At 39.6% G+C, this 67320-nt stretch overlaps 1 protein-coding gene across 2 annotated transcripts; it reads right to left on the reverse strand.

The window, feature by feature from the left end:
* Nucleotides 1-13346: 13346 nt before the first annotated feature.
* On the reverse strand, nucleotides 13347-55772 carry LOC114665855 (clathrin heavy chain linker domain-containing protein 1-like). Of its 2 annotated transcripts, none has more exons than XM_051919686.1 (12): nucleotides 55719-55772; nucleotides 53977-54173; nucleotides 52256-52443; nucleotides 44027-44166; nucleotides 42836-43037; nucleotides 42542-42657; nucleotides 38409-38496; nucleotides 36638-36744; nucleotides 31035-31209; nucleotides 23693-23895; nucleotides 14706-14885; nucleotides 13347-13555 (listed from the first exon to the last, which is right to left on the reverse strand). In XM_051919686.1, exons 2-12 carry the CDS (start codon nucleotides 54169-54171, stop codon nucleotides 13359-13361), a joined length of 1791 nt encoding a protein of 596 aa, XP_051775646.1. In that variant the 5' UTR covers nucleotides 54172-54173; nucleotides 55719-55772; the 3' UTR covers nucleotides 13347-13358. The 2 variants fall into 2 exon arrangements, with proteins under 2 accessions (XP_051775646.1, XP_051775645.1); XM_051919685.1 differs by having other exon boundaries at nucleotides 38409-38499.
* Nucleotides 55773-67320: the final 11548 nt, after the last annotated feature.

Here is a 67320-nt window from a genome sequence, read left to right on the forward strand (position 1 = left end):
ACCAAACAGGCAATTTTAGACCAAATGAATTCTGGTGCAACACAATGGTTTCACTCCTGCCCCCAATACCATTTGTTAAGGTGAAGCTTGCCAGCTAGGTAGTTTGCCTTATAATAAAGGACACAGAAACGCATTAAGGTTTGGGGTTTCTGGCCCCGTATACTGTACAGATTTTCAAATAAACAATACACACGGTCAGTGCTATGACTTGAGATCATTACAAGAACAACATTGCATGGTGTAGCAGTGCTACTTAAGAACTGCATCTCGGGCTGCTGGGGTCAAAGGTAGCCACAGGCAGTTAAAAGGAGGGCAAAGAGAAAAAAAGTTTGTTTTGTTTTGTTGCGGTTATTTGTCGTCTCTGCCTGCTGTTATTGGAACTCTAATCATTTTGTCTTGGACTGTATTCGTTTGTTGGGGTCTGGATTGTCTGTCTACCTGTACACTGAGAACTGTGTTGGATTATTTGGTTTTCCGGAAGATTGGAGCGCTCCTGAATCAACCATCTGATTTCATCCACATCATCAGTAACTACCGGTAGGACTGTATTTTTCCTTCTCCATTTCAACATACAGATCGCTGGACTTAACTTGGTCACTTTTCGTCTTCATCCTGTTTGGCATATATGGACTTTGCTGTGTGGTGTTTGTGTTTATTGTGTTTATATGTAATATCGCCGAAGGGGTCAGGGGTGGTATTACTGTTTCATTAATTATTTCAGGTCATTAAATTGGTAATTGTTTGCCTTTCCCAGCGTGCTTTATTGTCTCTGTTGTGAGTGTGTGTGGGTCGATCCAAGGCTGGGGACATTCCTGGGATCTCTTCAATTAAAATAAATAAATCACCGTCATCTTTGACGGTGTGAATCTTAGCGGCCCCTGACCGCTACAATGGGATGGAGGGAACTTATATGAGGAGGGACCGGAAACTGATGACTGGAATGCTGGGAGGAAACCGAGGTGTTGTATGGGAGTTGTGACGTCATCAAGATGGGACCATCAGGGATGGAATGCGGAAGTGGCAGCGCGTGGTTTAGTGAGTCCGGGGACATTTATGGCGGTGTTGTTTCTGTTTTTCTGTGGGAACAAAAGAAAGAAAGGTTGGTACTCCGCCTTGATCCCCTGGCATGATATGTTACGCTGCTCGTCGGGTCTTTTCACGGCTCCCCATGCACGAGTGCGTGACAGCCTCCATGAGGAGGTTAATTGAGAGAGTCCTGCGAAGAATCACTTACCAGACTGGTTTTAGGCACTTCACTTCGACCCTGTCATAAATTACAAAGACTGAGTCCTAAAGACTGGGATGGGGGTTCTTAATCATCAAACCATTGCTGTTCTGATCAATACTGTAACACTAATATTACATTGCTTTGTCTGTTATAAAGACATACAAAATATTTATCAACTTATATACAAACTTTCACACCACAACACTCATGTATTTAATTCTGCAGTTATTGTTAATTTTTGGTTTTCCTCACTTTTGACCCTGTGCTTATGTTTAAAGTGATATTTTTAGTTTATGACTGAATTTGTTTGCTTTGAGTTTTCTCTTTTGGGCTTTGCACCTGTGGTTCCTTGCTTTGAGTCTTCTTTGCCCTTTCTGGAATCTTGAAAAACATTCTTATAAAATGGTAGAAGAAAATAAAGTTTTCTAGTAGCCTTGAAGTTTTTCAGTTTCCTTTCCCCCATAGGTTTAGGTTAGGTTTAGGTTTAGGGTTAGGTTTATTTGTCATATATAGGTTAGCACATGGTCAACATACAATGAAATGTGTATGACGAGAAAAACAAGTCACTCAGCCTAGATACAATAAAGCTAAAAAAATAATTAAAAAAAAAATTACAAGTTAAAAATAGACAAGCCATATAAAATAAAATGTGTATGTTTTTTTTGCTGTTTAAAAGCCTTAGCCCCTTTTGTGGTCCTGTGCAGGTCAGAAGCCTTCCATTTGAGTTTAGGGCTACTGTGCCTTTGGCGATTAGCCCTGAATTGGGAGAAGTGCCGGTCTGGCTTGTGTCTCCCTATGCAGCTTGTTGACAGTTTTGTGTGGTGTGGTCCTAACAAATCCTCAACATGATAGAGCATGGCCTGCAGTGGACTGGGAGCCCATCCTGGGCAGAGACACTGGCAGGTTAGACTCATTGGGGCTTATTGTGGTTCTGTAATGGAAAAAACGGGCTCAGAAAAGGAACAGATAAATGAGTCTTATTCCCTCTCATTTAATCAATTAAGATTTTCTTCAGAAGCCATTTCTGCCTTTCATTTCCTCTTCAACTAATTGAGTTCATATACCGAAGCTAATTTCTTTTTTAATTCTGTACTTCAACTTTTAGCTTTACTGAGCCTTTAATTAAAAGCGCCCTATTCATTAAAAAGTGGTAATTTTCTGATTCATTGTTTGCTAATGAAAAAAATCCTAAGCATGTCCAGAATGGTGATGCAGCCTTGAGGAGCTCATCTGAGAACAGAAAAACTGAAAAAAAGTTATATGAAGACTTCTGAAGAGAAAAGGTAAGCTTAACTGTAAGCAGCTGCTGCTATGTTTTATAAGATAAAATGAACATACATCATGCCAATGTTTTGCGAATCTTAAACAAATTCTACCAAACTCTCAATCTGAAGGCTGACAGCTTTTACTAAATCATCTGAGTAAGCTCTTAGGACAATTTCACTACTGGCTTAGCACATGAGTGGTCCCATTTCATTTGTCAGCATCACTAAGTTCTTTATTAGTTCATTTCACATCACCCACAACCCACCATGCTGTCCACATGTTAGTTTTCCATTGGCAATCCCTGTTTGGATTGAACACAGGAGTCAGAGATGGGAAAAAAGCATTGCAATTAAGCAAGACCCTGTCCTGAAACACAGTATCATGGGTGGGTTTCCTCCAGTAAAATTTCCTGCTGGAGACATATGGATGCTGTATATTTTACCATTTTTCATATTCAAATAGCCCAAAGTCCTCTGTCAGCCGTCACTGCACTCAAACATCTAGTTAAACTCCCTTCAATTAATAACATATATTTGTATAGCACATTTTCATACATAAAAGTAGCTCAAAGTGCAGAATTGCTGTTCTTCCTCATGTATTTAATCCTTCATCTGTCATTTGATGTTATTTTGGTTATTTTATTACTGAATCAGGCCTATAAGCCATGGAGCCACCCAACCAACCAATATATTCATTCATCTTCAAACCCATACCATTCAATTGAGCATCTGAGGCCTACTCTGTTAGCATTCAATGAAAAACAGAAACTAATGGACATGGCTCTGTATTCTTAATGCGTTAATATAGCAACAAGTGACAGGGTGAATTGGAGGAAGAGAAAGCCATCACGTGAGCTTCAGTGTGCTTTGATGTGTGTGTTTGTCACTCCTTGTGAGGCTCTTGGCACAGGACATATGCTGGACTGAGCCTCTGCCCTCTCTAACGCCTTTACGGCCACCTACAGTTGCTTCTCCTCAGTCATCTTCTTGGATCCTTTTCTACCTTACTTACCATATACGCTGTCACATTATTGTCTGAGTATACTAAGAAATAGTAAGACAGTTAGAAGACTTTCAAAACTCGACTTCATGTTGTTTTAGATGAATTAAGTGGATAGGACTAGCAAGCGTTGGTGGGATGAATGGCCTGTTCGTCGTCCAGATTGTTCTACAGTACATCCATCTCCTTCCATGTTACAGTTGTGGGGAGCCACAGTGTCTTTTTACAGCACTGACTAAAGGGCAGAAAGCAACTCTTTATGGGTTGTGGCACCCGGACAGGGCTCATGCCCGGCCGGGACGCCCAGGAAGACAGAAGGAGGGTTCATTCCTCCTCCAGACTGCGAGGGGGCGTCCGCCTTGGTTGTGTTGGGGGCCACGGGTACAGGGCTTAGAAGCTCAACCCTGTAGGGGCCCGTGGCCATTTGACCTGATGGACCCTGGACCCCAGCACTTCTGCCACACCAGGAAGTGCTGGGGGGAAGAAGAGAGGGAACACCCGGAGTGCATCTGCCACACTGGGGCGTGTTGGGTGGAAGATTTCCGGTGCACACCTGGAGCACATCTGGGTATGAATAAAAGGGGCTGCCTCCCTTCATTCGAGGCTGGAGTCGGGTGAAAGAGGACGAAGTCTTGGAAGGAGAGACAGGAGGCGGCCTGAAGAGTGAGGAATCGTGGTTTGGCCTGGACTTTGGGGGAGTCTTGGGGTTTGTTTGTGTGGCACGGAACTTTGTTGTATATAGTGTAAATAAATGTGTGGTGGTGCAATGAACCATGTCTGCCTGTCTGTGTCCGGGGCTCGTTCACAGGGTTTATAGACAGAATGGGTGCCAGTCCACCACAGGGCACACACACACACACACATTCACTCCAGCACTGCCTATCAACATAAGACACATCTTAGGGATTGGGAGGATTCACATATGAATCACGTATACTGAGACCTTGATGTACAGTACTGTGCAAAAGTTTTAGGCAGGTGTGAAAAAATGCTGTAAACAAAGAATGCTTTCAGAAATATAAATAATGATTGTTTATTGTTATCAATATACAAAATGCAAAGTGAGCGAACAAAAGAAAAATCTAAATCAAATCAATATTTGGTGTTACTACCTTTTGCCTTCAAACCAGCATCAATTCTTATAGGTCCACTTGCACAAAGTCAGGGATTTTGTAGGATTCTAGTCAGGTGTCTGATCAACCAATTCTACCAAACAGGTGCTAATGATCATCAATGTGACACGTAGGTTGAAACACAGTCATTAACTGAAACAGAAACAGCTGTGTAGGAGGCTTAAAACTGGGTGAGGAACAGCCAGACTCTGCTACCAAGGTGAGGTTGTGGAAGACCGTTTCATGTCATGGCAAGACTGAGCACAGCAACAAGACACAATGTAGTTATACTGCATCAGCAAGGTCTCTCCCAGACAAAGATTTCAAAGCAGACTGGGGTTTCAAGATGTGCTGTTCAAGCTCTTTTGAAGAAGCACAAAGAAACGGGCAACGTTGAGGATCGTAGATGCAGTGATCGGCCAAGGAAACTTAGTGCAGCAGATGAAAGACACATCAAGCTTATTACCCTTCCAAATTGGAAGATGTCCAGCAGTGCCATCAGCTCAGAACTGGCAGAAACCAGTGGGACCCAGGCACACCCATCTACTGTCCGGAGAAGTCTGGCCAGAAGTGGTCTTCATGGAAGAGCTGCAGCCAAAAAGCCATACCTCCGACATGGAAACAAGGCCAAGCGACTCAAGTATGCACAAAAACATAGGAACTGGGGTGAAGAAAAATGGCAGCAGGTGCTCTGGACTGATGAGTCAAAAATATTTGGCTGTAGCAGAAAGAAAGTTTGTTCGTCGAAGGGCTGGAGAGCGGTACAATAATGAGTGTCTGCAGGCAACAGTGAAGCATGGTGGAGGTTCCTTGAACGTTTGGGGTTGCATTTCTGCGAATGGAGTTGGAGATTTGGTCAGGATTAATGGTGTTGTCAATGCTGAGAAATACAGGCAGATACTTATCCATCATGCAATACCATCAGGGAGGCGTATGATTGGCCCCAAATTTATTCTGCAGCAGGGCAACGACCCCAAACATACAGCCAAAGTCATTAAGAACTATCTTCAGCATAAAGAAGAACAAGAAGTCCTGGAAGTGATGGTATGGCCCCCACAGAGCCCTGATCTCAACATCATCGAGTGTGTCTGGGATTACATGAAGAGACAGAAGGATGGGAGGAAGCCTACATCCACAGAAGATCTGTGGTTAGTTCTCCAAGATGTTTGGAACAACCTACCAGCCAAGTTCCTTCAAAAACTGTGTGCAAGTATAGCTAGAAGAACTGATGCTGTTTTGAAGGCAAACGGTGGTCACACCAAATATTGATTTGATTTAGATTTCTCTTTTGTTCATTCACTGCATTTTGTTGATTGATGAAAATAAATGATTAACACTTCCATTTTTGAAAGCATTCTTTGTTTACAGCATTTTTTCACACCTGCCTAAAACTTTTGCACAGTACTGTATATAAACATGAGTGTTGTAACAGTGATGAGGCAAAGACTTTGTAAAGGTTTGGGCCAGTCACCCGTATATATTGTTCCACGGCTGCAAAATAGGTCTAAATATGAACAGAGGTGTTCACTGATCTGAGTCCAAAACAGAACTGATTGTATGGAGGCAAGATGGCGGCTTTAAAGGCCAGTATAGGAAGTGATGTCGTCATAGGGGCCGGAACCAGAAGTGATGTCACGGGACTGGAAGTGACGTCATCATTGGCCCCCAGAAACCGGAAGTGATGTAGTTGGATCTGTAAGTGGCTCAATCATTGGGTCCAGAACCGGAAGTGATGTTGTCAGGACCGGAAGTGACGTCTTCAGGGGTGCTGGAACCTGGCGGGATTTTGCGAGAATGGTCTGCAGACAGTCTGCACACCCCAACGCCCCCTGGTCTGTCGTGGAATTACAATCACTCAGGCCCTTTAGCTGTCTTCTACTTTCACGTGTGTGACAGGGTGTTTTTTCAGTAAATCTTTACACGTGCCGGCATTTCTTAGACTGCTGCGGGCCATTTGGACTTAATGTCAATTTGCCTTTATTTTAGTCTAATGATAAAAGAGAGAACTTGCTCTGATTCTTATTCCTGTTGCTAAGGTAACAACTGCAATTTTGTGTCCCTATTTAACCCTTGGCAATCCTGGAATGAGCAAAGCCACTAAATTCATGTGTTTTAACTTGTCAAATGGCACCAGGCAATCGTGTTTTTATTTACCAAACTTGCTTATTCCCGTACTTAGGTATGGGGTGCCTGAGGCATCTCTGCAGCACCAGACACAGAGCAGAAGCCAGTCGAGATATGAGTGACCGATCCAAAACAGAGCTGCCTCACTCACAAACCCACTGCCAAGGCCATTTAAAGCCAACAGGCATGTCTTTGGGATGTGGAAAGAAAGTGGGATACCTGAAGAACTTAAAAGTGCAGACGCCACACGGACACTCTGGGCCAGGGTTTGAACTCCAGAAGCTGTAAGGTGGCAGACTTTCAAATTTAAACTTGGATTGTCATTTAACTGAGATGGTGTTGATGGTCTTCTTCGTAACTGATAGTGTATGTATGGATTTGCAGAGAGCAGCAAGTCGCCACTCAGTATTAACTAACACCTATGGGACCCTTCAAACTAGTGTGGACCACCCAGGCGGGCACCGCCGCCTGAACCCAACACAGACAAGCGTAGAACAGAAGTTCAAGGCACACACATTTTATTTTTTTCTTTTTACCTCTCTCTTTCTTTTCTTTCTCCTCCACTCCTCTGGTCAAGTTTCATCTTCCTCCTCCCGACTCTGGCTCCTCAAGTAGCGGCTGCTGGCTCCTTTTATACTGCACTGCCCAAAAGGACTCAGCAGATCCTGCTGCAGCACCCTCTGGCAGCACCTGCAGATCCCAACAGGGCTGCACCAAACTCCAACTCCCATGAAGCCCTGCGGGAGTCCGAGTCACCACCGCAACCCAGGGGTGCTGCCATCTAGCGTCCCAGGGGAGGTAATGTTTTGGCCACATTTGCTCCCCTGGTCCTTTCAGCGTGGAAGCATCCCAGCCGGACAAGGGCCCCTGCCGCACGCTACACTAGCTATTCCACAAAAGGTGCCAATTACTACAGAAGACACACGTCGGTAGAGAAGGTGACTGCAGCATCTGTATAAAGCTCAACACCCTACCTACTCAGCTGAGTAAGTTGAGAACCCCACTGTGGTCAGTCCTTAATCACAGGCACCTCTCACTGAACTCAATGTTGTTTCTCACTTTCCAAGCTCAGAATGAGCACACAGTTCAAACTTTGAATTTCTGTGACATTTAAACCCAAATTCTGTTCAAGTAGTTTAGTTTACCTAAGTGGATTCTACCCTTGAAGAGTTTATTAGTGTAATAACCCAGTAGTCCAAGGGTGACATGTAACACAGCCCACAGAGGCTCCTCATATGCAAAGTTGCACTTGAGCCTTTTCAATGGACACTTTCAAAGAAAACAGCAAAATGCTAATCAGCCTGTTAAAGAGGAAATCCACCCATTTATGCCACACATGCTGTATACTGCCTGGTTCAGTTTCACGCCTGTTGTAAATGCTAAATTTACAGATTGATTGCATAATAAGGAAAGGGAAAAGTCACACCAGCAATAAAGGGAGTTTACAGCTAACAGCGAGTCACTGATTAAGAGATCTTTAACAAAAAAGAAAGCCCGCAGCCACTGGCGTCGTCCATGGACTGAGAAAACTAGCCGTTCTTCAGAGCAATGATTATCCATGTCAGTGTCCACAGTCCACATTTACAGCTACCATACCCAGTGTTCATATTCAATAATCAGTGATCCATTGATTTTTTGAACTCACAGAGTCAAAAGTGGCGCAGAGGGTTGGCATCTACAGTAGCAACAACGCCTTAAAGCTACAACAGGCTGCAAGCAGAATGCCAGTCTGCTGCAGGGCACACTCTTGCTCATCCGCGTCGACTTAACTGCATGAATTTCAACTGTGAGAAGAACAAGTGAACAAATGGAGAACATTGAAACTCCACATGGATGGGCACCACCTACTTCCACTTCTATAGATTAATAAGCCATACTGTACAAAAGTTACGACACTTTGAATTGTGATTGCAAATAAAGAAACCCCAGGACATAGATTACAAAGGCTGTAAGAATTTGTTAATTCATCAAAAAGTAATTTTAATGAGAAAAATAGCCTATTGAGCCACTTTAATTCTCATTAAAGAAAAGAAAATGTTGCATTGGTCTGATAGTAATCAGATTTTCAGGAGCCAAGCCTTCAATTCTGACACTTCATGTGTTATTTTCTATTTGTATTTATTTTAAAATTAATTTCGGGTTTGTTTTCACCTTATTTATCAAAGTGGGAGATACAGTATCAAAATCATATCTTGCTTTTTTCTTTTATAGGAGAAAACCAAACCTGCGTGTTTAAATGGTGGAATCAAGTAGAGTACTTTCAGTACTGTGTGCCTTTTAAACTGAAAGCAGTACTAACTGCCACAAAATAATGACTTCTAATTAGTTTTAATAACTTCACGCATACATACCGGGGTACACCCCAATGAGAAAGCACTTCAGCTATTGTGTTTTTTAGGGTGGAGTGTCCATGTAGACTACTTTTAATTACATCTTTGTAAGCGATACAGCAAGTTCAACACGTTTAACTGCTTGTTAAATCTTCTTTCCATCAATCCATTGCAAGGTTGCAGGAAAGACTCGGCAGTACAGACCATATGTCTTCAAGATATGGAAGGATATATGAAAAAAACAGAAAAACCTGCGTGGACACAAGAAGAACAAGAAGTGACCTGGCCCATCACTGAACCTCGAAATATGAATTGTGAATCAATAGCACTTGCAGCTGTACTGTCCTAAAATAAATTGTTAGTGCTATATCATTTAGTTGAACAATTAAAGGATTCCGGCAAACCTGCATAAACATGATCACTGCACAGTTCAGGGACAAAAGTCACTTAAATACTTTACCAAAGCAAAAATGATAATTCGTTTGTTAATATCTGAGGCTTCAGGGTGCAGGAAGTTAAGCTGGAGCCATCGCAGGATGGGATTTCAGTCCAGCGCAAGGCACACTGAGCCACACACCCTCAGCAGGTCAGTTTAAAGTCACCAGGCAATTGAACATGCATAGCTGACATGCTGAAAACAGTTGGATTAAAAGGCGGAAGGATGTTTGTCTTTTAGAATGTGGAAGAAGAAAATGATAAAAGGCACGGCAGCAAGAGTCTAACGCACATTTACAGTGCAATGTTGACTTTCAGTCACTTGAACAAAGAATAAGTATTTACCTTACAGTATCAAATTGAATAAAATACACTGATTACAATCTAAAAATAAATCTGCCTAATTAAAAAACACAATTCTAAATGATTTATTATAAGAGAAGACATACATATTTCTGTGTAAATGTGAGGTGCTTGGGGAAAAAGAATCGTTCAATTTCTAGTAGCATTCTCCCTAAAACTTAACAGTTTTTGCTGCTGTGGCACCCTGCTGTTAACCCTTGTGGGGCTATCGGGTATGTGGGACCCATTGAAATTGTTTCCTAACCCCCAGACACCAACACACTGGTAGTATTGGATCTGCTAGACCTGGGAGCAATGCATTTATGGAAAGTGTAAAATAATAACATCATTTTGGAAACATTGTTTCCACATACCCTAAGCCTAATCCCATCATACCATAGCTATCATTTACATCACCATCAACCATGAATACCCCCCCCCCCCCCCATCAACTCCTCCATGCTTATCCAACCTCCAAGAATAGCTTGCATGTCTATAAGACAACAATAACACCACTTTAGAAGTACTGCTTCAAATGCCCCAAACCTAATCCATCATGCTAATTATACCAATTACCTACATCACCATCAACCATGAATACCCCCTATCAACTCCTCCATGCCCATCCAACCTCCAACTATAACTTTTCCATTCACATACTATCCCTTATCTCATCAGACCAATCATTCTAATTTCTTTTCAAAAAATTAAAAACAAATAGCTCTGCATATGTAGCTTCTTTCCAAAAACAATCCAGTTATGGCAAAGAAAATTTCTGCTCAGATGGCCTTAGACATCATTTTAGAAGAGAGCAGAAGGAGCGCTCACTTTGGAAGATGAACAATTTTCAGAATACGAGGATCATTGTTTCTGTAAATTTGGAGTCTGAGAGCGAGTTTGAAGAAGACTCTCAGACAAGCGGAGAAATATGGATGTCAAAAAACAAATTGAATGGTACTCTTGTCCATGGAAAGAGCCACCGTGCCGTGCTGCCAATGTGATAAAGACACAAACAGGGCCAGAAGACATCATGTCTTCTTTTGAACTTTTTATTTGACACACCATCCAGAAAATCATTCTGGAATGCACTAATTTGGAGGGCAGGCCTATTTTTGGCGAGAGGTAGAAGGAAATGGACCAAACCAATTCACATGCATACTTTGGGCTTCTTATAGTTGCTGTTGTTTTCAGATCCAAAGGGGAGTCCACTGAATCCCTGTGGAATGTAGAAACTGTCCGAGAATTTTTCCATGCAACAATGTCTCTGAAAGACTTTCACAAAATTTCTAGGATTATCCACTTTGATAACCAAGACACCCAACCAGCTCGACAACAGAGAGACAAGCTGGCTACAATCAGGTCAGTGTGGGACAAGTTGGTGGAATGCCTTTGGTGTTACTGTTGGTGAGCAGCTTATACCATTTCAGGGCCGCTGCCCATTTAGTCAGTACATGCCATCTAAAGCTGCCAAATGCGGAGTCAAGATCTGCACTGCCTGTCATGCTGCTTCATCTTATGCATGGATCATGCAGGTATACAATGTTGGAGGAGCCCCAAAGAAAAACCAAGAGATGCAGGTTGTCCTGATCATGACACAGGAATGTATCATGTAGTTCACATCCTCACATGTAACAATTTTTTACTTCGTAAAAGTTGGGTCAGGAATTCTTGAAGAGAAAGCTGACAATGGTAGGAACAATAAGAAAAAACAAGCCAGAGATGCCATCTCGTCTGATGAGCACAACGAACAGCTTTGTAAATTCAAGTAAGTTTCTGTTTACAGCCAAAACATCCCTGGTGTCTTACATCTCAAGAAAAGGAAAAAAAATGTGGTACTTGTGAGCACACTGCATAGTGACCAGAAAATGTGTGGCGGGGAACATCACAAACCACAAATCATTCTGGATTACAGTGCTACAAAAGGAGGAGAAGATAACCTGGATAAATTAGAAAGTGGTTACAGCTGCAAAAGGAGAACTCTACGCTGGCCACTTGTAATATTTTTTCTCTGCTTCTAATGTGTTTGGTATTTGGATGGTACTAAATCCAAATTGGAATAAAGGAAAGCTCCAGAGAAGAAGACTCTTTCTTCATGAGCTGAACAAGGAACTGATAAGATTTCAAATCCAAATGAGGCAACACATACCAAGGACCCCTACCCCTGTAAGCATTGTGAGAAGGATTCAGGAGGAGGATGCTGGTGCCACAGAACCAAAAGTAAGTGTGAATGAGCCTGAAACCCGGCCAGAACACCCCTGGAATGGAAGGATGGAGGAAGGCAGCTACTTGCCGACACGGCCTCCCCCAAAACGTAAAATGGCAGTTCCCGTAGGGCATCCTGGGACTTGGAGTTTGGTTTATCAGCCCTGTTGGGTGCTGCCAGGAGGAGCTGTCAAAGGACCTGGGGACTCATCCTTTCCATAGAGCCCAGAATTATGAGGTAGTCATGAGGACATCAAGCCCCGAAGTACTTTTGGGCTGAAGAAAAAAGGCAGTTCTTCATTAGACTTGAAAGTGACAGCCAGTCACGTGGTCAGAAGGACAGAAGCACTTCCGAGTCAAGGACTAATTAAAGGACTGATGGGAACCCAGCAAGCAAGCCGGAGTCGGGAGGAGTGTGACAGAGCTTGCTGGGAGGTGTGGAGGAGAGATTTGAGTGCATTATTATTGTGATTAAGTATTGATTTGTCTGTTTATTGGTGGTGGTGGTGCTTGAAGGGCACTATTTAGAAAGAAGATATTAAAACAACATCTTACTGCTTTTAACCTGTGTCCAGCGTATCTGTCTGTTGGGGTTAAAGGGGTGATAGCGACCCCTAGCGTCTTACCATATATATATATATATATATATTTGTGTGAGGAACAGAGACACTTAGAGATGTCAGTAGACTGTTAGACCTAACTAGTTCATTATTCTAAGTTGCTACCACTCACTGCAAGAGGAAACGCTGTGATGTTTGAGGACCCATGAAGAACAGAAAGACCCTTTTTTACACGCTTTGAGTGCCAAAAATATATCTGCATGGAACACACTTTGAAGGTCTATCTTACATGGGGTGTATAGATGCTATAAATTTGCGTTCAACCAGGCTAATTGCATCATTTCAATATAACCCTGTATGTCCTTTCAACTTGTTCAATTCAAAACAATAAACATCAATATCTCTGGAAACCTTGTCTCATTTATATTTGTTCAATATTAATGATATATTCCACTTATATCTTGATTGTTATTGATTTCTATGCAAAAATCAAATTTTATAACATAAACTGAACAGCACTTTCACTGAGAAATGTAATCTAAGAGCTTAATAGTATATTTACTGATTACATTGTGAGAAAAAGTCAACATCTGTTAAATAGATTGACATAAAACTTTATGTTTTCATTATTTTAAAAAAAACAGGAACACTGTGGTTGTACCAGACCCGTGAATATCAGCTGAGTAACAAAAATACAAATACCACACAAGGGTTAAAGTTGTGTGCATTGAGCACACCCCCTGGTGGCTGAAAAGAAAACTTATAGAAACACGTGTTCCATAAGTATGGCATCATCACTGCAGACTGAGAGGTCAACAACTCCACCCTGAGCTGAAAGAATGGAGATGATTTCATGAGCTAACTGCCCCCAGTTATGCTCTTGGCATTTGCGTGCAATCTCAATCCATCCTTCAGGAGTGCACAGCTCATCAGCAAGTATTGCCTGTTCAAGTGTATCTGCATGATAAGGAGACAAAAAACACAATACATGTCTGTTTTAATATACATAATTTACATTTTTAGACAATTCCGCAGCAACAAATCTTTCCATTCAGACAATAATTATCAGAATATAAAAAAAAAGATTTAAAATGTAACAAATACAATATTCATACATAAAACACACAGAGAAAATCTACAGAATATATGGTGTGGCCTGAATCTTTAGTGTGGATTTCTGGTTAGAAAAAGGAAGAACCCCTACATAAAAAGGTGATGGCACCATTGGGTGAACTGCAAAGGGAGATCCATAGCTCCTGGTCGGAGTAGAATTCTGCAAGGGGACAGAATCATCCTTCAGTATAGTGCAACACCCAGAAGACTAGCCAATGGAAGGCTAGGCCTAAGAAAAGAGCAGGGAGGAACAGGTGAAAATTTGAAGGGCACGTGTTATCTAGTTGTGGACATGCATCACTGGCATTGTTGAGGTTATCATCACTTAATTTAATGCCAAACAGTGTCATCTACAAATTAGTTGGCCACAAGCAGCCCATAAGCAGTCCCGTGCCTTGACTTTGCATGTGTACTGCGGACTGGAGACACAGATGGCACAAAGCCTGGTTCTTTTCATAGAAACCCCTAAAAGTGCTGCAAGGCCTTATTAGACTTAGATAAGAACATTAAGGCCACATTTTCCTAGTGTAAGAAAGGACAAGAAAGATAGAGTGGGAGAGAGAAGAGTGATATATTAAAAAATACATTTAGGGCAGTTGGCACCGGTTAAGATATGCCCTACAAGGCCATTAGGAAATTTTGCTTTTTTTTCTAGAGATGTTCAGGGTAAAAAATACAAATAGATAATCTGAAATGTTACAAAATATGCAATGTTTATCTAAAAGACACAGATGGCCTTTCATTGCTTCACTTTATCTGAGCTGTAATATGTCAGGCTGTATTATCGTGGGAAATGACACCTCATTTATTTAATCACTGCATGCATGGCTAACTGTGTTCTCTTGATAAAGATTTTGTGTGTTATTAGCAAGATCAATGTGTTCTTTGTTAGGTCATGCTGCCAGTAGGTAGATACTGTGTCGTGCATTTTCTCTTGACGCCTGCTGTTAAGTCTAAGTATTTTCTCAGCCTACCTCGTAATCACTACTCCTACCTTTTCCAAATGCGGAGAATTCCTTCAGCAGTTGAAGGCAACAGTTCCATTTGTTTTCTGACATGAGTGACAGAACCATACAACCCAAGGACATTGGTGCTTGTTTACCATCCAGCTTTTGTGTGAGACTATGAAGCACCTCAGCACTATGGCAGTGCTGAACCAGGTAAAGGAAGTCTTCTGCATTACAAAGGTAAAAAGATTTGTGGTTAGCAATCAAGTCAAGTCAAGTTGGGGAGCATGCACTGGTACAGTGCATTGCCGCACCCACTACATAACGAAACAACTTGGGATCCTGGTTTGCAACCCCCCAGGCAGACACGCGGTCCAGTCCCACCCTCAGGAAATGACCCTCTATCTGCCACAGCCAGGTGTTACATGGGCGACCCATTGGTCTGGTCCAGCCACTCAGGTCCTGAACAATGAGGATCTTACGAGCTGGATCACCCTCGGGAAAACGCGCCACATGGCCGTAGTGCCGTAACTGACGCTTCCTCACAATGCAGGTAATGTGCTTCATTCGGGACTCCATGAGCAACCAATCATTTGACACAAAGTCAAACCAACAGTACCCAAGGATTTTCCGGACAGACACAGTACCAAAGGAGTCCAGTCTTCATCTCAGGTCACTGGATAGCGTCCGTGTCTCACAACCATAAAGCAAGACAGGAAGCACCAGGACTCTAAAGACTTGGACCTTTGTCCTTTTGCATAGATATCGGGAGTGCCACACACCCCTTTCCAGTGACCTCATGACCACCATGCTCTCCCAATGCTACTGACTTCATAGGAAGAGTCACCAGAGACATGAATGTCACTGCCAAGGTAAGTAAACCTCTCAACAAGGTCAACACTCTCCGCAAACAGATACACTGCTGATGGCTGTGCCCAAGATGTCATTAAAGGCCTTGGTTTTTATCAGGACACTTGCAAGCCCAGACACTCAGACTCCTCGCTCATTCTCTCAAGCACCCCGATCAGAGCCTATATTGACTCTGCGAAGATCACAGCATCATCAGCAAAGTCAAGATCTGTGAACCTTTCTTCACCAACAGATGCCCCACAGCCGCTGGACCTCACAACCTTGCCCAACAATCAGTCCATACAAACACTGAACAGAGTAGGAGCAAGAACACACCCCGATGAACCCCACAATCAACTGGTAAAAACACAGAGGTTCTGCCTCCACTCTGCACAGCACTCACAGTACCAGTGTACAGGCCGGCCATGATATCCAGCAACCTCGAGGGGATCCCGCGAACCCTCAGGATGTCCCACAGGGCAGCTCGATCAACTGAGTCGAACGCTTTGCGAAAATCGACAAAGGCTGCAAAGAAACGCTGCCGATATTCACGTTTATGCTCCATGAGAACCCTCAGTGCCAGGATGCGGTCGATGGTAGACTTCTTAGGTGTAAAACCAGACTGTTCCGGTTGCTGGTAGGTGAGCAAGTGATCATGGATCCTACTGAGGATGGCCCTAGCAAGGACCTTACCCGGCACCGAGAGCAGTGTTATCCCCCTGTAGCTGCTGCAATCCAGGCGATCACCCTTCCCTTTCCAGATAGGGACGACAAGTCACGTTTTCCAGTCAGTTGGGATGATGCCAGTCTCCCAACTGGATGCAAAGATTGCTTGCAATGCCAGGAGGACAGCCTTACCACCAGCCTGGAGAAGTTGACCCCGGATACCACTGATCCCTGCAGCCTCCCCCCCCCCCCCCACCTCAGCTGGTTCACCACCTGTGCAATCTCAGTGAGATTGAGTGGTTCACAGCTAATTGGAGGATCAACCTCAAGAACCGAGGACCCAGAGATATCCAACATCCTAGCCGGAGGTTCAGCTTTGAACAACTGCTCAAAGTAGCCAGCCCAGCGGGTCACAACTGCAGTGTCATCCGTAAGGACCGTTCCATCAGCTGCCCTGACTGCGACTCTCCGAGGAACAGATTCAGATGTGTGTAATGCTTCGATTCCTCTGTAAGCAGGACGTGGGTCGCTAGAACACAGATGGTGTGTCATTTGCTCACAGATTCCTCTAACAAACGCCTCTTTATCTGCCCTCAGAGCCCTCGCAGCCGTCCGTCTCAGTTCTCGGGACAGACCAGAGTTGCCATTGAGCTGTGCGCTGCGACTCCTCTCAATGATATCCAGGGTGCCCTGCGAGATGAAACACCTCATTCTGGGAACACCGGTAACACCAACACACCAACATTCCAGCTGTTACTGGTGTTACCGGTGTGTTAGCAATGGTTGGTTATATTTGCGTTGATCTCTTTTCCACGCTGACTCAATGTTATAAGATGATATTCATCATGAGAGTTTTCAAAATGACTTTCATGGATTACTCAATCCTGTATATGGCTGAAGGCATATCAGCAGTTTATATTTTACAAATGATAAAGAGTATGTCTTAACCCTTTTAAATACAGCATGTTTCTTCCTGGAGACTGTTGATCTTCACCTAACATCCCTTTAGACGTGTTACACAGAAACTACAATGTCCAGTGACAGCCATATATTATCTAGTAACCAATTAGGCCATATTGTGTATCACAACACGTTATTACTTATGTTATATGCTCTAGAGAGGAAAGGAATGAAGGTCAGTAGGAACAAGACAGAATACATGTGTGTGAATGAGAGGGAAGTCAGTGGAATGGTGAGGATGCAGGGAGTAGTGTTGGCGAAGGTGAATGAGTTTAAATACTTGGGATCAACAGTACAGAGTAATGGGGATTGTGGAAGAGAGGTGAAGAAGAGAGTGCAGTCAGGATGGAATGGGTGGAGAAGAGTGTCAGGAGTAATTTGTGACAGACGGATATCAGCAAGAGTGAAAGGGAAGATCTACAGGACGGTAGTGAGACCAGCTATGTTATATGGGTTGGAGACGGTGGCACTGACCAGAAAGTAGGAGACAGAGCTGGAGATAGCAGAGTTAAAGATGTTAAGATTTTCTTTGGGTGTGACAAGGATGGACAGGATTAGAAACGAGTACATTAGAGGGTCGGCTCAAGTTGGATGGTTGGGAGACAAAGTCAGAGAGGCGAGATTGCGTTAGTTTGGACATGTGCAGAGGAGAGATGCTGAGTATATTGGAAGAAGGATGCTAAGAATGGAGCTGCCAGGCAAGAGGAAAAGAGGTAGGCCTAAGAGAAGATTTATGGTTGTGGTGAGCAAGGACATGCAAGTGATTGGGGTAACAGAGCAAGAAACAGAGGGCAGGAGGATATGGAAGAAGATGATATACTATGGTGACCCATAACAGCAGCAGCTGAGAGAAGAAGACAAGATGTTATTACTTTAACTGTCTCATTCATGTGACAAACCAAATCCGACCTCTTTCAGTTTTACTTTGGTCACCTTCTTCACTGATATGGAAGCAGTGAAGCTGAATTTACTTTTCACATATGGCCTCTGCATAGGTTTTTTCTCAATAAAGAGTAACATAATACAACACTCTTAAACCTGCTTAATCCAATTAAGGATCACAGGTGATAAAGTAAAATCTGTTATGTCAGGTTAGACCCCTGAGTTTAGATATATCTAATATCAGCACTTGATAAGGACTAGATGATTGTTGGTTCTGTCATAGAATTCAAAGGGAACACACCTACTTTGTAACCTGAATTTTGGTGAATTAATTTTGTGTGGCTGCAGGGACATTTTTTTTAGTAAGAAATGCTTTAAAAAAAGGTTCCTGGAACGACACAGAATTCATCTCAACTAAATCCTTTTTAGTGTCATATAGCAATAATGCATTGTTGCAAAGTGGGATTCATAGAGCACCCAGAGGGATCCCAATAGTCTGAGGGAAATGTGATCATGCTACCCTTAAATACAGGCAGCCCACATGCTGCTTCAGACCTGGTCCTTTTATGGTACAGAGGCTGGGAAACCATCGGCTGCTGGGGAAAATTCTAGCCTCAAGACTCTGTAGCCAAAACAAGCACCTAATCCTGAAAATGATTCCAGGGTTTGGACTGAAGCGATCCCAGTATGGAGTTTAAATATGGCACAAGAATACAAGACTAGACTTTGGAATAATGACTCACTGGAGGCGTAAAATATGTCAGAGTCACGTAAGAAAGAAAAAAGAAAGCCTTCAAGAAAGAAAGAAATAGAAATAGGGGAGGTGAGATAGAACAATATTTTTTGATACCTTACTATGGGTTAGAAACAAAGCCATCCCACCTGGTAGAGACAAATTCAAATTTTGTGCAGTCAGATCAGATCCAAAGAGGAAGAAGCTTTTTGTTTCTCTGCAGTTATTCTGAGACTTTGAACTCCTTGTGAGCCTTATTAGATTAAATGATGCAGCATTTTTTTGGCCTACTTAGCAATAGTCCAAGTGTTGAGAGTTGGTGCAAGGGTGCCCTCTTCTGGTATGACAATACACAATTAATTGCAAGTTTTTGTATCTCATTATTTGGAGCTGAAATTAAAATATTCATATCTATGTAAATATTTTGTCATCAACTGAAACAGTAATATATAAAACTGTGACAATTATTAATTTGAAGTAACAAACTAATATACAGTACCCTGCAAAGGCCTATGTTGCATCTAATGGTTTCTGTGGAATCAGCACATACAATACCGTATTTATTGTCAAGACATTGGGAGGCGGCATGATAAAATGACTAAGGTATTACATTATAAATCACATGCAACTCTTTGGAAGTACCTTAACCTGTCCATGCTCTCATTTTTAAAAATACATTGTCATGTACAAGGGTATTGTGACTTTTATGGGGACTGATCCACATTACTAACCGAGAATGGTAAACCGGATGGACGCAGGGACATCCGGCAATGGGCCGTGGACGCAAAAGACGTACTGCGCAGGCGCCCCACAAATCCCCCAACCGGATGGAATGCAACGTAAAATAAGAAATGAGGCATCGCGCACAGAAAAAAGGAGTCAGACCACAGAAAAAAGGAGTCAGACGCCGGCGCCGCACACAGCGCCGCACGAAACCCATTGCACACGAAACGGGACACACACAAAGAGGAGGATTCAACAAGCCCCTAGCACACAAAAAAAAAAGAAGCCGCGAGCAACATGCAAAGCTCAACTAACACAGTTACAGAAACAAACCCAAATGGACAGACACACTGAACGTAGACGCATGCAGCGCGCGTCTCACAGTGCTGCATCAAAACAGGCACGGCTTCAAAACGAAACACCTCCCGTCTCAGACATACAGAAACGGCAGCGAAGGGACAAAATAAATAACGTCTACACTGCACATCTGAAATGCCGAAAAACAAGCAGGCAAGGCTCCAAAAAGAGAAAGCTCAACTGACCGACATACAAAAACGGGCAAGGCTCAATACAAACAATGCACGCCGTAAACTACAACGGGCTTCTCACACAGCACAGGCAAATCGATTACAGCTCCAAAACAACACGTCCCAAATACTGAACATACAACGATGCGCCTCTCAAACGGCACAAGCAAAACATACACGTCACGGACATCAACGACAGACACCTGCTAAACGCTTGCGTTCAATAATGAGTCCACTATTCAGGAAAATTCATTGGGATTAATGAATGTCATTTGCAATCATTGTCATTCACTTAACTTCCCTGAAGAAACAACTGGCAATACAAGTAATGAATTTACACGTTGTTGTCAAAAGGGTCAAATTAGACTGCCTCCTTTACATTCATATCCTGAATATCTACAGAAGCTTCTAACTAACGATGTACCTGAAAGTAAAAACTTTATGAACTGCATTAGATCCTACAAATCGCTATCCACTATGAACATGAACAGTAGCACTGCACGTGACATCCGTCTTGCAAAACTGTTAATTATTGATGAATGTACAATGGCATCCAGTCACTTACTCAACACCATTCATAAACTTCTACAAACGTTGATGAATAATAATATTCCCTTTGGAGGAAAGGTACTTTTATTAGGAGGAGATTTTAGACAGTGCTTAGCTATTGTTCCACATTCCATACGCTCAGCTATTGTTCAGTGCACCTTAAAATACGCAGACAATTGGCATTGCTTTCAAAAGATACAGTTAGTACAAAACATGCGATGTCCAGATTCAGATCATAACAATTGGTTATTACAACTGGGAGATGGTACACTCACCAATACAGATAGACTTCACCCAGATATTATTACAATTCCTCAAGCCTTTATCTGCGACGACTTAGTTACAGAGAAGCAATCTGATTAGACCAAATGCCCCTTTTAACATAACGCACTATATTATGTCCAAAAAATATTAATGTGGAAAACATAAATACCCAAGTCATTCCATTACTTCCTGGAGAGACACAACTCTTTCTAAGCTCTGACAAAGTTGACTCTGATCACGACAATAACCATCTTCATTGACATTACAAGTTCTGACCTGGAATTACCTTTTACACTTAAACGGCGTGTACAAAGAAATTTTCCAATAAACCTTTACACTGTGCCACACACTTTATTGTTTGCTTTCTATTTGCATCATCTACACCTTCACACTATTCTATATCTCATTCATACATCACGCTCTTTGTCATTTCCCAACACCAGGGGTTGGCGAGCGAAGCGAGCAGGGGTCGGAGCCCCCTAGTACTGTACATATTCCACTTTTGCACCTCCAGAGTTGAATACAAAGACTTGCGTTTGCCTCTCACCACACTTCACCTCTCCCAGTCCTCCAACATAAAGAGATCTCAGAACATAAAAATGGTGTTCATTTTGGGTCCAACAACTATTAGAGGCATTTGAAATAGACTCCTGACAACAATTTCTAAAGCCACACACTTTTAACCTAACATCTAGCCTTTAACAAACAACTATTAAATTAAGAATTTCGTAACTCTACTTTTGCTTTTCTTCTCGATCTTTTCACATCATATAAACTAGAAAGCCATAAACAACTTTGACCATGGCCACTAACTCAGAAAATATTAATAACTGAAGATGATTTCATTACCAGTTAAAAGATAACAAAATGCAGAGTAAAAAGAATTAAGAACATGATTTGAGTCATGCTCTTCTGATCTTATACAAACATATTATTCAATTCTGCATGCAACTGAAAGTTCAGCATGACCTAAATAGTCATAAAAGTCATAAACTGAACAGTCTAATCAATACATACAGTAAATATACAGTGTAAACACAGTGTACCGTTTCTGAAAGAGTGTGTTTTCTAAAATGAACAAGATGAAAAGAACCTTAAAAATGAGAATAACTTAATAATGTAAATAATGTGAATATCATTACAATACAGCTCACAAGAATACATTATGAACAAAACAAAATAATAACATGATTTTCAGCCTTATCCATATGCATAATTTGTGACATAAAGTTCAGCTATGGATACACTAATATTATTATCCATGCAACAGTTTAGTGAACATTCTACATTAACTGAGTAAAATGGCTACATTGGCAATTTTGAACTAATCTTGGATTATGTACATTGTGACAGACGACCGGGGACCTTGCCCGACCGGGATGCCTAGAGAAGCAAAGGACCGGGAGAGGGGCAATTTCTTCCCCAGGACGCAAGAGGGCAGCCCCCCTGGATTGCATGGGGGCCACGGAGCTTGGGAGCCTAACCCTGTGGGGGTCCATGGCCACCAACAGGGGGTGCCTGGATAGTTCCAGAGTCATGGACTGCAGCACTTCCGCCCCACCAGGAAATGCTGCCGGAACAGGAACCAGGTACACCCAGAGTGCTTCCAAGTGCCCATGCAGCACTTCTGCCACAACAGGAAGCGCTGCAGGAAGAATGTCAGGGAGTAAAAGGGGCCACCTCACTCCATTTGGGGACCCAGAGTGGGGAGGTAGAGGACAGAATTGCAGGAAAGGAGTGGAGGTGGCAGAAGAATAAGAAGGAGAGAAGAAAAGGAAAGTAAAGTAAAAGTAAAAAAGGACTGAGCTGTATTGTGGCTGATTAGTGCATTGTGTGCTGTGTAGAAGGGACATTCTGAGTCAACGTTTGTCTGTCTTCCACAACATGTATTTTGAATTTAGACACTTCTTCATAGGGTCTATGATGCATTCATTATTTGTTTTTCATACAGTGCCATGTGCTTTCTCTCTTATGGCTTTTAATATATGGTTTGTGTTCTGTTCAAAATGAGGCAAGCAGCACATATCCGACACACAGTGTATCAAATAAAAGTTAGAAAGAGCCAATGAGTCTGTGCTACCAGTTCACACAACAAGCATGTTTTTCAAGAAAGGATGGATTTATATGAGGGGCATTCAAAAAGTTTCTACATTTTTTTTAAACACCATTAAGAATTTCAAAAACAAATGACATCGCTTTCTACATAGTCACCTTGTTTGCGATGCAATTTTTCCAGCGTCGTACCAACTTTTTAATGCCCAATTACTACTCCTCCCACCTTGACCATTTCCAACGAAAATATAAAAGTGCGGAAACTTTTTGTACGTCCCTCATCTACTGTCAATCTTTGGATCTGCAGAAAAGTAAGTACAGCAAATCTTTCGATTTGAGTAGCCTATTCATTTCTTCATTTGTTTTCTAAGTCTGAAAGTGAAAGCATTCAATATCTTGACAGAGTGACATTTTAAACATTAGGAAGAAAAATTTTAAAAAATAAATAAAAAAGTGTTACAAAGCCAGAATAAGACCAATATATAGTGTATGTCCTTCTAACAGTTGTACTGTAGTTCTGTAACTACGTAGTAATAGTATGTCATACGTAGTGTTCAGTGAAATTCTTACCGCTATATCTTTTGTTGCCAAACAAGGATGAAGGATAATTAACAAGGATGCATTAACATAGATAACTTCATGTTATTTAACAGAAGCAAGTCACCCTTCAAATTAGTTATTTTATCAAAGTACAAGTTGTTTGACCAAAAAAGACTCTTCAGTCCATCATGGTAAGTTGTTCACTACAAAAAGTGCTCTATAAACTTTAAAGGTATTTAAATTAAAGACCAGATACAGCTTTTTATGATGTGATTATCTCTATGCTTACCTTGACTGAATGCTTTACATTGGTGTATATATCGAACTGCTTCATAAACCCTTCCCCTCTTGCACATACACAGCACTGCCTTTTTGTTCACTTTGCAACATCTGTATGCTTCTTGCGCAAGTGTAAGGCAAGTGTGAGTCACTTCAGGATTATTTTCTCCATACTTGTAGATTTGATCTGTTAATGCCTCTGTAATTATCAACCTAAAGAAAGTATTAACACTCAATTATAATAAACTTGATTGAAAAAACAATATAATTTAATGACATTATTAATTCACAAGGTAGCATCGAGCATCAGACTGATTAAGTTATATAAAAGATGTCAGTTTTGACTAACGAGGATGTTAGTGACTGTCCTATCATACACATTTTCTTTGCAAAGAGTAGAGAACAAACAGAAGTATTTTTCTGGACACAAATCAGAGCAAATAGTTGTTCACATTAGCAAAATTTATTTCACAATAAGTCATTAAAGTGTTTACCATACTATTTTAGGGGTAAAACTAAATACCAAGTTGCAACAATTAAACAGTCAAGACCAAGATCTTTTGTAAGTCTGTTTGTTTAAATTGCTTGAGTGTTGGTCTCTTGAGAAGTCTTTCTGTTAACACACAAACTTCAAATACTGTAAGGTGCATGCTGCCATCTTAGCCACCATGATCTCCCCAGTCACATGACATGTGTGTCAAGTGCCTAGCAACCATGCAGCTTTATTGTGACCATAAAATATTACCATCCATAAGAAAATAAACACAAAATGTCAATGCAATGACTTCTATAATATACAGTGCATCTGGAAAGTATTCACAGCACATCACTGTTTCCACATTTTGTTATGTTACAGCCTTATTCCAAAATGGATTAAATTCATTTTTTTCCTCAGAATTCTACACACAACACCCCATAATGGCAACGTGAAAAAAGTTTACTTGAGGTTTTTGCAAATTTATGAAAAATAAAAAAACTGAGAAATCTCATGTACATAAGTATTCACAGCCTTTGCTCAATACTTTGTCAATGCGCCTTTGGCAGCAATTACAGCCTCAAGTCTTGTTGAATATGATGCCACAAGCTTGGCACACCTATCCTTGGCCAGTTTCGCCCATTCCTCTTTGCAGCACCTCTCAAGCTCCATCTGGTTGGATGGGAAGCGTCGGTGCACAGCCATTTTAAGATCTCTCCAGAGATGTTCAATCGGATTCAAGTCTGGGCTCTGGCTGGGCCACTCAAGGACATTCACAGAGTTGTCCTGAAGCCACTCCTTTGATATCTTGGCTGAGTGCTTAGGGTCGTTGTCCTGCTGAAAGATGAACCGTCGCCCCAGTCTGAGGTCAAGAGCGCTCTGGAGCAGGTTTTCATCCAGGATGTCTCTGTACATTGCTGTAGTCATCTTTCCCTTTATCCTGACTAGTCTCCCAGTCCCTGCTGCTGAAAAACATCCCCACAGCATGATGCTGCCACCACCATGCTTCACTGTAGGGATGGCATTGGCCTGGTGATGAGCGGTGCCTGGTTTCCTCCAAACGTGACGCCTGGCATTCACACCAAAGAGTTCAATCTTTGTCTCATCAGACCAGAGAATTTTCTTTCTCATGGTCTGAGAGTCCTTCAGGTGCCTTTTGGCAAACTCCAGGCGGGCTGCCATGTGCCTTTTACTAAGGAGTGGCTTCCATCTGGCCACTCTACTATACAGGCCTGATTGGTGGATTGCTGCAGAGATGGTTGTCTTTCTGGAAGGTTCTCCTCTCTCCACAGAGAACCTCTGGAGCTCTGACAGAGTGGCCATTGGGTTCTTGGTCACCTCCCTGACTAAGGCCCTTCTCCCCCGATTGCTCAGTTTAGATGGCTGGCCAGCTCTAGGAAGAGTTCTGGTGGTTTTGAACTTCTTCCACTTACGGATGATGGAGGCCACTGTGCTCATTGGGACCTTCAAAGCACCAGGAATTTTTCTGTAACCTTCCACAGATATGTGCCTCGAGACAATCCTGTCTCGGAGGTCTACAGACAATTCCTTTGACTTCATGCTTGGTTTGTGCTCTGACATGAACTGTCAACTGTGGGACCTTATATAGACAGGTGTGTGCCTTTCCAAATCATGTCCAATCAACTGAATTTACCACAGGTGGACTCCAATGAAGCTACAGAAACATCTCAAGGATGATCAGGGGAAACAGGATGCACCTGAGCTCAATTTTGAGCTTCATGGCAAAGGCTGTGAATACTTATGTACATGGGATTTCTCAGTTTTTTTATTTTTCATAAATTTGCAAAAACCTCAAGTAAACTTTTTTCACGTTGTCATTATGGGATGTTGTGTGTAGAATTGTGAGGAAAAAAATGAATTTAATCCATTTTGGAATAAGGCTGTAAAATAACAAAATGTGGAAAAAGTGATGCGCTGTGAATACTTTCCGGATGCACTGTATATATACAGTCATATGAAAACGTTTGGGAACCCCTCTCAGCCTGCATAATAATTTACTCTACTTTCAACAAAAAAGATAACAGTGGTATGTCTTTCATTTCCTAGGAACATCTGAGTACTGCGGTGTTTTCCGAACAAAGATTATTAGTGAAGCAGTATTTAGTTGTATGAAATTAAATCAAATGTGAAAAACTGGCTTTGCAAAAATGTGGGTCCCCTTGTAATTGTGCTGATTTGAATGCATGTCATTGGTCAATGCTGATTACTTGCAACACCAAATTCATTGGATTAGCTCGTTAAGCCTTGAACTTCATAGACAGGTGTGTCCAATCATGAGATATAAAGGTATTTAAGGTGGTCAATTGTAAGTTGTGCTTCCCTTTGACTCTCCTCTGAAGAGTGACAGCATGGGATCCTCAAAGCAACTCTCAAAAGATCTGAAAACAAAGATTGTTCAGTCTCCTGGTTTAGGGGAAGGCTACAAAAAGCTATCTCAGAGATTTAAACTGTCAGTTTCAACTGTAAGGAATGGAATCAGGAAATGGAAGGCCACAGGCCCTGTTGCTGTTAAACCCAGCAGGTCTGGCAGGCCAAGAAAAATACAGGAGCGGCATATGTGCAGGATTGTGAGAATGGTTACGGACAACCCACAGATCACCTCCAAAGACCTGCAAGAACATCTTGCTGCAGATGGTGTATCTGTACATTGTTCTACAATTCAGTGCAATTTGCACAAAGAACATCTGTATGGCAGGGTGATGAGAAAGAAGCCCTTTCTGCACTCACGCCACAAACAGAGTCACTTGTTGTATGCAAATACGCTTTTAGACAAGCCAGATTTATTTTGAAACAAAGTGCTTTGGACTGATGAGACAAAAATTGAGGGAGAAGTACAATGTTCTGGAATGGCCGTCACAGTCCCCTGACTTGAATATCATCGAAAATCTATGGGATGATTTGAAGCAGGCTGTCCCTGCTCGGCAGCCATCAAATTTAACTGAACTGGAGAGATTTTGTATGGAAGAATGGTCAAAAATACCTCCATCCAGAATCCAGACACTCATCAAAGGCTATAGGAGGCATCTAGAGGCTGTTATATTTGCAAAAGGAGGCTCAACTAAATATTTATTGAATATCTCTGTTGGGGTGCCCAAATATATACACCTGTCTAAATGATGCATAGTGCATATTTTCTATTAATCCAATAAACTTAATGTCACTGCTGAAATACTACTGTTTCCATAAGGCATGTTATATATTAAAAGGAAGTTGCTACTTTGAAAGCTCAGCTAATGATAAACAAAAATCCAAAGAATTGAGAGGGGTTCCCAAACTTTTTCATATGATATATATATATGTTTTTGAATACTGTTCTTGTTAACAAAATTGTTTTTTGAGGTTTGTTTTTGACTACGACTTTAGAAGTGTCCTCTAAATTTTTGAGGTAATATTTTTTAGACCACGGTTGCAATGGAGTACATTTTTGTAATGATTATTAAATCTCTAACACTATTGATTAAAGTAAAATGCCTACCAGGACTTGTATAGCAAAATCTCAACAGTTACCACAGTATTTAGGGGTCCGAACGTTGTTTACAATAACAGAGACGTGCAAGAAATCACCTTTGAAAGAATAAAAAATCTTAGAATTATAGTTTTAGGATTCCACAAAGCATTTGTCTACTGTTAACAATTTATTTTGCTCCAAGAAAACGTTTGCTGTCTTCGGATCTTAGTGCATCAGCTATTAACTGCCTGACCATACCTTTCCATAATCTCCACGATTCTAAGCAATCATGTGCTCAGTTAGATTCATTTGGTCACCAGCATAAGGTGAATTGAATAACCTGCTATATGCATTTACACAGATAATGGATATGGAGTACAGAGTGGCTAGAAGCTGTTTCACATTTGAGCACTTTTCCAATGTTTTTCAGTCATTGCTTTAATTTACATAATCTTACCAAGGTGGTGCCATACTCCAATGAAGGTTAGTCACATGGTTTGACATACCCAGCAACTCACTTCAACTATTCCACTACTCGTTCTGACAAAATCAAACAGGTTTGATTTTATCTTTAATGGACTCTTTGTGCATTAGCTGACAACCAGTGAATGTTCATCTGGAAGTACAATACATATATGCTGCAATAAGGAAAAACAGACGTGGGTGTTTTGGACTAAACTGATGAGAGGCTAATCTGTCTGATGCCTCATGTTTAACACACCAGTACAGGATGAAAAAGAAAAAGAAAAAGGGTATGAAATTGTGACTGACCTCGCCATACTTGTTAAACCTTCATGCAACACTGGATCTGTCAGCAAACATATTATTAGTTGCCAAAAAAGGGGGCAAAGCAAAACAATGCCTGAAAGTCACCAAACAGTCACTAAAAATGAATATGTTCAATGAATTTCAGTCATGTAAACTGACATGGTCTGCAACTACAGCCGGCGAGTCTGACAAATCCTCTGGCTAGATGTCACATAATGTGACATTGGCTTTAGTTTCATCAGTGTCCCTCACCCTGCAATTTAGTGCTACTGGGAAGTTTATAAGAACACCCTTGAACACTGACTTCAGAGACTGGAATTAGGCATTAGGGAACAAACACTTTATGGTTGGCTTGCAGTGTAACTTGATTATGTAGGATTGTTGTATCTCAGTAGAGGTTTAATACATGACCAATTGGGTTTCAGAATGAGGCAGAAGTAAACAGAGTAGCTGCCCATCACCTGAGGGAAAAATATACAAAGTTAAGTGTGTTCAGGCCAGTACTATTACTTTTGTAACAGAGCTGAACAGTGACTAATAATTTTGCCTTACAGTTTCAGGCACTAATGTTTAAATTTTGGTCTAGTCCAGTGATTCTTAACCTTTTTTGAGTCACTGACCCCCTTTCAGAATCTGATGAAAGCTATGGACCCCATTCCCCAGAAATATTCACATAAACACAACTTTGCATGCAATGAATATAATGTACTTTATTTATCGAGATTTGATTGTCTCATACATTTATGACATGCACAAAGTATTATTAAACTTTAAAGTAAACAATCTAAAAAAAACACTCCTTTTTATACAAAAAGTAATTGTCACTCATTATTCTAGAAAGTTGATTCAGTTCATCTGGACATAGTTCTTTTCCAGGGAGATATGTTACATCACTCATCCAAGTGACTTCCTCAGTCTCAGTGGACTGCAGGTTTCTCCAACCTTATAAACAGTATCTTTGCATAATGACCGAAACTACTGTAGCACCATTGACTAACAATGGGTCGTGTGATCAATGATATGCAAATTGTCCATTGCATCAATGGCTATGAGTACCATTCACAGAGAGTTGGGGAATGGCTGCAATCACAGCATTGTAAGATGGTGAAAGATGTACCCTTAGGCCCCCTCCTCAGTTCAGAGATGGTCATTCCTTTTTCACATAAATGGCATCCTTGACTCCTCGCCCTAACCAGCATTCCTTCCTGTCCAGGATGTGCACATCTTCATCACTGAAAGAGTGACCACTGTCCTGTAGGTGTAAATAGACTGCGGAGTCTTGGCCTGACGAGGTAGCTCTTCTGTGTTGTGCTATCTGCTTCATCAGTGGTTGTTTGGTTTCCCCGATGTATAATTCACGGCAATCCTCTTGACACTTTACTGCGTAAACTAGATTACTCTGTCTGTGCCGGGGTACCCGATCCTTGGGGTGGACCAATTTTTGCCGTAGCATGTTTTGGGGTTTGAAAGCCATCGAGACCTGGTGTTTTAAAAAAATGCGTCTCAGCACATAAGGGATCACCAAAAGTTTTCGCTTAGGCAGCGGTTGTCCTTCCTCTCTCCTGGATTGCTTACAGCATTCTTTAGGTGTCTTCCCTGCTTTGACAAAAGCCCAGCTGGGATAACCACATTTTGGCCTAAGGTCACATCTTTCACCATCTTACAATGCTGTGATTGCAGCCATTCCCCAACTCTCTGTGAATGGTACTCATGGCCATTGATCAATGGACAATTTGCATATCATTGATCACATGGCGCATTGTTAGTCAATGGTGCTACAGTAGTTTCGGTCATTATGCAAAGGTACTGTTTATAAGGTTGGAGAAACCTGCAGTCCACTGAGACTGAGGAAGTCACTTGGATGAGTGATGTAACGTATCTCCCTGGAAAAGAACTATGTCCAGATGAACTGAATCAACTTTCTAGAATTTCCTTACCTGGATTATTGAGCATGTATCATGTCACTCATTATAATTATGAAATACAATCCTCTTGTGCAAATTAAAACAGACCTACTACTACGTTTTCTACTACCATTACTACTACTACTACTACTACTACATTTACTCTAAATCAACAGTACCAGGCTGTATAGCGAATATAAATGTTATTTTTTATCTGACCCTCACAGACCCCCTGAAAACCATCCATGGACCCCCTAGGGATCCGCAGACCTCCTGTTAAGATCCCCTGGTCTAGGCAATATCTGAGCAATATTTGTATGTTTGGGATACCTGGACAAGAAGCACATAGCTATTAGTGTTTTCCTGGTCTGCAAGACGGAGCACTCAATCCCATTTAGAAGACTTGGGGCTGAGTTGCATCTTTAAGAGTACAGAGAAAGGCCTCCATGGTATCTGAACTCTTTTAAAATGACTAAAGACTCAGAGGTGAAGTAACATCAGGATTCTCTAGACAGATCTAGCTTTTCGCTAGATCAAAATTAAGGCTATTTCTGTCCCCAAAAATGATCCCAAGATTTGCCCAGACGTGTCTCCAAGAAGAGGTTTAATGCCACCACTCTGCAGAGAAGTAAAGTGGTGTAGAGTTGAGAAGAGAACTTTAATATACAGGAGGGTTGCTATCAAGTAACAGAGACGGAGAGAGAAGGGAATTGACGAATGGGGTGCTTTGTGGTACCTTTGCTGTGTTATCCACTGCTCTACCAATTCAAGCTTGTTGTATTTCAAGGCAACCATGACTGCTTCCAGACAGATTTCTTCATTGGGCGTGTGTGTGTCTGAAGCTTCACATCTCATCACTGACTTGAAGAACAGCAGTAATGGTGGCAGGTTACTTTCCTCCACAATGGCACCTATTAAATTTAATAAGTGCAAATTGTAATGAATGTGGACAGCCATATTACTATTTATACATGTTTTGGTTTTCAAAGTGAACATTTTAAAGCAGAGTTGACATTGGGGATCAAAAATATTACAAACAAGAAGGAGACCATGGCTGTTTACATAATACAGTACAAGTAGTAACTGATAACAGGCAAAATTTATATCTCAATAATCCTTTTATTAATTTTAGTTATCCTAATGATCAAGAACTGCGGTGGGTTGGCACCCTGCCCAGGATTGGTTCCCTGCCTTGTGCCCTGTGTTGGCTGGGATTGGCTCCAGCAGACCCCCGTGACCCTGTGTTTGGATTCAGCGGGTTGGGAAATGGATGGATGGATAATGATCAAGAATAACCAAATTCCATTTTCTTAGTGACTTGCCGTGATAAGTAATGAGTCATCAGCATATAACACTATTTTAGTGTTAGTAGACCAAATTACTGTCTTGATTTTACCACATGACCACCCTCTCCGTATTGAACATTTGGAGTTCTAGTAAACTCTGATGTTGATATTTTATAAACTTTCACTTCTTCTGAGTCCATTTATATATGATACAGAGAAATACAATTCTCTCAGCATTGAACTTCATAAGCTGGTGCAGATGGCTATACACAAACACTGGCCACTTTATTAGATACCTTTTCTTAATAGCAAGCTAGTCCTGATTTGATGTCAAAACTGATTTATTTTGTCTAGCTAGGCCTCAGCAAAGTGTTGAATGTGTGGCATAGTTATGATGGCCCATATTGACCCCAACTATTCAAAAAGCACTTTCTGTGCAACCCAGTAGAGGCTTGACTGACTAGCCTTCCTAGACTTTGAGTACATAATGAAAATGCTTATTATCAGACAATGACCACGAAGGGATACATCTGATTGGTAATGATGTTCAGATATCCTGTGGTAGTCAAACTGTGCTGTATTGGGGCTCATATCTGTGCACACATATCAAAGGGCCCAATGTCTTCCTCAAGAACTTGTCCTACACCATTAAAACACCAACACTAGCATGAATACATAACATTAAGCAACATGGGACCATTTACTTTTCACCGTTTTCAAGTATCCTCCTTGGCATGAATTTGTGGGAACCAGAATTCCTTAGACAAAGAATTATTGTTCCAGTGCTCTGCTGTTAAGTATTTATGTTCACCTTGTTTTTTTGCTGATATGAATGTAACTGTGGAAGGTTGTCAGCTGCCATATTCCATCTGTGACAATATATAAGCCATATGATCTGACAGGCCTCTTTCAGATCCACTGTTGTAATCAGCTGGTAATTGAATGAGTGCAGACCATCTGTTACTGTACATAAGTTACAACAGCTTCCGTCTGCCTCCTTCATCAACAGTCTGTTTCTGAAAACTTGTCAATTTTGGCTTCATCTTTTTTTGGATGGTGGCCCACTCTTAAGACATCCATGAGACATGTGTGAAAACCCCAGCAGAGCTGCAGTTCTTGGTGCCCATATATTAGTGCAGCTCACACACTCTAGTACGTGTTACTCAAAGCAACATAAACGTTTAGATGTTTAGTCACAACCTATCAGCTGGTTCTGGCCTAGCTGTTTTAAAATTCATTTTTTGCACATGTGATGTAGTCAATGACTAAGCAGTAAATTATCTGTCATGCTCAGGTATCTCTACTGTGTAGGAGCTGTCAACTGAACCAAATGTTTTGACATATACTTTACATAGTAAGACTAATTGCATGTAAGCTTAGCTGCTTGCTTGTCTGATCTCTCTTGTGCACACTCCATTTCTCTAGCAGCCAGCATCTCTGGCTGTCGGGTTGCAGCTGGGCTCCTTCAAGTGCTTTCACCTCCATTACAGGCACAATTATGACAAGCCATATTCAAACAGAATTTTATATGCATTTTGAGATACTGTATCTTTAAACAACTTTCTGTTTATTTTGAAATATCTGAAATGCATCTTGAGATCTCAACATGATGTTTTTTGAATATTACTATATTTTTAATCAAATTGCAAAATGAATCAGAAGATTCAGAATGAACAAATCATGTGTTTCATCCACCCTCACCTCTTGAATGAGTAACTCATGCTGTCTGTGGCTCACTTGTTCCTCTATTAACTTTTGCCCTCTGAACTACATTTCTGCCTTAGTCTAAACTAACTGAAGCCTATCTTCAATGAACATTTTTCCCAAAATTCAAAGAGGGTAATGCTTCAGGTTACAGTGCCTATGAAAAGTATTCATCCCTTTGGAAGTTTCCACATTACATTTTTACAACACATTGAATCACACTGGATTTAATCTGACTTCTTTCACATTGATCCAGAGCAAAAGACTATTTAATGCCAGAGCAAAAACCGATCTCTGAAAATTAGTCTAAATTGATTACAAATATAAAACAGAAAACAATTTAAGTACTAATACAACATACTAAAGTCATCAATGGTGCAGTCAATTGGTTTTAGAAGTCAAGTAATTAATACAATGGAGATCACCTGTCTGTAGTCAAGAGGTGACTGCAGTATAAATGCACCTAACGTGTAAGGTCCAACTTGTGGCGAGTCAGTATTGTGGCCAACCTACACAATGAAGACAAAAGAAGGCAACTTTGTGAAAGGTGAATGAAAAGTACAAGCCAGGTATAGATACAAGAAAATATCCAAGTCACTGAATGCCAGTTAAATCAATCATTAAGAAATGGAAAGAGTGTGACATAGCTATAAAACTGTTTGTGTAAGAAGATTAGCGAGGGAAGGAGTTCACCAAGAGACCTATGATCATTCTGAAGGAGTTACAAGCTACAGTAGTAGAAAGTGGATAGATTGTGCAGCAACAACTCTTGCCCAGGTGCTTTATATCACACAGAAAGATTGCCAGAAGGCATAAGAGAGACTCTGAAGTCAGCTGGAAGAAGGTTTTATGGTCAGTTGAGAAAGAAATTGTTTTCTTGTCCATCAAACTAAACAACATATTTGGTGTAAGCCAAACACTGCACATTATCAAAACACACCATCCCTACCATGAAGCAGGGTCATGGCAGCATCATGCTGTGGTAATGCCTCTCTGCAGCAGGCCCTGGAAGGCTTGTGAGGGTAGAAGTTAAAATGAATGCAGCAAAAATACAGGGAGACCCTAGAGGAAAACCTGATGCAGTCTTTAAGAAACTGCAGATTGGGAAAGGATTTGTTTCCCGGCAAGACAACGACCCCAAGCATAAAGCCAAAGCTATACATGAATGGTTTAAGAACAACATTGTTAATGTCCTAGAGTGGCCGTGTCAAGAGTCCAGATCCCAATCCCATTGAAATTTTGTGGTTGGACTTGAATAATGCTGTTTACTTGCGATCCCTGTGCAGCCTGACAGAGATAAAGCAATTTTGCAAAGAAGAATGAGAAAAATTCCAGTGCCCAGATGTGCAAAGTTGACAGAAAGAGAGAGAGACCTTTACACACAGACTCAAGGCTGTCATGGCTGCCAAAAGTGCTTTGACGAAATACTGACTTGAAGGGGGTGAATACTTACAATGTAGTCAATTACTTTGTATTTATATATTCAATTAATTTAGACCACTTTGCATAGATCTGTTTTCACTTTGACAGTAAGTACAGTTTTCTGTTGACCAGTGTCATAAAATCCACTGTATAATAATAAAATGTGAAAACATTTAATGGGATGAATACTTTTTATAGCCACTGTATATGTTGGAGAATATCCGACACGAATGGTTCACATTCTATAGAACAGTTTGCCAGTCATGTTTCTTAATATAGCAGGCAATTTGTCACGTTAACACTTGCTTCAAGTGCTACAGTTTCATAAGTTGAATATTCTTCATGATTTCTGACTTTTGCAGCAACTGTTCTATTACATCTTCCCAATCTAATCTGCTTTATAGTAGTTGTAATTACGTGGCCAATAATTAGGTCAGAAATCAATAGTCTTCCCTGAGTGATTTACAGATGCCTCCTTTGATAAACAAGAATGCATTGTTGTATTTGGTTAAGTGCAAACTAAAACTCCTCATCCCACTAATAGTAACTGGTGTTGTATACAAGATGAAAAGTTTATATTTCAAAAATATTTACAAATCTATATATATATAAAAGCCAAATACCACTGACTCACTCATCACAAAATCTCCCGAACCATGAGGACTTGGGACTTGAAATTTGGAATGTAGGTTACCCTTGGCCTATAGGTGCTTACTAAGAAACTGTTTTAAACATTTCATGGTCCAAGTGCGTTCTGTCTGTATGTCTGATTTTGCGACTTCTCTCATCGCGCTAAGTATCATAGTTCTCTTGCAGTACCAATGTATTTATGGAAATCCAACAGAGAGGCTGTGGGCCGAGAGCAGGGGTGCGGAGCCTTCCTCATTCACTCGCCAGCCTCTGTTCAAGTTGGTCTATGTCTCACCATGTGTTGGAGTGCACCTTGCCTCTGCTTAGCTAGCAATACCTGTTTGTTCAACAGACATTATCATCTACAGATTGTTAAGGAGTAACGTTTGACTTTTTTGAGAGAGAGGTCAGAGCTCCATTTGTTTTAGAGGGTAGCTGTTGTTTGCCAGAGATAGCACGGCCATGTGCTTTTCTCCCCACACGGGGAACGCTTTCTCATCAGAGCTGAACACGATCAGATATAGTGCCAACATCTATTGATTTTTAAAGTTTGTCCTGTTTCATTACTATGTGGGCGAAACCACCGGGTACAGCTAGTTCAATATATTATAGTGTATCTTTAATTTGTAAAAATGCACTGCTTTGCGTAGACTTCCATTAATTAATTTCTTGGTTCTGATTGTGTTGTATGGAGATTTTTACATTCATTTCCCAACAGGATTATTAAAGATCATTTTATTGCTTTCTTTTAGTTTCTGAACCTTTTTATAAAAATACAGAACATACATGTAACCGGATACAAAATGTCTCTTTCCTGTATGGGGTAAGAAAACAACTATTCCATCACTCACACTCAACATTGCAGCTTCCATCGTTCCACACTTGAAAAAATAATTTTCTCCATGCATGTTTTAGAGTGCAACTGACAGTTTAATCATAAGTATGGGAAGAGAAACTGAAAGAAATGGCATTGGAAATTGGTAGCTTGTATAGTAGCCAAGTATGAGCTAGGAATTTCATTGGTCCTGGTCATCATTCCTGTACCAAGTCATCTTTTCTATCATTTTAACTACAAATTAATTTCACATTTTGGCCTAGACTTTAAAGTAATTACTTTCAGTAAATAGTTATTTATGTGCCGTTCACAGAAAATGTCATATTAAAGATAAATGTGATGAGTGAGTGGATGAGTAGTGAACACAGCTTGATTACTGATAGGTATGTCCATTCACTGCACAAGTTCAAATGTTCTCACAAAAACGTTCACAAATTACTCAAATTATTCTGTAAATCATACCTGTAAATTTTTTCCTGATTTTTGTGTTCCACAGAATTTTAAGAGGGGACTTGGCTGCATGAGATGCTGCTGCTTCATACTGGCCTTCTTCAAATAGTTCATTAAATCTGGTTCAAAAATAGGATCTCTCTTGTTATTTCAAAGAATAAAACAAGACAGACATTCTGGTATTTTATAGTGTTACTGCACATGCTGTATATCAACAGTATAGTTTATGAAACTTATACAACACACATATCAAATATATCTCATATCACTTATTACAATAAATCTATGGAATTGTTGATCTCCTACTTTAAAAATGATTGGAGACGCAGCCTCATGACCTTGAATTAATAGTACTTACTGAACATGGTACTGGAGAGTGACAACATGTTGCATGTTGATTAGCACATGCAAGAAATAATTTCACTTTACTCTGTACATGTGACAATACTGACCCAATGACTTTATATTTCTAGAATTTGGTGTTAACTAATAAAGGATGGCAGTTGGCACTTTTGTTCAACACAAAACTTCAGCAGCTGAGAATGTCTCTGAGCACTTGCAAAGATAGCCAGGTTCCTGCTTCATTACTATTTGCTACTACTACTGCTGCTGCACCAATGACACAATGTGATCAAAATGCCCATTTTTTGTAACTCAGATAGAAAAAAACTGCTGACTGGAACATGATAAAGAGAGCTAGTGTTGTTCATTCAAGGAGAAGTACTGTCAAAGACCTCTCTATGCCCATTCTTAATACCTCCATTATTTTCAAAGGATTGCAATAAAAGCAAAAGCAATCATTCAAAGTGAGTCAAAGGTATCTGCATGCCAGATATGCCCTCATCTTGCTCTTATAATGTACTCATGCTTTAATCCTTGGGGCAATTAAAAAACTAACAGTTTCAACTAATACTGCCAATTCAAGATGACAAGGATGATCTACATTCCCTGTCTGCTGGACCAAATTTCTTTTGACTGAAGAGTGGTTGCAGATAATGGTGTGGGGATACGGTTCTTAACCACTGTTTCCAGTATTTTATATTTTTCTGTACTGAACAAAATTCCAAAATTTATTGGTAAATTGAACAAGTACAGTTTGTCAATGCAGAAGTGTTTACTAATTAACTCAGGAGTTCAGTCAAAGATGTTTACATCATTAAAGCTTTCTTTGACTGAAGTCCACCCAGTGCTAAGTCTGGTTACATCTGCATGACTATAAATTAGTGGTTTGAACTTTTATTGTATGTTTTCCCTTGCAGTGGCGCAATCTTCCTTAACTGGGAACAGCAGGGGGTTTCTATCTGATTTTTCTACATAATCCTCTTTTATCTGGCTCATTCTTGTGCCATTTATTCTCATTTCCTGAGACTATCTATTACTTGTTAATGAGTTGCCTACAAGTATTTCTGAAGTGCTGTTTTGCCTTTTGAGAGAGTGTCCTCCCTCTCTTTGGAGGGCAGGTGACAGGCTTGCATGTGATGTGGTCTGCACATCTTAGTCGTTGCTTCATTATTGTGTCCAAGATTACTATTCCATCTAAAGTCTCTCTTCCTACAATACCAACAACAAAAATGTGCCATAAGAAAGGCAATGAATTAACATATTTAATCTCATATGTGTAGGTGATAACAGAAAGGACAAGCAGAAAAAAGATTAAGTGTAGCTTGGCTTTATTGCTTTCTTACCTGCCTAGGTGTTCATCACTTTCTTATTCCTTTCTTTTCTTTTTTTCTTATCACTTTCTAGGTATTCATCACTGTTTTAAGCTCCATCGCTTTCTTACCTGTCTATGTATTCCACTAAATGATCACTAAATGATCTACGATGACCCTCATGAAAGCCTCCCAAATCTGTCCATCTGGAATATCCACCTCCTCCTAGAACAAATAAGAATCAGTGAATGCATGTGCTAGGTATTTGCAACAGATAATATATTATCAGAATGGGAAACAAGATATAACTCTTAGTTTTAAAAGAATTGCACTAATATAGGACACACGCAGCAGCTCGGTGGCTCTCGGCTTTTGGCTTCGTTTAATTTGTAATTAAGTTTTTATTATTTATAGTGTATTGTGTATTTAAGTATTCTGCCCTGAAGCCGAGTCCTACCAAAAAAAAAAAATTTTTGTTATGTGTATGCATAATGACAATAAAGAATTCTATCTATATGTCCAGGATTTCATTAATATGTAGAATAAATGGTTCATTAGGTCTGAGAGTAAATAAAAAAGGAAAAAGTCATAAAGTCAAAAGGCCCAGTAATTGGATTATGATGTTATGTAAACAATTGCAAGAGAAATCTAACATGTATAATATTATAATATGTATAATACAGTGGATTCAGAAAATATTCAGACCCCTTCATAATCTGCACTTTTTATTGTGTTGTTGATTTAATTTTACATGGATAAATTTGCCATATTTGCCCATCCATCTACACTCAATAACCCATAATGACATAGTGAAAATATATTTTCAGTAAGATTTGCAAATTAATTAAAAATCAAAACCAGAAAACTCTTATTTATATAATATTCCAATCCTTTATTATGACACTAAATTGTGGTCAGGTGCATCCTGTTTGTTTTAATTATAACTGAGATGTCTCTAGAACCTGATTGGTGTCCACCTGTGGCAAACTAAAGTGATTAGATATTGTTTAGAAAGGCACACATCTGTGTCCATAAGTTCCCACAATTCACATGCATGTCAGGACAAATCCATTTAAAGTTAAATCTACAATACAATAAAGTATGTAGAAATTGAAGGAGTCTGAATGCTTTCTGAATCCACTACATAATAGATGTTACAGTGACGCAGTGTTAGCGATGCTGCCTCATAGTACGGAGACATACAAATGAACTGAATTGGATTACTAAATCGGCCCTAGTGTGTGTCTGTGTGTTTTTTGCCATGCAATGGACTAGCACCCTGTCTAGGTGTTGCTTGCTCCTGACATGAGCCCGATCACTGCTGGGATAGGCTTCAGCTGCCCTGTGATCCTGCCCTGGATAGGCAGGTTAGGAAAATGCATGGATAGATGAATGTATAATATAAATTTCATTATTTTGCTTAACTGTTAATGATAACTACTGTATGTTTTGATACTTTTCAGGTAAGGAAAAAGACTTTTCAGGGTGAGGCAGTTATATTAATTAAGTATGGTGCTCCAGGAATTTTACTGTACGCTGTAAATGTGACAATGATGACTCAATGAACCTATAAACACTATGACTTTCAGAAGTGTGTGTTAGGATAAATAGTCTCTGAAATGAAAATGGGTAACTGGAATGTCCTATGATGGACTGGAATCAGTTAAGGGATTGAGTCCTGTCTTGCACTCAAGGGTCAGTGTTGCTCAGCTCTGGCTTCACACAACCACCTTAATGCATTGCATAACATCTTTAAATTAATGTGTAAATTGATATGCATAGTGGTTATCAAGTCTTCACACAATTTCAGCTACTTTTGATAAAAGGACTGAAATTAATTGAGATTAATCACCTTAACTCTTCCTCAGCTTTAATAACATCTTGTAAGCAAATATACAATATCCATTCAACTATCCATCTTCCTAACTCACTTATCCTGGGCAGGGTCACGGTGCACCTGGACTGGTTGGCACACACATACACCCACATTTTAGGCCAGCTTAACAATGCCAGTTCACCTAACCTGCATGTCACTGGACTGTGGGAGGAAGCTGGTGAGTGTGAAGGAACCCCACTTCATGAAGACATGGGGAGATTTGCAAGCTCTACACATGGTGCACCTGGGATATGAACTCAGGTCTCCTCCTGTGAGGCTGCAGTATTACCACTACCAAACCTTGCCACTCTCCCAAATATTTTTTGTAAACTAGGGGGCTCTGCCCCCTGCTCGCTTCACTCGCCAACCCCCCGCGGGCTGTATGCGTTAGCCACTTTGCGGGTCTGCTGCTCGCATATGGGGATGTACAACTTAAACAGATTTTTACTTTCAAGGGAATTGTTACATATGCATAATAGAACTAACTATTTTACATTACAGCAAGTAATTAACCATAGTAAAAAATAGTAAAACATAATAAATTCAAAGAAAATTATGTTTCATGTTGCGTTAGAGGTATTCGTTTGTTATACGTTTTCGTTCTGTTTGACTTTGAAATTAACATGCAAATACTTTTTAAACTTACACTGTTACTGTAAAACTACAGTAAAAACAATTTTTTTAATTAACTTTTCGTCAATAACGCATTGAATTTTGATTCTGTGTTTGTACTTACATCATGACAACGCAACGTATAGCTAAGTTGCCTGTGAATGAATATCGTTTCTTTCTCTCTAATAAATAAAGCAAGTTTTTCAAATGTTTGTGCCTGTGCTTTGTTAATTGTCATAGCAAAAACCATTCTAACGGGAAAGTTTAAACATTTTAATACGAATGGCAAATCCTTTGGTGTCTAATGTTATCTGTGGAAGATGTACTACATTACCTTTCTTGTTGCCTGTCAAAATTTTATGTCAGAATTGTTCGACTAATTTTGAATACAACTCATCTTGTCCTATTGCATAGCCCAACACTCAGATATAAGTTATACAATAACATTATGATACATTCTTCTTTCAACAGTAATTTGGCTGGCGGCAGACTGGACGGTGTTAACGGTTGTAGATATTCTATGGGATATTGTAAGTTGAAGTTTTCATTTTCTACACCAACAGTACCAACTCTTTCAGCATAGTCTAATGATATGCATTTAACCAATTTGCTGTGTAACCGAATGACAATTTTTGCATTAATTCATTTGACTTCATCATTTCTCAGTGCTAGGATTGCCCGTGTACTCATTTCTTCTGTTGATAACCCTTCGGGATGAAATTCTTCAATAAGATTTGGACATAATAAGTCTTCTTTTATTTGGAATGTAAAGTGAGGAAAACGTTAAAATTTATAAGAGCTGAGAGTGCAGGAATTGTGTCTGACAAAAGCATTCATACGAATGAGAGGTGAGAGGACCGTGGGAGTGGCTGAAAATGGTTGAGAGGAGAGCGGGACTTGAAAAAATCTCTTGGCAATAGTCCCATCTCAAGATTTTCTTTTATAATAGAGAGAAATAAACTGATCACTTTTCATTCCCTTTGATGTGTAAGTGTTTGCAGCCTTTAACTAACACTTCGGGGAAATTACCTTTTACTTTGATTCCAGCAGTAATTCTGTTTGGAAAGGCCTCTATCAATTTAAAACACTTGAAATTTGTTATTATTCCCCATGTCTTGCAGAACATTTCACATTCAATTACAATGGTGGGGTGATTTGCTGTTCATAACCCTTTTCTGGTGAATCCACAGATTTTCTATGGGACTGAAGTCCATGTTTTGTTTGGGTCAATGTAACACACTCATCTTCCTTGTTGTTAGCCATGTCTTCATTGAGCAAGGCATGTGGACCGTTGTCTCATTCAAGGGTGAAATTCATCTGAAACATCCATCTTCTTCCAACAGACCAACACATTTTGAGCCAAAGTGTCTTGATAATAGGAAATATCAAAACTCTCTTTAATATTCATTCACCACTTTACTAAACACTGGCAACCTCTGTTTACCAGAGTCAAAAAGTAAATATTTTATAAGTCATTCTGCTTCTTACGAGTTGAAATAAAATAGGGCAGGGCTATTTTCATAAAAATAATGTCTTTAATACATACCTACCTAAATACAGTATTTTATATTTTAAAGGTTTATGTTCAACCTTAAATCAGGTTATGCTCAAGTTATAATTCCATTTGCCCATTCAACTCATAATAACTACAGGAGGTTATCAACTAAATGCATTCACTGTAGACCCATTAAGATTGCAAGCAATCAAATACAAAGCTCTCCAAACAAATATTTGACACCAAAACATCTTCAACACTGAACTCCAACAAACACTTACCTTTTATTTCAAAGGCATATGTCAAAACTGGTAACATATAATTAAGAAATGCTAGATTTTTATCAGATCTCTTCCAAGAACCAACTGCATCATCCAGAATTGTCATCAGTTCATATCTAGAGTAAAACAAAAAGTAAAACAAAACATTGACCAAAAACTCCTCAAAAAAGTGAAAGTGAAGCTACTAATGTCATAATCGGCAATAACTACACAAACTGTTTATTTACGCTCATTATAGAAGATATACTGTATGCCATTTAGAATAAATAAATAAATAGAGATTAGATGCCCTACTTGAGTTGACATTTGCCAGTGTCTGCAGCAATCCTGTCTGCATGCTCTAAAATGCTTGTCAACTTGCAGTCCAAGTCGACTTTTACTTTCCTCGGTGCATACTGATTTTTTCTTTTTTCTTGCATCTCCTTCAATATACTTTGTAATGTTTCTAGATATTTGTCTAGGATATCTGGATTTAAAGAGTCCTTAATGTTTAAACCTGAAAAAGAAAGTGGGAATTATTTGTACACCTAAATAAATACTAGGTCATCAAAAAACAGGAGTTCAAATATATTAGCAAATTTAAAATATAAAATAAAGATCTTGGCATTAGAATGTGTAAAACCATAGAGTTTTAATCCTGTCCTTTCTCTAGTAAGCTTAGTGTTTTAGTGATTCTTAGTTAGCACTTTTAGTTTTACTGCTGTATGCACACATGCATGGCCCTCAATAAGATAGCATTTTAATTCTACAGAGTTTCACCCTACTAACTAACATGATGCTGCAAACAAACATGGGAACAGTTACTCCAAAGAATATTTATTTTTTCCACAAAAAGCTAAAGAAGCTTCGAGCCTGCCAGAAACAGAAATGCTTAAAGAGATTCAAATGATGTGTTTTATTTTCAGTATTGAGCATTGCTTTCAGTGACTCAATATCTGTATTTCATTCATTCTTTCATTTTCAAAACCTGTTTGTTTCCTTACAGGATTTTTCGGAATCTAGAGCCAACTCAACATCATGTACAAGGCAGGAATGGGTACATTCATGCAACCACACTGACATACAGTATACCTGTATATTGTCGATAAAGTACAGAATTATAACAAATAAATATCTCTATTAAAGTAATCTGTCTTTAAAATGTTGAAAGTCAAGATGTCATACAATTACACTGGAAAATAAATAAACATAACATTCTCAAATCCAGTTTAAGGATAAGGGGGCCCAGATCTTATCCTGGCAGCAGCAGGCCCAAGGGAGAAACTTACCTTAGACAGTCTAGTCCATCACAAGGCATACTCCCGTATAATGTACATCCACCTACACACTTACATAGGGGCAATTAATTCATGCATTTGCCACGTAGAAATGACCGAATGTTGGATTCAACCGCTACATCAGTGAAGCAGCAGCATAAACAACTCTGCCTCCCACATGTGAAAATGCGCATGACAAAAAAATAGTCCAAAGCTTTCAAAAAACTACCTGGAATCTGAACAAAGGGTTTTATTTCTCTCCTTTTTGCTTCATTTTTTTCCATGATGTTACTTTCATTTTTCTTTTTTTCTCTTACTACTACAATCTGGGCTTCAATTTGATCTGAGTCTTGTGTGATGATCTCAATTCTGTAAAACAATAACCAATATTTTAAAATTAAGAATCCCTTCTCAAGAGGCACTATTTATTTTCATATATTTTTATTGATTTTATTTGAAGCAAATAGTCAAACTTAACAAACCAAAATTCAAGAGGCACTATCTAATATGATTAGATTACTGCTCTAAAAACCTCATTTTGTCTATGCACACTTTCACCAAAAGCGTGATAAGTAACTTGCTCTAAGTCACACACTGAGTCAGTGCCAGGGATTTAACCAACAGCCTTCTAATTTATGGTACACGATTGTAACTAATAGGCTAGATGGACAGGTTCAGTACACAGTATACATTCCTACATTTAGTCAAACGTTGAATCTGGGTGTAAGGATCAGAAATGGAGATGATGCGGATTCAAATTCAGCTCCTTAAGCAACATAATTACCCATCACCTAATGTAAAAGGGATTAAAAACTGGAGATTTTGTTGGATTATTAAATAAAATTTGTAATATTTAATTTAAACATTTAATTTAAATATGTTTTTTTAAGTCTCTAAAGTGTATGACCAAGAGTCTAGCTATACCATAGAACTCATAATGGAAAACTAATATTCCATTTAATTATGTGTATTTAAACAGAAGTTTAGAAAGTTTGGAAAAAGCAAATGCAGACACTGGACTTGAAGTCCTGAAAACCAGGTGATTTAGCTCAATGATTACATCATACTGTCAGGGACAGTCGGGAGAGCAGGGGGAGTGGATGCAAAGGGAAAAGTCTGAATGAATACAAATATCTCAAGGGCTAGAAAAAAGGTTAAGGTTTTAGAAGAGGTTGTGGGCCAAGATTGAGAACACTTTAGAAAAGGGGTCCACTAGATCTGTTCCTCTTTTGAACCAGCAGACAAACAAATTTACGGAAATAAACAATGCATTTCACAGTGTGTTGAATTTTGGGATGCAAAATAGATATGTAAACTACACAAGAACTATAGGAAATAAGCAAATGTAAACCAAAATTTAAGAAGAAGTATGTTTAAGCTCAGTTAAACTAACCAGTGTGCACAGTACATATTCATAAAAAATGTGAAATGGAGGCCTTTGGGGACTTTGTTATTTAACTTGTACCTCAGAATTAGCTTAAAAGAACTCCAGGTAGCAAAGGTAAATGGTAAAGAATGAGAGGCAAACATGAGGCAGATGAAATGGAGAGATGACAACATAGTGTTAGTATGACAAACAAGGTACAAGCAGTCCTCAAGCTGCCTTGAACCATCATGCTCCAAAAAAAACAGAACCTTTGAGGTTACAGTACCTTTCATGAACACTTTTATACGACAAAACACCCTAAAAAAGATAACAACAGTGTTCAATGAATAGAGGATGGACTTTGTTAAAATTGTGGTCATGGGCTAAAAAATCACAGTCTTAAGTACGTATGTTTTCGGCACATGGGCATATTCGTTTTTATTAAATTAATACAAACCAACATCTTGACAGTACCTTTATTAACTCTTAGCTCCAATGTGAAATTCACATGTCCCATACCAACTGCATTATTTTAATCACTTCAATGATGTTTTTATCACTCAGTAAATGAAACTTATAATCATCTGTGATTCTTAATTTGAGAAGGGACTACTTAAAATAATAAAGATAAGCAACTATATGTCCTTAAACACTTCTGCTGTTAAGTACTATGAAAGGAGACTAAAATAAACATGTTAAGTCTTGAGTATATTGGATTTTATGCAAGAAACTAATTCATCTATATACAGTGCTTAGAAATGCAAATCAACCTAACATGCTCATCTTTGAGATATGGAAGAAAAACTGGAACTCTCAAGCAAAACAGGGTCTGCTAATAAAGGTAGGAAGATGCAAACTACAAACTCACAGTCACTGGACTGGAAAATGTCTCCACAGTTCTACAATTGTGAAGCAGCAACACTAACCACTGCATTACTGTGAGGCCCATAAAACTTATGTAACTGCAAATAAAACATGGATCTATTGTGTCATGTGTTTGAAGGGCAGGGATTCTCATCTCTTTCAACACATGTGAATGTAAACTCCAAAAAAGAAGAATTAACAGTAAATTTCACGAACTGCTGGGTGTCAGGGGATCACCTTTTGTAACAGATTCAAAAATAATTTATGATTTACAACAAGAAGAAACAAAACGACAAACAGTAAGTAAATAATAATAAGAAAATATGAAGTGATATATGCACCCAAAAAAGAGCTATGATGAAAGTATCAGACTATGGAGCCTTCAAACAAATGTCAAGTACCATAATTACGAAGTGGCCATATTCAATTATATTTCCTGCTAGAAAGAGGAGGGAGTCATGCACATTTTAATTTGTGCATACACTTTCTTGGAGAATTTTGACTTCTTAATTTTGTGATATTATTTTATTTAAAAGTTAGTTTACCAGTTACCGAAGTTGTGTGATTCTCTCTATAAAATTGTAATCATTTCATTCACAAGTTGCAGAGTGGGTGTTAAAATGTGGCTAGGGTTCTGCTCCTAGCCACTCCTTTGGTCTCTGTATTACCCTTTGGGCATCCTATCAATGTCAGTTTACTGTAAGCCATCCTAATGTTGCTGGTAATCAGGTACTGGCAATTATGATGGTGCTATAAACTACAAACTAAATGACAAAATGGGAACTGTGACTGGCCACATAGTCATGGGAAGACAAGGAACAGAGCAGGGGATTACCCTGTCAGGCACCTGTGTTGAGGATCTCTTTTCAGAAAATACACATCTTTGGGTTTGCCATGGAGGAAATGCAAAATCCAATTACAGAAAGTGGCAAGTCCAAATTCTGAGGTAAATGTGGAGCTGTAGCTTATAAACAGTGACTCTAGCATTGCAGTCTTTATTATCCAGGTATGTCAGGATGATATGAAGTGAAAAATTGTATTCCCAGTAGACAAGTTGTAACAATACTCTTGAACATAAATTAAAAGTAAATACAGTGATCCCTCGCTATATCACGCTTCGACTTTCACGGCTTCACTCTATCGCGATTTTTTCTCATACACGCTTACGTCGCTACGCATGCGCTTTCTGAGAACTTTTATCTAAGCCCCACGATGGCTCCTAAACGTGCTGCTTTTTCTAAGCCTTCTGACAATGAAACTAAGCGCCGGAGGAAGATGCTTACCATCCAGGAGAAGGTGAAACTCTTGGATATGATCAAAGACGGCAATACCCTATAAAAGCCTCCTCACGCATATGAAAAGACAGCGCCAGCAACTGCCTATCAAGATGTTCTTCAGCCGCGCACCCAGACACCCACTGCCTACTTAGTACTCCTTCAGCGGAAGAAGACAACGACGCACCTGCTGAAGATACTGCACCACCTTGTCACGCTTGGGTCTCAGATTTGCACAGAGACACAGGAGGTTGTAGAAAAAAAAGAACTTTATTCAAAGCACTGCAAACAAACATTTGTCTCTTTTCAAAAGTTTAAACGTGCTCCATGACAAGTCAGAAATGACAGTTCTGCCAGGAGCAGAGAATGTCTGAGAGAGAGAGAAACAAAACAACCAATTCCAAAGCTGAGAGGCGCTGCACAATACTTTTAAGTAAGCGGAGTACCACGTGAGAGGTTTATCGCGCGTTATAGCGCAAGTAAGAAGGGTAAGGAGCAATGTGAAGGTAGACCTTCAGCTGTTTCAGGGGTTTTCCCAGGGGCGTCTGTGTCCTCTGAGGGTGCGATCAGCGCTCCAGCTTACAACCTGAAGATTCTCCTACTGAGCTCGTGCCTTCATAGGTTAGTGGTTGTGTGTAAGAACTGTGTGTAATTAAATCTACAGTACAACAACAATAATATATTTGTAACGTCTAATATGTCTTATTTTCTCTTATTTTGTCTAATATATTGGGTAATACGAGTGTAATGGTGACTAAAGGTGTTATTTCATGTCTAGAGGGCTCTAATAATGTTAAAAAACGTATTTAGAAGGTCGTAAACTGGTTTTCTATACTCTTAACTGCAAAAATATTTAATTTATAAATAAAGAATCCTACGTCACGAAAATTCATTTATCGCGGTAGAGTCTGGAACGGATTAACCGTGATAAACGAGGGTTCACTGTATAACTGGAAGATGGTTGAATTTTATTCATGTAGCATTCATTAAGACAAACTTCAAAATAAAAACGTCTCAAAATGGATGTACGCCTTTCACTAACAAATCTACTTCATTGTGTTGAGGGTCACAGGGACCTGAGCATGGAAAACAAAAAGTCTAATTCCTTAAAATGTCAGAAAGTCAAAAAGCAAAGTCCATAGCAAAGTTAGTTAGTTTCTGAAACACAAAGTGTAGCTGTGGCATTAGAATGAGATCCTTTCTACACCAAAGTAAATGTGCATATCTACTGTAAAGCAGAACTTTGTTAGTACTGCAAAATCAAACAAAAACTTAATTGAAAATTAGACTATTCGCAGTCTATACAGCAAAATCTTTCACTTTATAAATAATGGTAATAAATATTTCAAACAATGATGCCACTGAACTTTTATCCCGGCACTTGAATCCTTTAAAAATTCAACCATACTGCAAATGTGATCTTCTAGTTATTCTGTAATATAACTGCATAGTCTTTTTGCCAGTATATTGCCTTTGACTACTTCTATTAGAGTCTATTGCCATGCAAAACCAATCAGGTATTAATCACGAAATGAATAGGAGGGATCAGATCAATAAAAGAAAGAGTTTGTCTTCTCATTCAGATCTGCATACAAATCAGTGTTGTCTCCCTACAGAAGACACTGAGCCATTGGACTGCTATGTGGCAGTCTGCCCTGTAATGTGAGGCTGGCAGCGCAAACGTAAGTCATAAATTGACAGGCAGATGGCAGCAGCAACAAAATTCAATGGAATGAGATGCAACAGCATATTCCAACAGGCAAAAGGTCATACACAGACATATTGACAAAAAATACAAAGCAAACGATACTAGACACAAGCTAAAGTGCAAATTGTAAAATAGACAAAGAACAGAATTTGGAAAATCATATTCTTTCAGAGGTTTTTACCAAAGGCCTGGTAAAGGCTGAGCACACAAAGCTTGAGCAAAGTGCTCTTCTCAGACTCATCTTTTCATTTATTATGCCTCTCCCATCACATGCTTACTGCTCAATTAATATTTTATGGCAATAACAGGAGGGGTGACAGGCAATGTGCAGACTAAAGGAGTGGCTACAAGCAAATCCCCAGCCCCTTCCTCACAGGCAGTCATGTTCATGCAGGAGGACACTTAGATCACACCTGGTCATTCTATAGTATATTTAAACTGCCCACATTCTCATTTTCCACAATGGTTTACACCAGAGGCTTCAGTCTCCCAAAGACTTGCTGACAGGCTGACCAGTGGTTATAAATAAGAACAATGTGGCCAGTTTTGGATATATGTGTGTCATCTACATATTTCTACATATATAAAGCAATAGAACATCCTTTCATCCTGAGTCCAGGCCTGTGCAATAATTTCGTCTGGTATCTACAAAAGGCTGGAAATGTGAAATGAAGAAAGGCAACAAGAAAAATACTAAATGTCAAAGAAGCACAAAGAATGAGTGATTGTAAGGCTAGAATGTTCAATGAACAAATGCAAATGTGTATGATAGTAAATTGTCTAGCGTATATCTGTGTGTCACTTCGCTGGCATTCACAACAGGGGATATAAGGCATATCCAGTGAAAAGTGGTTCATAAATGCTCAACATGATTAAAACAGATGGACTTGCCATTGTACCATTAAGCCCATTTTAATAAACGGCTATTTCAGTATGCTAGCTATTTATAAACTGAATTTACTGGCTTTATAGGGTCTTTTTTACAACATATCTCTCTATTATAAAAGGAAATCCTCAGACGAGACATTCTCAGAGATAATTTCAAGTCCCGCGAGACAAGACTTTTTGCCACGAGATTTAACCACATGCGGTGGGTTGGCACCCTGCCCGGGATTGGTTCCTGCCTTGTGCCCTGTGTTGGCTGGGATTGGCTCCAGCAGACCCCCGTGACCCTGTGTTCGGATTCAGCGGGTTGGAAAATGGATGGATGGATGGATTTAACCACACCCACGGTCCGATCACCTCTCATTTGTGTGAATGCTATTGTCAGACACAGTTCCTGTGCTCTCAGCTGTTATAAATTTTTACGTTTTCAGAGTAGAGGTTCAAAAACATTGGCGTGATACACATGCAGAGCAGGTTAGAGATTATGAAAGTACTAAAATTTGAAAAGCTCAAAAAACTGATAGTAAACATCACATTAGCACTAACAAACGGAAATTATTAACTCAGTGAAATAACGGAACAGCGAAAAGAGATCGACTATATGGACATAGGTGATATGACAGAAGTATAAAGATATTGTTCGGCTTTAAAGTTAAAGTCGGAGACTTATAGATCGTCTAATTCATATTGCCATCAGGGAAAAGTAATGTTTCTTCCCAATGAAGAGGCATATCCACGAGAAATAAAATATTTGTTATTTGGTGAAAGTGAAATCCAAAAACACTACAGGCAAAATATCCGAATCTACAATAATCTGTTTGCGTTCACATGATTCAATGCTCAAAACGTAGATTTACACAATTCAGGACCATACGCTATGAGAATCTGTGGTCCCTCAAAAATTAAAGCTACTACAAGTTTAATTTCAAAGAAACCACAATTCAGTCAGATTTATGTTTATGATCACGGAGAAGCGATGTAACATAGAGTCGAAAGAGTTAAACGATCAGATGTATTAGAAATTCTATAGCTAATAATGGATAGAAATCCATACGTCCAAAAGTATCGCACTTTACTTCATCTGAAAAACACGTTTTCTTGGATTTCTATATGAATCCAAAAGATCATTCTCACATATATAATAAATCAACATGTGACGAATTGTCAGCGATAATAGTTTCGAAAGACGGAGATATCAAAGACAGAGTTGATATTTGCGTTTATCCAAAAGCATAGCATGATTTGTCATATGCGGCAGATCCAAGAAATGACTAGCGTGTAAGGCCCGCATGGGGGTTGGAGAGCGAAGCGAGCAGGGGGCAAAGCCCCCTACTTTTTATAACTTTGCATTCTATCTGCAGTACTCAGTTTAATACAGAGAAATACAAAATGCAAATGCTTTTTGACATATTGGTATTATTTTATTGAATGTAGTAGTCTGCCAAAGTCAGGCTGATTTCAGAACAACATTCTGCATTTTCTGTCTATCACATTAGGTAAGTTGATATCAATCAAAAAACCCAAACCTCGAGATAGTAATATTTACTCCAACCTTTAGGGTGAACTGAACACTGATTATTGTTTAAAACTGATTATTTTGATTCTTCATGTTTAAGCACCTTTTATTATATGCAACATGTTTTGCAGGTGGTTCCCCAAGAAGCATGGCCACCTGCCTATAACTGTCAAGGAACTGTCTTCCCACAGTCCCTTGCGGTTCTTTGGGAATTCGCTCATAGTGCAGTGGGCTTCTCTTGTGATTATTTTGTGTGTTTGTGATTGTATGGATTTTGAACCTTTTGCTCTGTTTTTTGACTTTGCCTCATATTGGGGCTGAGACTGCTATTTAAATTGGCTGTTTTAAAGACATTGCTCCACAGAGCCTATTTTTTATGTTACAGAGTGTTTTTGTAAAATAAATACTTTTATTTTTAAAGCTTCTTTGTTGCCCTTTTGGTGTGACTACTTGGGACTGACTGCTTTCCACTCTGATGAGTATTTTGAGTAATTATTGGAAATTTCATGCTTTGGATCTCTCGAGTTAATGGCAAAATGAACTGTTATAAAAATGACATTTGGACCCCAGCCAGGGAAGGAACACTGGCTGAAACATAACAAAGATATTTAAACTGCCAGTAATATGGACTGTTTGGAGTCTTTGAGTTTAGAGAAGCTGGCTGGTTGACCAACTCTGAGTTCATATTCACTAATATAAAATAATGCAGATTTGTGGATTTGTATATTATGGATTGGATTGCTCATTTTAGTAACTTTACTATCTTCTTAATCAGAAAAATGTAAGATCCTTAATACATTAAGAAATGTTTCCCTTTCACCACTGCATTGAATGTTCTACCTAACCTCTTCTGGAGTTCAGCAGCTCTTTGTTTGTAATTCATAAGAGTTGTTGGCTCGGCTGCTGTAGCTCTCATCTTTCCATGGCTGAATCTTTCATCTCGGCCACCTTCCTTTAGGGCTCTAATGCAGTCATCATATTCCTGCTTAATGCAAGTAAGAATTCTTTTGTATGTGGTTGCCTGCTCAATAACCTGTTAAAGAAATATTTAAAACATTAATTGTAACCTCAGGTTCTACCTGCAAATTAAATTACACAATATATAGTAATGACAGACGTCCCTGCAGGATACACATGGTGACTCATAAAGTGAGTCAGGTACAGTAAGTGCAGTATTATTCTTAGATTTGCTGTTCTTCTTTCCTCCCACACATGCAGTGGATTCAGAAAATATTTAGTCCACTTTGGTTTCTGCAGATGTCACTGTGTTGTAGATTGGGTAGATTAAGTCCATCCTGTTTGCTTAAATAACTCAAGACGTGTCTAAAACTTAATTCAAGTCCACCTGTGGCAAACTGAATTGACTGGATGTTGTTTAGAAAAGCACACATCCAAGTCCAAGGATGTACCTGTAGACCACTGAGTTCAAAATGTATTGAGGCATAGATCTGGACAAGGGAATAAAACCATTTATAAAGCTTTGAGTGTTCCCAGGAGCACAGTAATTGTGAAATGGAAGAAGTTTGGAACCACCAGCCAAACTGAGTAACCGGGCAAGAAGGGCCTTGGTCAGGGAAGCAACTAAGCACCAAATTGTCACTCTACCCAAGCTTCAGAAGTCCTCTGTTGAATTGGGAGAACCTGACAGAAGAACAACCATCTGAGCGGCACTTCATCAATCAGACATTTATGGAAAGGCACGATAGTTTAATGGACTCTGTGAGCATAAGGTAAAAGATTCCCTGATCTGATGAGACAAACTCTTTAGGCAGAACTCCAAGCACTATGTCCACCAAAGGCCAGGCAGTGCTCATCTGTCTAATACCATCCCAGCGGTGAATCCCTGAACCAAGTTGGTAGCAGCATCATGCTATATTGGTGCTTCTTAGCAGCAGGGACAGGGAGACTGGTCACAACTGAGGGAACAATGAATGAAGTCAAATACAGAGAGGTCCATGAAGAAAACCTTCTCTTGAGTGCACATGACCTCAGACTGAGGCAACGGTTCACTTTTCAGCACAACAATTATCCAAATAATACAGTCAAGACAACACTGGAGTGGCTTCAGAGCAAGTCTCTGACTGTCCTTGAGTGGCACAGCCAGAGCCCAGACTTAAACCCCACAGAGCATGTGTAAAGACACTTGAAGATGGCAGTTTAGAGATTCTTCCCATGTAATTTATCAGAGCTTGAGAGGATCTGCTAGGAAGAAGGGAATAAACTGCCCAAATCCAGGTGTGGAAAGCTTATAGAGACTTACCCAAGAAGACTTGAGGCTGTAATTGCTGCCAAATGGGCTTCTACAAAGTACTAAATTAAGGGTCTGAATATTTATATGAATGAGAGATTTCATTTTTTGATTTTTAATGAATTTGCAAATCTTTCTGAAAACATGTATTCACTTTGGCATTAAGAGTTATTAAGTGCAGATTGATGGGCAAAACTGGCAAATTTACCCATTTAAAATGAATTATACATGACAATAATGTGAGTGTGCAGAAAGTGAATGGTATGAATAATTTCTGAATCCACTCTATATAAAGAGGCAGTACTTGCATTACTCTACCTTGTCAAATGCAAAACTGTAAATTGTGTAACGTTGCTCATCTGGGACATTTTGAGGACACTTCAACTTTTCCTTCTCTTTTTCAATATAGTTGTACAACGTGTCCACAAATCTCTTGTCGTGTATGCCAGCAATTGAAGGGAGCACAAATGAGTTGAATGAAGTCTCCTCAGATGAAGCAAATTCTTCTGACATTACTAGAAAAAGACATAAATGCCAAAAAGGACAACTGCTTTAACATCAGAAGGAAATTCATAAATACACATACAGACAAAAAAATGTTCATGTTCTCTGACACAAGAAAAAACAAATAAAATAAAAGGTAAAGAGAGGTTAATACATAGGAGACAACCAGTTCATCAAAATGTATTTTCTAAAGCACTTTTAAGTCAGCATATTATCACAGTGCACTTCACAAAGCAAAGCAGTGTAAAATGTATAAAATATAAAATCATTTAAACCATGATAAATTACAAGAAATAAAACTCTGAAGGGCCTTCATAAACAAAAGTGAATTAAATTGACATGGAAGTAGAGTAATAGCCTGACAATACACAGTATGAATAAAGATATAGCCAATAAAATGAAAAGTAGAAAATGTATGCTTTATGCATAGTTTGAATATTTATATATAAGAGTATATACATCATTACAATTATGGTTGCTAACATTCAAATAGCTATATATACAACACGGAATATAACTATACATCAGTGATATATTAATTACTAGCACATGGTCTTCAAAGTTGCTTGAGCCAGATGAGATTTGTAGTCTTTCTCGTCACCACTGAGTACAAAAGACAGTAATGGTGACAGACCCTTGATGGTGCCAGTCCATTGCAGAACACATAGCCACCTGTTCATCTGGGGCAGTTTACATTTATCCATTACCTTAACCTGCAAGTTTTGGGGAAGAGGAAGAGAAATGGGATAACCTGGAGATCAATCCCCACATGCATAGGCAGAATGTGAAAACTCCATGCAGAGAGAGAAGCAGCAACGCTAAGCTCTCTGCCACCGTAATCAATAAAGTGTTAAGATTGTCAGACTGGCTTTACCCAGTTCAACCCCTGGTCAGTGTTGCCAGTTCTTCAGTCACGTACAGTACAGACTCACACTCAACTGAGTCAAACTCTGCAGGGCCAGTTGGTATTAGCAATCAAGCTAACTAACACACGTGTCCTTTGGAGGACCTGCTCCAGGGGGTCATTTAGACAGCCTAAGCATCCCAAACCTCGCGTCCACCACGGTGTTGCTTTTAATATCATCTGTTAGATTTCTGGGACTTTATCAACCCACAACCCCAGACTATTCTTACCACTTCGGTCAGATAGACATGAGGAAAACAAGCAAAACCCACACGGACGGTGACCCTGGTCTGAATGTTTGCAATGCTAGACACTGCGCTAACAGACTGCCCAATTCTAATACAACCATTAATTATTTACCATCTCCAAAAGCCATGCACTTGATAATATTTTATAAGCGCGTTCATTCTGTACTTATATTCGATAAGTTCCGAAGCTCAGTTTACTACTTTGACATACGTATAAAGTATGTTTAGTACTTCCCCACTTTTTATTTCATTCAATAGATTTACAAATTTCACGTGTATTCAAAAGAGGGAGTACATTTTCACTTTATTTTATATTTACAGAAAATGCGTGAAGCAGAAAAATGCACTGCGCAACGTTAAAGGTGTATTTCGTTTATCGATTTTCTATTTTAGCAATGACTTACTATCTGACGTGCGGCGAGACTTGTAATTGAAATCTGTTTGATGTAACCACGTCGGTTGCCGTGGGCAGCAATGCGCTGCAGTGATTCACGGGAAATTGAGTTTTCTCTCAAGAGATCGAAGCATAGATTGGCGCAAACTAATTAATGAGTAGTGTCAAAATTAGAAAGCCTGCCTACTGATCCATTAAACATGTATCGATGTATCATTTTATCACGTAATTTTTACATTGTATAATCGGACATATGAATTACATATTTCAATTGTGTTTGATATATTTTAAACTACACTTCCCATAATGCTTATGGCGATAGACAGCGCACCGTACTGCGCTACTAGGACATGATAATCGTGTCTTTGGCAATAATACACTTCATTTGCACTCACTGTTGGTGCGTACATTTTTTTCAAGGGACGGGTTCCACTGATTTGTTAAGATTAAAAACTACAGGTGCTGGTCATAAAATTAGAATATCATGACAAACTTGATTTATTTCAGTAATTCCATTCAAAAAGTGAAACTTGTATATTAGATTCATTCATTACACACAGACTGATGTATTTCAAATGTTTATTTCTTTTAATGTTGATGATTATAACCGACAACTAATGAAAGTCCCAAATTCAGTATCTCGGAAAATTAGAATATTGTGAAAAGGTTCAATATTGAAGACACCTGGTGCCACACTCTAATCAGCTAATTAACTCAAAAGCCTTTAAATGGTCTCTCAGTCGAGTTCTGTAGGCTACACAATCAGGGGGAAGACTGCTGACTTGACAGTTGTCCAAAAGACGACCATTGACACCTTGCACAAGGAGGGCAATACACAAAAGGTCATCGCTAAAGAGGCTGGCTGTTCACAGAGCTCTGTGTCCAAGCACATTAATAGAGAGGCGAAGGGAAGGACAAGATGTGGTAGATGTGGTAGAAAAAAGTGTACAAGCAATAGGGATAACCGCACCCTGGAGAGGATTGTGAAACAAAACCCATTCAAAAATGTGGGGGAGATTCACAAAGAGTGGACTGCAGCTGGAGTCAGTGCTTCATGAACCACCACGCACAGACGTATGCAAGACATGGGTTTCAGCTGTCGCATTCCTTGTGTCAAGCCACTCTTGAACAAGAGACAGCGTCAGAAGTGTCTCGCCTTTGGACTGCTGCTGAGTGGTCCAAAGTTATGTTCTCTGATGAAAGTAAATTTTGCATTTCCTTTGGAAATCAAGGTCCCAGAGTCTGGAGGAAGAGAGGAGAGGCACAGAATCCACGTTGCGTGAGGTCCAGTGTAAAGTTTCCACAGTGATGGTTTGGGGTGCCATGTCATCTGCTGGTATTGGTCCATTGTGTTTTCTGAGGTCCAAGGTCAACACAGACGTCTACCAGGAAGTTTTAGAGCACTTTATGCTTCTTGCAGCTGACGAACATTATGGAGATGCAGATTTCATTTTCCAACAGGACCTGGCACCTGCACACAGTGCCAAAGCTACCAGTACCTGGTTTAAGGACCATGGTATCCCTGTTCTTGATTGGCCAGCAAACTCGCCTGACCTTAACCCCATAGAAAATCTATGGGGTATTGTGAAGAGGAAGATGCAATACGCCAGACCCAACAATTCAGAAGAGCTGAAGGCCACTATCAGAGCACCATGGGCTCTCATAACACCTGAGCAGTGCCACAGACTGATCGACTCCATGCCACGCCGCATTGCTGCAGTAATCCAGGCCAAAGGAGCCCCAACTAAATATTGAGTGCTGTACATGCTCATACTTTTCATGTTCATACCTTTCAGTTGGCCAACATTTCTAAAAATCCTTTTTTTGCATTGGTCTTAATTGATATTCTAATCTATCTATCTATCTATCTATCTATTCTAATTTTCCGAGATACTGAATTTGGGACTTTCATTAGTTGTCAGTTATAATCATCAACATTAAAAGAAATAAACATTTGAAATACATCAGTCTGTGTGTAATGAATGAATCTAATATACAAGTTTCACTTTGTGAATGGAATTACTGAAATAAATCAACTTTGTCATGATATTCTAATTTTATGACCAGCACCTGTACACAGGGTCGGAAAAAATGGCCTAAGAATATAGAAGTCAGGGAAACAATGAAATAAGATGTTTCGTATTTGAGGAGTTATCATCCATGCTCATTACTTTTGGGCAATTTATTGTTCTTAACTTTACCAAAGTCTCCTATTTTGCCATTGGTTACTTCTTATAAATTAAATTGGCACTTGAATTAGTAAGGTGAATAGCTTGCTTTCTGGATGTATTGAGAATTACAGTATATGCTAAGAGTAAATGTGCCCATTAGAGCTACAGTTTGTAAAAATAATAATTGAGAACCGTAACATAAAAAAAGACTAAATGTGTATAAGCCGTCCTAATTCGGGCTGTTCGTGGGAAATGTAATTATTTACCTAATGAGGCAATACATAATAAATAAGAATAGTTGTGTTTAAATATTTCAAATATTAAAATGTGTGCTTCAATTGAAATATTTAAAGTCTAAATATTTATCGATTGTATTAGAAATTTGTCATTTTTCACCCTCTAATTAAGGTTCATAGAAGGTTGCTTAGTAACGAATCAAAAACTTTCTGAGAGTAGCTCTTAGAGGACTAGGATCATTGGTAGAAAATGAAATATGAAAAATATTATATTTGTGATCAGCAACCTGGAAATACTGTAGCTTAAAACAAAAACGGCATTTGGGGGTGGCAAGTGGGGTGACCGCCCCAGTCCCTGTGCCTAAGAGGACCCTGCTTTTGAGGTCCGCATGTCCCGTTCGAGTGGATTTGTCAAGTTATATTCTCAAGTATATCTATCTATCTATCTATCTATCTATCTATCTATCTATCTATCTATCTATCTATCTATCTATATATATATATATATATATATATATATATATATATATATATATCTATATCTATATATATATACAGTATATATATATATATATATATATATATATACTGTATATATTTGAGATGCTTGTAAGAAGAACCCTTATCACATATTGAGACTCAGAGTACACTTGCAATTTTGGTGCTTTTCTAGAAGAGGCCCTGCTAATTTCCACATGACACCGCATCGCATTTCGCACTGTCACGGTATTGTCATGAATTATGAATTGCACTTTTTTAATATATTATTTCGTTATATTTTGATAAAGTTTGCGTGTTATCTTGCAAAAAATTTAGCTGAATACTGCAATGAGAAAATCGGATGTATGTTAACATTATTTTTATTGAATTTGCGCACAAGTATATACAGTCCACACATACCAGTAACAGCGTTTGACATAACTGGCCCCGCGTGGGGTTGGTCAGCCCTAGGCCTTGCACACCGCTAAGGCCGCCTCTGACTTAAAATGACACTCTACTGTATGTGCCTATATTACTGATCCCCATTTATTTCAGTTTTGTGAAAAAGAGTAACCTTGGCCACCTTTGTCCCATTAGGGGGTTGATGTGGCATGAACATCTCAAGTCCTTCTGATTGTTTTTGCTGAAGGCACCTATTCATTTACTCTTTATCATAAAGGTGTAATTTCCTGTGCAAAATATGGTCCAAAAATTGCCTAAAAACTGGGGATTCTCTAATCTAGATGGACAAAAATAGCAGGGTTCCCCAAAAAAGCTTAACATCTTGCTAAACTAGACATCAAGATAAGTCAAACAGTATATCATATGCGGGGGTTTTCTCATACCAGTAACTGTAGAGGCACCGAACAATAAAATACTGAAGTGACTTCAAAGTATTCATATATAATTCTTATGAACACAACAGAATTACTGTATACAGAATTCTAATCTTGCGTCCTTTATGACCAACAAAATTTACTATGATGTAAAATAAGAGTGATTCTGTTATAGAAATCTGCTTCAGAGCTCACAGAGAGGTTTGGTGTTTCAAAAGCCAGAGTTGAAAATGAGCTTATTTGCAGAATAACTCCCATTTACAGCAAAAGTATAATTAGTTGTATACTTCTAGATGCATTTTGTGTCAGGCAGAGAGGATGGTGCCATCTTAACATGCACAACAAATAGACCAGCTTTGCACCCACTTAAGCAATGAATGTTACAGTCATATGAAAAAGTTTGGGACCCCCTCTTAATTCTTAGGATTTTTGTTATCATTGGCTGAGCTGTCAAAGTAGCAACTTCCTTTTAATATATGACATGCCTTATGGAAACAGTAGTATTTCACCAGTGACATTAAGTTTATTGGATTAACAGAAAATATGCAATATGCATCATAACAAAATTAGACAGGTGCATAAATTTGGGCACCACAACAGAGATATGACATCAATACTTAGTTGAGCCTCTTTTTGGCCTCTAGACACCTCCTATAGCCTTTGATGAGTGTTTGGATTCTGGATAGATGTATTTTTGACCATTCTTCCATACAAAATCTCTCCAGTTCAGTTAAATTTGATGGCTGCCAAGCATGGACAGCCTGCTTCAAATCATCCCATAGATTTTCGATGATATTCAAGTCAGGGGACTGTGATGGCCATTCCAGAACATTATACTTCTCCTTCTGCATGAATGCGTTTGTAGATCTCGAACTATGTTTTGGGTCATTGCCTTGTTGGAATATCCAACCCCTGCGTAACTTCGACTTTGTGACTGATGCTTGAACATTATCCTGAAGAATTTGTTGATATTGGGTTGAATTCATCTGACCCTCGACTTTAACAAGGGCCCCAGTCCCTGAACTAGCCACACAGCATGATGGAACCTCCACCAAATTTGACAGTAGGTAGCAGGTGTTTTTCATGGAATGCGGTGTTCTTCTTCCACCATGCAAAGAGCTTTTTGTTATGACCAAATAACTCAATTTGTGTCTCATCAGTCCAAAGCACTTTGTTCCAAAATAAATCTGCCTTGTCTAAATGAGCATTGGCATACAACAAGTGACTCTGTTTGTGGCGTGAGTGCAGAAAGGGCTTCTTTCTCATCACCCTGCCATACAGATGTTCTTTGTGCAAACTGTGCTGAATTGTGGAATGATGTACAGATACACCATCTGCAGCAAGATGTTCTTGCAGGTCTTTGGAGGTGATCTGTGGGTTGTCTGTCACCATTCTCACAATCCTGCGCATATGCCGCTCTTGTATTTTTCTTGGCCTGCCAGACCTGTTGGGTTTAACAGCAACTGTGCCTGTGGCCTTCCATTTCCTGATTCCATTCCTTACAGTTGAAACTGACAGTTTAAACCTCTGAGAGAGCTTTTTGCAGCCTTCCCCTAAACCATGAGACTCAACAATCTTTGTTTTCAGATCTTTTGAGAGTTGCTTTGAGGATCCCATGCTGTCACTCTTCAGAGGAGAGTCAAAGGGAAGGACAACTTGCAATGAACCACCTTAAATACCTTTATATCTCATGATTGGACACACCTGTCTATGGAGTTCAAGGCTTAATGAGCTAATCCAACCGATTTGGTGTTGCAAGTAATCAGCATTGTGCAGTGACAGGCGTTCAAATCAGCAAAATGACAAGGAGACCCACATTTGTGCACAGCCAGTTTTTCACATTTGATTTAATTTCATACAACTAAATACTGCTTCACTAAAAATCTTTGTTCGGAAAACACCCCAGTACTCAGATGTTCCTAGGAAATGAAAGACATACCACTGTTATCTTTTTTGTTGAAAGGAGAGTCAATTATTATGCAGGCTGAGAGGGGCTCCCAAACTTTTTCATATGAGTGTATGTACTGTAAGCCAATGCTATATAAGCAAACACAATTGAGTTTTCATCAAGTAAATATTTATTTGCTCATTTTTTTAGATTTACATATGTATGAATAAATAGGTGAAGGCAGAGGAAATGGTGATGGAAATAAACATCTTGGTTATATTACATGTAATTTTTGTTTGTATCAATGGAAAGACATTGAAGATTCACATGTAACTTGAAATGTTGTCATTGCAGTATATGAAGGCATTGAAAGGAGCAAAAGAGGATTGGATAGTAAATAGTTAATAAATCTAAATTAAAGTAAAGTTTCAAACAGCTTCCAAAACTTTAAACTTCATTTTTTTTAGTATTTGTTTCAGCTAAAGATTTTTTAATTAAAAATCTCTTATCTTGACAGCGTGTTATGATTACAAGAACAACCTCTTGTATGCTCAAAAAAGTGCCAGTTGCTGCATTATTCTTTTGAATTTGGGATTTTATATTAAACTTAACTCCTAATGCGATGAAATATTTTTAACTAGGTGTGGTAGTTTTAAACAATTTTGTCTTAAATATTTAGGACACAACTAATCCCTAAATTAGAAAAAATGTTAACTTATTTTGCATTGTGGCCCTTCAGTAAGGCTAACTTAGATACAAAAAGTTTAGTAGCATTGCTCTAGGGCTACATACCGTATTTTAAGACTAAATTAACAGGAAATGCTTTTTACAGGATCTTTTGCATCGTTCATTTCATATTGTAAGAAGTGCTAAGTAAGTAAGTAAGAGCCGCAACTCAGCTGGGCCGATCAGGCCTCCCTGGCGTCAGCGACTTCTTCCAGCCATTTTTGGATGCTCCCAGGACAGTACAGACATGTAACCCCTCCAGCCTTTCCTGAGTCTGCCCCTCGGTATTCTCTGGCAAATTGTGCCTTGTAATCTTCTGGAGGGAACTGTCTATCCAAAGGGCATTCCAACTACAAGTCCAAATCACCACAACTGGCTCCTCTTCACTTTGGGATGTACGGGCTCTTTTCTGAAGTCCGTGGCCTTTCACAGAGTGAGCCCCGTTTTCATTAACCAATTTTCTGGGGCCTCATTCTTTTAGTACTACCCAGAGCTTGCAAAAAATGGTTGAGGATGGAGACACAAAACCAGTAAAACTGCTGCTGGGCCCCAATTCATTAATCAGTGTCATAATCACTTCTTTGCCTCACACATGAATAAGATCCTGAGGTAATTTAATTTTCTAGCAACACATTTCTTTCACTACCTTCAAATTAGAAACTTTGTTAAACAGAACCTGCCCAATTTACCTTACCTCCAACTACCTTTATTCTGGAAAAAATATTGATCAGTCTTGAGGACTCAGACAGCATCTTTGTAATATATAAAAACATTTTAAAGTCCCTTCCTTTCAAAGATCCCAGAGGACAGTGGGAAAAGGATCTCTCACTCAGCGTCTCAGAAAAGGAGTGGAAGGTAGCAATGAACAGAATTCACTCGAGCTCCATATGCGCAAAGCATACAATTATCCATTCATCCATCCATTATCTAACCTGCTATATCTGAACTACAGGGTCACGGGGAAGCATACAATTATTCAACTTAAAATTATATATCAAGTGCATCTCTCTCGTTTAAAATTGTCCAAAATGTTTCCAGTACAAGACCCAACCTACACTACAACACTACAATCAAGCTCCGGCCTCACTGGGTCACATGTTATAGCCGTGTACCAAATTATGAACATCATTCTGGACCAAAATCTTTAAATGCCTTTCAGACAGCCTTGGTGTCACAATCCCTCCTGACCCACTAACAGCTGTGTTTGGTGGGCTCACAGAGGGGCTTAAAGTGGAGAAGGACAAACAAACTGTGATTGCCTTCACTACACTATTGGCACGTAGACTTATCCTGCTCAACTGGAAGAATCCTAACTTCTTCTTCATCTTTCGGCTGCTCCTGTTAGGGGTTGCCACAGTGGTTGATCTTCTTCCATATCTTTCTGTCCTCGTCATCTTGCTCTGTTACATCCATCACCTGCATGTCCTCTCTCACCACATCCATGAACCTTCGCTTAGGCCTTCCTCTTTTGGGTAACTGATGTTATATATTATCTAAAACTGGAAACAAATGAAATTCTCACTTAGAGGATCTGTACAAAACTTTTTCAAAACTTGGCAGGATCTAATCAATAACTTTGTAAGTATATGTGATAGAAAAAATTCATAAAAAGGATTAGAAAACGACATATCTAGTTTTTTCTTATCTTTAGAAGTTTTATTTTTGCCATATTTGGGGGAACTGAAAATCCACATGAGTCTGTTGAACATGAAAGAGATTCTCCCAAAGTTAATGTGTGGTGTGCATTGGGAAAAAATCAAGTCATAGGGTCATTCTTTTTTGAAGGGTGTGTTGTTAATGGTGATAGCTATTCAGAAATAACTTCATTCCTCAACTTGAACAGTGAGGACTGATAGAGAATACAGTGTTTTAACAAGATGGAGCACCTTGTCACTTTGCTTTGCATGTTAGACAGTCTCTACATGAGAAATTACAGATGGATTAGAAGAGGTGGACCATTTTCAGGGCCTCCACGTTCGCCAGATTTGACTCCATTGGATTTCTTTTTATGGGGACATGTGAAGACTAATGTTTATTCAACCAAATCTCGATCTTTAGAAGACCTGCAAGCGAGGATAACTGATGTGATTGCTGGTATTGCTGAAAATCAGCTTGAAAATGTTTTCCGAGAACTACAGAATCATATTACCCTTTGTATAAGTAATGATGGTGGACATGTTGAAAATTAACAAGAACAATAAAAAAATGTGTAAGTGTTTCTTCTTTCCATCCATCCATCCATTATCCAACCCGCTATATCCTAACACAGGGTCACGGGGGTCTGCTGGAGCCAATCCCAGCCTAACACAGGGTGCAAGGCAGGAACAAACCCCGGGCAGGGTGCCAGCCCACCGCAGGTGTTTCTTCTTTCTAATCCTTTTTACAGATTATTTCTATCACATATACTTACAAAGTTACAACTACAGTGTATTTTAAATTACACACTGACTTTACAGTATGGACATCATGTATTTTTATTATTATTAAAGTTTTACTCTGCTGGTCTAGCTGTCTTTTCTCATGGGTGGGGGCTGATTTGTTTCAAACCTAAGTGTTGTTAAACTTGACTTGCTTGTATGGAAAGTTATTTGATTTTAATAAAATTAATAAAATGTTTAGAAAAATAAATAAACAATTTAACTTATCTACTTTCAGCAGTACAGTAGCTCATCTCTTATCTGATGACAGCATGTCACTCCTTTCTGGGAGATGACAATAACTTTAAATTTGGAGGTGCTGATTCTTAACCCAACCACATCACACTCAGATTCAAATGGCTCTAGTGTACACTGAATATCACAGTCTGATGAGGCCAATAGGACAACATAATCTATTGTGACAGATGGCCGGGGCCCATGCCTGGCCGTGACTCCCCTTCACCACATCTGCCAGGGGGATAAGGGTGGGAAGCCCAGTATCTACCTCTGGATGCTAGATGGCAGCCTTCCAGGGTTGCAGCGGTGCCTCGGACTCCCCCAGGGCTTTATGGGGGTTGGAGTTCTGTGCAGCTCTGTTGGGTTCCGCAGGCACCGCCAGGGGGTGCTGCAGCAGGAGCTGCTGGCCCCTTTAGGCACTGGTTTCGCCACACCCGGAAGTGCAGCCGGATGTTGGCAATCAAGCGCCTGGAGCACTTCTGGGTACCCAATTAAAGGGAGCCAGTGACCACCACTCAGCAGCCAGAGTCGGGTGGAGGAGGACAAGGTTGCCTGGGAGGAGTGGTGGTGCCAGAGAGAGAAGAAGAAGAGTGCTTGGTGGTACTTGTATACTTGGGACTGTGTTGTGGTTGGAGTGATTACGGGGAAGATGTGCCCTCCAGCTGAAGAAAAACAAACAGTTTATTTTATTTTACCCGTGCCTCTGTGTGAATCTGTGTTGGGTCGGGCGCGATACAGCGTCCCATCTTACACTACAAACAGAAAAAATGCATCCCTTCCAAGCTGTTTGCCTTCAAACCTGCACCTTGATATCCTGTCCCTGGAAATCATAAACAGGAGTTAGGTACAAGACATACCGTTGGCATAATCTAAGCAAACTTCACTAAACACCAAAAATGCAAACTCATCTCTCACTCTGTAAATGCAGGGACCGAATGGCATACAACAGTAGTACCAAAACTCCATACTCTTTGAGCACTTGATGATACTTTGAGGTACATATTCATAAGCTTTTCTGAAATTACAAATAAAATGTAGACAAGACTGACAAATTCCTAGGCCCCTTCTAATATCTATGCAATTCTACAAATGTTATCACATTCATTCCAGTTCTCCTTAAGTGCTTATCTCTTGAATGTGAAGTTTGCATATTTCCCCTAGATTTACATTATTTTTTTCTGCATGTCCCAAAGATGTATATTGGATTAATTTGTGATTCTAAATTACGGTCAGTGTGAGTCAGGGCCAGCACTACGAGGAGTGGAATTGGTGTAACTGCATCTGGACCTTGATCTAAACAGGCCATCCAGCAAGGAGAGAGAGAGAGAGGTCATCAGTAGAATAAAAAGCCTTAACATTGCATGTGGGAGCGTGTTTTACCCAATTGCCATATTTGTTTAATAGGTCTTAAAATAAAATGGTGAGCTATTAGGAAGCCCTAATTTTAAGCGTCTTCTGCCCAAGTTACGTAACTACTATTGGTTAATAGATTATTATGTGACCCTCATGATACTGAATAACAGACAAGCATTCTTTGTAGCTACTGTGTTTGTTAGTGTGAAGCAAATGGGGAAAAAAATTCAAAAATGTAAGTTGGGTAATTGTAAATGTAAAGAACACAAAAAACAAACACTAGACTAACGAGTGTACAGTTCTTAGCTGAGCGTTCTCCATGCAGCAGTAGCTCATACCACTAAGTGCCAAAAGCAGTCGTCTGATGATGCTTCCCAGAGTACTACTAATGTTGTAAGTACATCCACCCAACTAGCCCATCACGGAAAAAACGCTGTGGAAGCAACTGAGGCCTTAAAGGGTATCCGTCAATAAGGGCGCGCACATAAAGGCGACCTTCAAAAGGGCGACCTCAATTGGGCGCGGCGAATAAAACCTCACATAAATAAAAGCGATCTTCAAAAGGGCGACCTCAATTGAGCGCCGAATAAAGGCAAGCGTAAATAAAAGCGATCTTCAAAAGGGCGACCTCAATTGAGCGCCGAATAAATGCGCGCGCAAATAAAGGAGCGCTTCAAAAGGGTGACGTCAATTGAGCGCCGAATAACCGCGCATAAATAAAGGAGCGCTTCAAAAGGATGACCTCAATTGAGCGCCGAATAACCGCGCATAAATAAAGGAGTGCTTCAAAAGGGTGACGTCAATTTTGCGCAGCGAATAAAGGCAAACGCAACAAAATTACAGAAAATTTATTAGATAAAGGCAATGATTGAACGTATAAAAAGGTGAAAGCAAGAATATTAAAACATCCAGTTAATTAATGCATGAACTTCTAACGAACTACTTCTAAAGCTCTCTATATTTCCTTGTTTTCAAAATTACAGAAAATTAGATTAAGGCAATGACTGAATGTATAAAAAGGTGAAAGCAAGTTACACTTGAAGCTGTAGATTATGTGCAATGCCACGAAGATATTCGAGATGCGGTCTATTAGCATAATCAAGGACAATTAATTTAATTCGCTCCGAAGGTCATCCTTTTGAAGCTCGCCTTTATAAACGCGCGCCTTTATTCGGCGCTCAATTGAGGTCGCCCCTTTGAAGATCGCTTTTATTTATGTGCGCTTTTATTCTCCGCGCCCAATTGAGGTCGCCCCTTTGAAGGTCGCC

This window comes from Erpetoichthys calabaricus, chromosome 15, assembly GCF_900747795.2.
Source record: "Erpetoichthys calabaricus chromosome 15, fErpCal1.3, whole genome shotgun sequence".
NCBI lineage: Eukaryota > Metazoa > Chordata > Cladistia > Polypteriformes > Polypteridae > Erpetoichthys > Erpetoichthys calabaricus.

Bases quoted from the DNA above. Each gene is read 5' to 3' on its own strand.
- LOC114665855 (XM_051919685.1), bottom strand. From the start codon at position 54,171: ATGTCAGAAGAATTTGCTTCATCTGAGGAGACTTCATTCAACTCATTT. The intron at 36,745-38,408 runs GTAAGAAAGCGA...TTTTTGAACCAG, and splicing joins TTAGTGGAATACATAGACAG to ATTTAATGAACTATTTGAAG. The intron at 31,210-36,637 runs GTATGATTTACA...TAAATTTAATAG, and splicing joins AATCAGGAAAAAATTTACAG to GTGCCATTGTGGAGGAAAGT.